At 38.5% G+C, this 72089-nt stretch overlaps 2 protein-coding genes across 4 annotated transcripts; one reads left to right on the forward strand and one right to left on the reverse strand.

Moving 5' to 3' along the window:
• The first annotated feature begins 5444 nt into the window (after positions 1-5444).
• Positions 5445-36098, forward strand: LOC139133980 (zinc finger protein 160-like). Of its 3 annotated transcripts, XM_070700806.1 has the most exons (4): positions 5451-5648; positions 19308-19441; positions 30317-30439; positions 33891-36098. In XM_070700806.1, exons 2-4 carry the CDS (start codon positions 19327-19329, stop codon positions 35582-35584), a joined length of 1932 nt encoding a protein of 643 aa, XP_070556907.1. In that variant the 5' UTR covers positions 5451-5648; positions 19308-19326; the 3' UTR covers positions 35585-36098. The 3 variants fall into 3 exon arrangements, with proteins under 3 accessions (XP_070556910.1, XP_070556907.1, XP_070556909.1); XM_070700809.1 differs by lacking the exons at positions 19308-19441; positions 30317-30439; positions 33891-36098 and adding exons at positions 7558-7674; positions 11320-15877 and having other exon boundaries at positions 5445-5648; XM_070700808.1 differs by lacking the exons at positions 5451-5648; positions 30317-30439 and having other exon boundaries at positions 18807-19441.
• Positions 36099-57039: 20941 nt separating this feature from the next.
• LOC139133981 (FAD-dependent oxidoreductase domain-containing protein 2-like) lies at positions 57040-62036 on the reverse strand. The gene is made up of 9 exons (XM_070700810.1): positions 61951-62036; positions 61511-61559; positions 60757-61051; positions 60003-60306; positions 59540-59882; positions 59175-59420; positions 58597-58813; positions 58092-58323; positions 57040-57419 (listed from the first exon to the last, which is right to left on the reverse strand). Exons 2-9 carry the CDS (start codon positions 61524-61526, stop codon positions 57228-57230), a joined length of 1845 nt encoding a protein of 614 aa, XP_070556911.1. The 5' UTR covers positions 61527-61559; positions 61951-62036; the 3' UTR covers positions 57040-57227.
• Between the last annotated feature and the right edge of the window lie 10053 nt (positions 62037-72089).

Genomic DNA, 72089 nt, shown 5'->3' on the forward strand with positions numbered 1-72089 from the left:
TCAGTTTTCTGTCAAGGCTTGCTTGATTTTGTCATTTCGATGTTACGGGCTATATGTTGTTATGAAGACTACTGTATTGTTGGTGGCGTTCTTTCTTTCTTTTTGTTGTTCAAGCTGTTTTTTTCTGCTTTTATGATCTGTTTCTCTGATAATGCGTTCTATTTCATTTTTAGCTCATATTTGGTATGTACATAAATAACAAAAACAGCTTTTATGGTGAGTCGGTGGCGTCTGTGTGTCTCTATGTATGTATGTGGGTATGTTAGTGCGGATGTATGTCCGTCACACGCAAAAGCTCCCTTACCGCCAAAGCTATCATCTCAGTATTTGGTGTACAGGGTAGATGCAGGGGCTGAGACGTGACGTTCTTCAAATGGACGTCAAAAATGTGCAAATGAGGTAAGAAAAAGGGAAATCCTGCAAATATGTAGGAGTGGTGGCATGCCAGTGACTGAAACAGGCTACTCCACTGACCTTGAGTCATTTCCTGTCATTGTTTTTGAACTGTTACATATTAACAGACCTGCTCAAACTAAGAGGGACTAGCTGTTTTTGCTATGCATGTTGCTAAAGTTGACCTCCAGTACCTAAAGTTTCAGACGTTATTTACTTTGTCATTCTTGTTTTTTCTGGTTTATATATTCTTGTTGTTTTTCTGGCTGTACTGTGCAGAAATCATTGTCATAACATCAACTTGGAATTTTCCTGCACTGATAGAAACAACATTTATTGTTGATCTTTGGTACCCATACTGGTATGTACCAATTCAGATCAAATGTGATGGACACCGTATAATTGCGGTATTTTTATATTGTCGGTCTTGTAATTTTTCACTAAATTGTGTGACTTTCTCTGTAAAATCGGTTTCGTTGTTGCATGTTCTGATGTATCATAATGTTTCACCTTTGATCAGACCTTTGAATGTTGCTGCCGGATGGCATGAGTTTCTTTGTAAGAACTGGAATGTATCTGTTGGTTTTAAGTGTGTCTTGGTGTTGGGAATGTTCTTTTGTGTTGTATCGACGACCTTTGTAGATAGTCAGGTCTAAATATTTGATTTCTTGAGAGGAGCTTTCAAACGAAAATTTGAAAATAGGATGCATTTTGTTGATGTTTGATATGAATTCATTGAGTTCGTGTTGTGTTCCGATCAAAATCAGGAAAACATCGTCCCTGAACCTCAGCCAGGTCGGCATTTGTTGTTTGTGTTTCTGTATTATTCTCATTTCTGTCTCGTGAAATGTAATATCTGCTATTTCCAGCGACGAGGGAGACCACATAGAGAGCATCCCATATTTGCCGGTACAATTCATCGTTTAATTCAAATGTGTTGTTTTTAAAGATTATTTTTAGCAGAGCTATCATGTATTTTGTACAGTAGTCTTCATAACAACATATAGCCCGTAACATCGAAATGACAAAAATCAAGCAAGCCTTGACAGAAAACTGAAATGAACTTGAAAAAGACGAAACACTAAATAAAAAACTGTTCCAAAATCAACCAATAATCGCATATAGAAGGAACAGAAATATAGGCAATACACTTATAAGTGCCAGACTTCACAAAAGCGACGACAGCTCGAACTCAGGTTCACACGAACCTACACAAACACAACAAGACCAACCAGTAGACATTCTAGCTTCCCTACTTGAACACCACATGTAAGTGGAACAATATACTACCAAATAAAAACAATCAACCATTCAACACGTCTCACCAATCAAGAATGAATTTCAAGCGACTGATGAAGAAAACTCTGTTTTCGAAATGCAGCGCCAACGGATCGCAGTGTCACACTTGTCTCTCCACTCCAGTGTGGAGTAACATCAAGACACGTAGATTACGGATACGTCTCACCATGGCTATAAGCAACACTTTTCTTAAAACAGCCAAACATGACATACACTTATATTATACACAATTTCATACATAAAACGCAAACACCCAAAATATGAACGATGTGTGGAGTTGCTTTCCCTTTACTACCTAACCTCGGAAATTGTGAAAATCCACATGAGCAACATGTTCTGGACGAAGAATGTGACAGTGATTATTTTTAATACATGTACAAATATGCAAATTATGGGACTTATGACCACTTGCCTATAATCTAGATATGATAGTTGGATTTCTAAACCACTAAAACATGGTGGTAGACACAGACATCACTAGTCTAGGTTTAATATTTAAGTAGTTATGGCCATTTTAAGTATATGGCGGCCATCTTGGACGCCATCTTGAAAATGATGCGTTTCCGGTGGTCAGATTTTGGTAGACTTTTACTATGTTATTAAGCACATTTGACTCTATCAAAACCGTTGAGAACCTTTTGTAGCAATTTTTTTGGTATAGTTATGGCCATTTTAAGTATATGGCGGCCATCTTGGACGCCATCTTGAAAATGACGCGTTTCCGGTGGTCAGATTTTGGTAGACTTTTAATATGTTATTAAGCACATTTGACTCTATCAAAATCCGTTGAGAAACCTTTTGTAGCAATTTTTTGGGGTAAGGTCTTTTTTTTTCATAAATGCAGCCGACTACCTGGGCAATGGTGTCACTTGTATATTTTGGCATAGATTGTGAACTAAATAAGGGTTTCAGGATGGTTGTTCACATAAGCAGATTACAATGTGTAAAATATGATTTTATTAATCATAATCGTTATATAGATATTAAATTAATAATCATAATTATCACAACAATGGGGTTTCTAGACGGTATTTACACAAAGTAGACGACATTGTTTGTAAAAAAAGGTTTAATATTCTGTAACATTCATATTAATAATTATTAATATTCATAAATATTTTTTATGACAATAATAGGAAAAATCATCACAAGTAATGCCTATTCGACCTGTGCCCCCCCTCCCCAAGCTGTAAATAACGCCGCGCCGGCTCCCTAAAGTACAGTAAATTGCTACAGGGAAGAACCTGCAATCTGTCGTTTCGATCGTTTTCGTTTGAGGTTATTAAGGATGGATTAAAACATTAAGATTTCAATTCAGATATTCCCTCTCGACTTCCAGTATTTGCACAGTTACGAGTGGTTAGATCACACGGAATAGAGTAATCTTGTTGTTGTTGTTGTTGTTATTGTTGTTGTTGATGGTGATGATGATGATGATGATGATGGTGACGATAATAAAAAATATTAAAAAACAATGTCATTCCTTGCTGTTGTTTGTCGATGTTTAAGATAATTGTAAAAGAAAACTGTAATCGAGACCAAAAACGACGTAGGTCGCCCAACGTCACTCCCGTCCTATTATAATAATATAATAGGACGGGAGTGACGTTGGGCGACCTACGTCGTTTTTTGGTCACGATTACAGTGTTTTTTACAATTATCTACAACATCAACAAACAACAGCAAGGAATGACATTGTTTTTTAATATTTTTTAATATCGTCATCATCATCATCATCATCACCATCAACAACAACAACAATAACAACAACAACAACAACAACAACAACAACAACAAGATTACTCTATTCATTGTGGTTAAATGCATACCACGCGTGGCCACTATGTATCTAACCACTCGTAACTGTGAGTATTTGTGAGTCCAGTCTTGCGGTATACGGTAAGGGAGCGTCAGTTATTATGACCGGGGGTAGGCCGGCAAAATCCAAGGGGGGGGGGGTGTCACCTCAAATTTGAAAACTGCAAAGGGGGTCATGTATTTTTCAAACAGCTCAGAGGGGGGGGGTCACTTAATTTTCATAAGTATCCGTCCCGTCAAAAAGCAGTTTCAGTGTTCAGAAATATTTGGGAGATAAAAATGATTTGTTGCATGATTTCATTCTCTGAAGTTATTCACCTGTATATCTGAACAAAAGTATAATTATCTGTCACATGAACATCTTGACTTGACAACTCTGAGGCTTGTTTTATTGTAAATCAAGCTCACTGCACTGAGGGCAATGAACAATTCCTATTACTTACATATTAGAGATATAGCAAGTTTTGTCAGGAAATTGTTAACAGTTACCTGTACTGAGACTACTAGTACCATGAAAAGTTAAATAATACTTTTAGGTGAAATTCCAATATCATAATTGTTGTCCACATCTGAACTTTTAAATACCCTATTCAAATCAAGTACATTTGTATCAATTATCACACACCTATAAAAGCACAAATTAATTTAGTTTAGCATTGTAAAAAAATTATTCTTAGTTTTCTCATAGACTCTAATGTATAGTGAATCAGCATTTCGATGAAATTCCAAAATCTAATTTCTTGCACACATATCAACCTTTAACCATACTAGGCTAACCAAGTACTTTAAAATGAATTATCAAATGTCTATAAATACACAGACTTTGATAGTTTTGTATTGGAAAAAAATATTTTCCTCATAGACTCCCATGTACAGTATATCTACATTTTGGTATAATTCCAAAATCCAATATCTTGCGAACACATCCATTTGTTACCACCCTAATCTAATCAAGTACATTGATATCAATAATCGAGAGTTCATAAATACATGGGTTTACCTATTTTTGTATTCGAAAAAAATTATTCATACTTTCCTCATAGACTCCCATGTATAGTGGATGAACATTTTCAGTGAAATTCCATAATCAGATTTCTTGTACACATAATATGCACCTTTAACCATGATCATATTCTAATCAAGTACAATTGAACGTCTGTATATGCACAAGTATACCAAGTTTTTCATTGGAAAAAAAATTATTCACAATTTTATCATTGACTCCCATGTATAGTGGATGAACATTTTTGGTGAAATTCTAAGGTCAAACTTTTTGTCCACATGCCAGTTGTAACAACCCTATTTCATTTAAGTACATTTATGTAAATTATCAAATATCTATAAATGCATAGATATAGTTTTGCATTGAGAAAGTATTACATAGATTCCTCATACATGTATGAGAAAATATATGTATACCATGTATAGTGAATCAACATTATCAACAGCTGATTTTTAATTAAATCCAAATATCAAAATATGTACACACACGCTTGCGCAAAAATATTGCGATCAACCGGTAATTTCTGTCCAACCCCTTTGAGGGGTTATTTCAAAATTATAGCAAGTCAAAATGGGAAATCTGAGCATTAACACCTTTTGAGTTTGTAAAGAAGGTCATTTGACAAAACCTAAGCTCTTTTTTGGGGGGATTCTATCGCTCCATACCCCTGAGTTGTTTGTGTGTGCAGCTAATTTACTCAAGGAATGTGGGGGGGGGGGGGGTCATGAATTTTTTTTATCTTGAAAGGGGGGTCATCAATTTTTTGGTACAATGGGTAGGGGGATGCACTTATTTTGACTGATGCGCAGGAAGAATTTGCCGGCCCACCCCCGGCCATAATAACTGAACGCTCCCTAAATCGTGATCATGTGAGGGAGTTCCGCTGTGCATAGCGCCCTCAGCGGATCTTTCAAGTTCAGTTGACAGGTCAAAAGTCCAAGGCTGAGAGGTTGCTCTCGAGGAGCCGCAGCTTCGGTGTTTTTGAGGCAAAATTCGACCTGTAAGATTGAAATGGCGGAAATAATGGACACGGGCTATCTTCTTCTGGATTTAGAGGCCAGTGAGAGAACAGGATGCAAAGGTGGCGGTGTCAGTGCATTCAGCAACAGCTGCGGTGTTCTATTTAGTCCACAAGGTATCCACAGTCTGTATTCTATTCCGCTCGCTCTGCGTCTATTCGCCCCAAAGACCTGTGTACATACGCCTGAGTTATGTATCAGGTTTGCTGCGAATCCGTAGCCTCTACCACTCGGGTAGGTTGGTCATTGGAGCACTCCCAGCAGAACACGTCAAGGAGTGGCAGGGCTCGTTTTCGCAGCAAGTATCAGGTATGAATTTTGAGAATGATAGGGAACGATCAATGCTAATTTCCGAGGATACCGCAACATTGGCACTTTAGGCGTAATCGGATAATAAGTTAGTCTGTTAACACCGGTTGTGAAGTGGCCGATGCCCGACATGCTTTATCGGATACTAGTAATATATCAGTATATCATTGATGGTGCAAATACAGCGTTCTGATTGGTCGAGACGCGAAAAGAACCGTGGTATATTGGCGATATACCACGGCTGGCATGCGCACTAGCTCTCGGCTTGAGGAAAGTCATTTTATTACGTTACGTTACAGTGCCAGAATTTCAATATACTGATATAATTGCAATAAATCACACCCTGCGACGGTATACCACTCGATTTTGACCATTTCACTTCATTATCATATATGCACTCGCCATCGCTCGTGCATATATGTCATGAACTGGTCAAAATCTTGTGGTATACCATCGCTGGGTGTGCTTTATTGCTTAAATATCGGATAAAATCGATAATAACGTCCACCTTCTATTAAAGTTAGAGTCTAACATTACAGACAGTAGAAGGGTTGGTAGGCGGCTGACGCCCCATTTGTTAGATGATATTATTGATATTATCCGATATTATCCGATAAGACAACAAGTCTGGCAAGAGCCACTGCTCCACTCATCTAATATTTTAGTATTTTTTATTTTTTTGAGGGGGGGGGTCATATTTTATGATTGATAAATTTAAGGGGGGTCAAATTTTATAAATTTAATTTGGAGGGGGGGTCGCTTTTTGCATTTCATTTGTAGCTTAAATTCAACTGACCTCCCCTCCTTGTAAAAAACGAAGGCTCCCTAAAAGGGATTTTCTTATGAGCTTTAATAACAAGACTGTGATCATATAATATGAGTGGACTCAATCTGTTACTAACAATGTTCAAACAAAATTTGTGTCCACTTACCTTCAATCTTGCCCATACATGATTCTGAAAATTATGTGATTTAATCTGTAGCTACATGTACTGTAGGCTGCATTCCCAAAATACATGTACTGGGTGGCATGGTGGTGGGGGCTTGATGAATTGAAGAGGTTTTGAAAGTTCTGAGGGTAGTAGAGAGGGAATTAGAATGATCTTCAGTGAGATCTGAACTCAATTTGTTTACATTTTCAGATCCCACAGTGTGGTATTGCAATTCATATAAAATGAATGAATGACATTATGTCATCCAGTGGCTCTATGTTAACATTCAGTAAACAAATCAGGGAATCATTTTATAAAACAAAACTACAAGTAAAAGAACTAAACAGCTATTTACAGGAACACATTCTAATGAAAAGGACTGATAAAGATTGGCAAAGTTACAGCAATAAGATGCCACTTTTAGCAAGAGCACGTCATTTTAGACTTCCAGAGTTTTATCATTTGTGAAGTGTTATATTTTCATATTGCTCAGTTATCTAATAACTTATAGAACTATATGTTAAAAAAGTTATAAAGTTTACAAGTAAGTGATGAAAGAGGTGTGCCAACAGTGTCATGAATTATGTATGTTGAGGTTACTGTAAGATTCCAGCTTTGTTTTTAAACTCAGTTGTTCAGGAGCACATTGTTATGGTGTTTATATTTTTCAGTGAATGTGACCATATCTGATTATTTTCTCTTGTTTCGGTTAGGGAAAATTATTGATTAGGTACTTTTGTTACTCTGTAGCTTCGAAACATTGAAACATTTGTATTACTTTCAGAGTGTCGTTCAATTTTCAAAGCTGTCAAACATTTTGACAAAATGCATGAGCTTGTGGAACCATTTGAGACACTGACTGAAAAAATGTGTCAACAATATCAAGACAATGCAATGAAAGGTAAGGGTTTGTTTTTATACAGGACAGTTGTTGAGTTTTGTTTGCTGTGTTTATATGTGTGCATTTGTTTGTGTGTTTTGATCTGTCGACACAAGAACGTGCCACATAGTGCACATGTCTACATCATTTTGTTTTTCAATGCACCCTTATACTATGGCTGCCATATTTAGCTCACTTGTTCACACACGTGAGCTTATGTCGCAGCGATGTCTGTCTGTGTGTCTGTGTCTGTCTTTGTGTCTATCTGTCTGTCTGTCTGTGTGCTTGATATCTCAAAAACGGCTCATCAGATCAGAATCAATGGCAATTGGTTTGCAAATGGCAAGAAATGATTAGGTTTTGGTGGGTGTGGCTCTTTTTTTAAAGGGGAAGTTCACCAAGGATGATTTTTACATATGTGGTAGCTCTGTGGTCATTTACCCAGGAAAAACTATTTTCACCATTTATAACTCGCAAGATTTTTTACAAAAACCGTTAAAATAGTACAGGAAATTGCCCATGTAATTTGAATCATGGGAAAAAAAGCTCCAAGCTTGGAGCTTGCATAATGTGATATGGAAGGGACCATATACGGACGGGTATGGCCCCCAAATTGTCCACTCACAGTAACACAGTGGTAAACAGCAACACAAAATCTGACAGTGGACAGTTTATTAAAAGTGAATCATCTTGTATGCAAGGATACTAAGTATAAACAAAAGTTATGTAAATACGCACAGACTTGTTTAAGCATGGATGAGTGGACAATGCCATACCCATGGGATAATGGTCCCTTCCATATCACATTATGCAAGCTCCAAGCTTGGCGCTTTTTTCCCATGATTCAAATTACATGGGCAACTTCCTGTACTATTTCTATCGGTTTTTGTAAAAAATCTTGCGAGTTATAAATGGCGAAAATAGCTTTTCCGGGGTAAGTGACCACAAAGCTAGCACATATGTAAAAATCATCCTTGGTGAACTTCCCCTTTAAGGGTGGGGCTTTGGTTGAGCAGTTTTGACTGTGATGTCTTTGCTAAATTGCTTCGCTTTGTGAGTTTGAATCCCATCGAGAAATGTCAATTCTCAATCCCTGGTTTTTGGATTTAGCTCTTGTTGACATTGAGTATTTACGTTGTGGTAGCCCTTTGTTTTCCATTGAAATTTTTATCAAGTTGGTTAAAAGTTCTACCCTAGAATAAAAGGATGCCAGCGTTTTACAGTCTCAGTATGCCAAAAGATCATTTGGTGGTGTCACAAAACCCACCCCATGAGTACATGCACGGATTGAAATATATAAGCCGGAGTTACACGTGTATTTTTTTAAACTTTAGGGGATCCGATTAGTCACTCTGTAAATATTCCTTATTAGCAAAGTAAACGTGATCATGTTTACACGTCAGTCAAAAAGGTATAAATTTAGTTAAGGTCAAGTGCCCTCAGCGGTATTCACTGGGGAAAAATACAATCACTAGCTTGCAATGGCAGACACAAACATTGGACAGCTGCTGTCTTCGCTCTTTTTGATCAACCGATCAAGATGCCTTTTATGGAGAGTCGTGTCACCTGACAGCAGCCTTTAATGGTTTCATCAAAGCACGGTCCCTGAGGAATCTATTTTTAGAATCACCAATCAATGCTTACAAGAGAAACAAAAATTTAAAAGACACATTAGTCAAAACAAAATTTACAGAAGTAAATAAACAAAAAAACAAACAAACTGGATCCCCAGATGGATTTACAATGCGATCCAAACATTGATATAGTTTCTTTCCTACTTGAAGAACAAGAACACTGAATTCACTTTAAAAAATTGACAAACACAAAATGAAAAATTCGAAAAAATTTACTCTGCCACTGATGAGAATCCACACTCAGGTTTCGAAACGCAAGCCACAAAGGGCCACTCTATCAACTCTTGTAACACTATAGGTCCAGCTGCGTCTTGCCATGAGCTTTCCCCACACAAACAAAACACTATTGTACACATTAAAATAAACTTCCCTACACAGATCCCAAATAAAACAAACATCAATGCAACACAAACTTTCAGATAGTAAGGTGGGGAACCTCTTTCCCAGTTTTATGCAAGCCAGAAGACAGGATTTAGTTCCAGGGCTCGAAATTAGCGGTATTCCCGCGTCCACAGACTACCAACTTTTCCCTGGGGCTACCAAAACCCATGAAATGGTAGCCCACACAGACTATCAAAGCCCGGGACATGAAATTACTTAGTGGACGACATGTTGATCGCTGTGAGATGACCGACGCTCATACAGTCAACCCAGCTAGACATAAAAAGGCCATACTATGACTTTATTATGCAATTAAGAGGCGACAGTGCAGTCAAGTTTTTTGCGACAAACTTTCAATAAAATATCATTATCTGAACTGATGTACCAGGATGACAGGCTCGGGAAATGATGGCCAAAATTCATTTTCATAGTTATTTAATCACAATGCAACAATCACAATGAAACACAAAATTATTCAAACTGCAAAGAAAAAGCTGTCGGGCCATCCACAAATTACGCTTTCCGAAGTGTACGAGATCATCCCATGATAGTGTATCGTGGAGAAATTAAAATTGCCAAAATAGCCACGAAAGTATTTGGAACATGACTGTACCGAGTTGTCATCCTGAAATTCTATTTTTAGCTATGTTATGTTTACAAGTGCTGAGTGAAAAGTCGTTGTCATGGCGAACATCAAACTTTGCATATAAGCTGAGTCTGCGTATGTGTGAATAGGTCGTCAAACTTCGAGGCGTAACCATTATCCACTACACATGCTATACCGTTCTCCTAGGGCTATGATCTGCAGGTAATGATGTCAAATGACTAGAAAATTCACTTCCGGGATAGAATCATGCAAAATAAATTTTTCATTGTCTAGATATAAATAAAAATACCCTTTACAAAAAAACCTCTTCATTCATGCAGGGGCTACCAGACCTTGTCGCTGGGCTACCAACTTCAGAAAATGGTAGCCCAATGGGACTACCAGGCAAAAAAGTTAATTTCGAGCCCTGAGTTCGGCATTTAGTTCATCGTTCTGGTCACACGTACGTGCACAGAGGCCATTGTTTAGTATGGAGAACTGAACCTGAATCAGCCCTCCAACACCGAATTTATTTTAACTTTTTGTTAGTTTGTTGTTGTCTGGTCACACGTCCAACTGACACAGGTTTAAATTTAATCCAGTGTGAGCTCTGAAGTAAATATGCACGTGTAAACCCCACTATACATGTATTTCTATGTGCATCTGCGCACTTAGTTTGGTTTGTCTCATGGCCCAATCAAATTAAAGGTTTTACCTATTAACCTAAGAAAAAGTTGATAAATAACCTGTGCCTACCATATAAGGAAATTGGCTGACTTTGCACTCCTTAAACTTTGTGTTGTTTACTCAGAACTATTTTAGGCAAAGTGTGCCCAGAAATGCATTTGTTTGCCTCCCTTGTATGAAGAATGAACGCCAAAACTTATTCTTGAATTAAAGATTCGTATCTGATAAAATCCATGACAAATGTCCAAGCTTTGTCCAATATCATGTAAAGTCATCAATAACATCAAAGTTTACATCTCTCTGTCCCAAGTGTGCTTTATGGAGCCCTGTTACTGCCATACTCTACTGAGCTGTGTTGTACTACTCTCTCTCTAACAGATGGATCAACAATTTTACAGAGCCTTGTGCAACATGGGCTGATTACATTGGAATGTGGTATGTTCAACAGAGAGAACATCAACAAAGACCTGAATCCGCAGCATGAAGGGGATCGTATTGAACACCAAGCTTCCTTGAGTTTGGTGGAGTGTCATTCTCATAATGGGGACAACAATGATGTTGAAATCAGCAATGAGTGTGATAAAATTTATATGAACTACAGCAATGAAGGAGCAGGTAGCTTGAACTATTCAGGCACGCAACTAAGTGGATGCAGAGAACATGTTGATACCTTCAGACACAACAGTTATCTCAAGGGGCCTGCATCAATCCATTCTGATCTCTCACCATTCCAACGCAGTGAGTGTGGTAAAACATTAAATGAGAATCTTGAGACACATATGTTATCGAACTCAAATATCAATTCAAGTGAAAACAAAGAGCGTGGCCAAACATTTACTCAAAACTGTAACCTGATCAATGCTGATTTCAAACAACTTGTATGCAAAGAGTGTGGTAGAAAATTTGCATATAAGAGTACTCTTAAAACACACATGTTGAAATACTTGAATATAAGACCATATGAATGCAATGAGTGTGGCAAAACATTCACTCAAAAGAAAGATCTTAGGAGACATGTAATGATCCATTCTGATGTCAGACAACATGAATGCGAAGAGTGCGGTAAAAAATTTACCCAAAAGACTCATCTTAAGACTCATTTATTGATCCATTCCACAATACCAATACCAAGACAATACCAATGCAAAGAGTGTGGTAAAAGATTCTCCCGGTTGCACTACCTTAAAGCACATATGATTATCCATTCAAAGATCAAACCATACCATTGCAATGTGTGCGGCAAAACATTTAATTATAATGTGAGTCTTAGAAGACACATGTGTAACCATTCAAATATCAGACCATATGAATGCAATGAGTGTGATAAAGCATTCATATTCAAGTCCAGTCTAAACACACATATGTTGACTCACTCAAAGACAAGACCACATAAATGCAAAGAGTGTGGTAAAACATTTAAAATGAAAGAGGGTCTTAACCACCATATGGTGGTCCATTCTGCTGTCAGACCACATGAATGTAAAGAGTGTGGTAAAACATTCAAACAGAAGTCCTGCCATAAGATGCACATGTTGACCCACTCAAATATCACGCCCTACAAATGCAACGAGTGTGGTAAAACATTTAAAAGGAATTCAGGTCTTATCAGTCATATGATGATTCATTCTGGTGTCGGACTGCACAAATGTAAAGAGTGTTCTAAAACATTCACACAGAAGGGCAATCTTAGTAAGCATATGTTGACCCACTCAGAGATCAGACATGAATGTAAAGAGTGTGGTAAAAGATTAAAAAGGAAGGACAGTCTTATCAGTCATATGTTGATCCATTCTGGTGTCAGGAAGCATGAATGTAAAGAGTGTGGGTAAAACTTTCAGCCAGAATAGCAATCTTAAAGTGCACATGTTGATCCATTTGAAGAACAGACCACATAAATGCGAAGAGTGTGGTAAAACATTCACACAAAAGGGCAATCTTCAAAAGCACATGTTGACCCACTCAAACATCAGACCACATGAATGTAAAAAGTGTGGTAAAACATTCAAACAGAAAAGCACTCTTAAAAGACATATGATGATCCATTCTGGTTTAAGACCACATGAATGTGACAAGTGTGGTCAAGCATTTACACAGAAGAGCAGGCTTAAAGATCACATGTTGACCCACTTTAAGATCAGACCACATAAATGCAAAGAATGTGGTCAAACATTCACACAAATGAGAAATCTTAAAAGCCACATGTTGACCCACTCAAACATCCGACCATGACCACATGCGTGTAAATGTAAAGAGTGTGGTAAATCATTCGCACATAAGAGCAGTCTTAAAAAGCACATGATGACCCACTAAAAGATCACGTGAACACAACAGCTCAAATACCAGTCTACTCTGTAAATACAAAGACCATGGTGAAACTTTACCTCGAAAATTGTTGAGACACACATTGATCAAATTTGATGTCAGTTAATACCAATGCAGTTAGCGTCATACACCATTCACACAGGAGGGCAGTGTTGAGAGACATACCGGTATAATAACCCTTCAAAGAGGAGACTTCATGAATGCAAAGAATGATGTAAGACATGATGCAAAAGCTTTTCACATGTACAATGTCATTAAAGGACAATCTTGATACACATGAACCAAGCTTTTCACATGTACAATGTCATTAAAGGACAATCTTGATACACATGAACCAAGCCACCGAATGAATGCAAAAAGTGTGGGGCTGAGGAGAGATAATGTGCCTTATGATATACATCTTTATCTTGTTAAATATCAAGTTTTGCTAATTTTAAGAGAATGGGAGAAATAGTCCCAACAAAAAAAACTTCTTGATATATTGAGGTGTACACACTTGAATATCTGACCTCATAAAAAAGTAGAGTGTTGGTGACCATTTGCCCGACGTCAGGAGTGAGGGTCTCCTGCCCTGAGGGTAAATAATCCCTTGTTTGGGCAATAATGGTGTTATTACATACATCTCTTACATAGTTTTCACTCAATATATGTTTGGTACAGATGTTGATCTTCCAGTAGTGTAATAGTAGTGCAAAGATATGTAGCAGTATAATGTCAATTAACTGCTGATTTGCATATTTAATGAATTTCTGTAATTAGGCTGATGTGTCGAGAAATGGTTCATCAAATTTCATGAACCTCGGTACAGATGTTGAGCTCATATTGCTTTAACAGTGAATAAAGATATTTATCAGTGTAATGTTAATAAATTTTTAATCTGCATATTCAATGAACTTTCCTAATTAGCGTGGTATGTCCAGCAATACTGCATCAAATTTGAGGAAACTCGGTACAGATGTTGATCTTTCAGTGCTGCCATACAATTTAATGATACTTAGCAATATTGTTTAAATCAATTGCTAATTTGCATACATAATGAATTTTGTTTGTAGGGTGAATGTCCAGGACTGCATCAAGTTTTATGAAATGTGGTACATGGGATAATCTGTCAGTGTTATAATAGAATTAAGAAAATGTTTTGCAACAACATGTCGATTAATTACTAATTGACTTATTTAATTACCTTTTGTCAAAGGTGGCAGCCCAGATGGCTTTTACATTTTCACCACCAAGGAACTCATTCTTGGCCATTTAGCCCCATCTGTATTATTTTTAATCACAGACCAAATAAATGAACCGGACTCTATCTTCACTGTCTGAAGACTTGTAATCAAAGTACCCATTAATAAGTGGGGACTGTGTCATCAACGATGACTTGTTTTGACAATAAATAACTAACTAATCCGTGCTTTTATAAGTGTTTGACAATTGATACAAATGTATTTAATCAGAATAGGGTGTTTTAAAGGACAGATGTGAACAACGAATATGACATTTGAATCTCACCAAAAATATTAATTCACTTCTCATGGTAGTCTAGGGGTGAACTATTTAACACAATTATGCAAAACTTGCTATATCTATGCATTTATAGGTAAATATTGTTAAATAGTGACTTTTAGGCTGTAAGAAGTTTCTTGAGAAACAATAAAGTGCTCTCTGTACTACGATAAGCCAAACTACCGGTATAAGTGTAGGTAATTAGAAATGGTACAGTTATTGTCCCTTTTGACTTTGAGTAGCTGATTGTACTGCATGTAGTTGATAGAATTATTTGTGAAATGTTATCTTTTTTCATCTTCTTACTTGAAATCTTGCACAAAAATGATTATTTGTAAATGTTGACATATTTCCTTAAAGTCCAAAGGTTAAATGAGAAATAATATGTCAATTAAGATATTATTGATATGGACTGTGACATGCAGGGGGAGGGTCACTGGTTTTTGCACATGGAAATTGGCGAGGGTCAGTTGGTCAGCAGTTCTATCAATCACATTACATACTTTTGAGTTTGAAGATGGAGGGTCACATTTTAGAAAGGGAAATCAGAGGGAGAGTCATATTTTAGAATGGAGCATCAGGGGAGGGTCACATTTTACATAATGGACAATCCTCTCATAATAACTTAGGCTCCCTTATTAATGCAGTAGATAGAGAAGGACGCTAGTTTCATCATAGTGTAGTCAAAATATGATATATTGGAATTATGATGAAATCTACAATTTTGTATCTTTTGGGCAGGCTAGGGGACCATTTTTACTAGAGAACAGGATGAAGGACAGCATTTGTATGGTGCACAGTACAATAAATTACCCACAATTCTGTTTGATTTGTATCCATGAAGGTTACTTTTCTAAAACCTTTTTCAGTTCTGCATGTAAGCACTAATGTTTAGCATCAGAATAATCGTTAAATAATATCTAGTAAAAGTACGTTTAGAAATTTCAGCAAAAATTTCAAAATAACCATTAAACAACCATGGAAGTCATGTTCTGTAGGTACTACAAATGCCATACTTTTTAGGCAGCAAGCTATGACGAACTGAAGGGGTCATTCTCTGAGAAAACTTAGAATGTAAATTTCTTTTGTCATTTCCATTGGAAAAAATCAATATCCTTTTGTTTCAAAAAACAGGTGCAACTGATCTCCCTACTTTCCATCATATTATTCTGTATGGCTGAAAACACAGTCAGTGGAAAATTTTACAAAAATGCTATCTCCACTCTCAATCTTGCATTATTTTCCAAATCATTTAAAATGACAATTGAGAAGAATGGTGTCCTTAAAAGTACGTTTTCAGAATTTTTACAACTAGTCTATGAATTTGTCTACTCATGGAAGACCTGGTAGACTTCTCTGGGGAATCTCTGAGGATACAAATCGCAATGAATTATGGGAAATTTACAGTACTGTGTGGTGGAATAGAGTGCACGACAGTTTTTCACTGCAAAAGTGGTGCAAAGTACTGTGTACGTAATTAAAGATCACTCAAAAACTGATTGCATTTGTTGAAAGAGTTGTTCACTTTTATGCTACGATTTGTTAGCAACATTTCTGTTAGTCAATAGCCCTACAAATATGTCATGAGTGCTTGGCACAAGGCTATCTCACAGAGGCAGCACAGCCAAGCACTCCCAATATACATGTAATACTACTGGCCAATAATACTTCTTTATTTTATCGCAACCCAAATTAATAATGAACTGACCAAACCCAAGAGTGCAAATGGTTTGAATTTGATGGAAAATTGTCAATGATGGATTCTTATTTGATCAGCAACGTTACAAATAGTCTGCACTCACAAACATCTCTGAAGGGGGTGGGGGAATCCAAAAGAAATTCTTTTTCCACCAAATGCTCCAAAAAAAACTCAAAACATGCTCATATGACATATTTCTCTTACAGGAAAACTTGGTCTTGTAAAACAGAAAAACAGCAATCACATTCAAAAAAAAAAATTGGGAAAACGGATGACTTCCCTCACTTGTCAGGAAAACAGAAATAATTAATATACCGCGGCGGTAATCGTATAGAAGATAATACCTGTACATGTACCTTTTGACGTAAGACCAGTCTTTCAGTGTGTTTTGTTCTGTGTTTCTTGTTCTCCTGACAGCATGCCAGACTAGATATATTCTCTTTGGCAAACAGTAATTATTGTTATTGATGACAAACGAATACTTGTCAAATTATGGCAAGGAATGTCAAAGAAGGATTTTTTCTGTTGCCAAGAAGTTTACTAGTCCTATTAGACTATTTTCATGGTCCCCACCAGATTATGCAATACTGCATACTTCTTTTTTTTTAAAAATTGTACAACTTCAGTAAGACACCGTTTCTTTTCATTTCCATTATTGTACATACTGTGAAGCATCTGGTAAAGCAAAGCATTCCAGTTCAACTTGTGTGTTTGCCAGCTGTGCTATATTGTGAATATAGCACGGCCATGTTCACGTCTCAACCAAGCAATTAGATCGCTGTATTTGTTCCATCTATATACTGGTATGATATAACACACAATATATTAGCTACTACCGGTAATTTATAGTTAAGACTCATACTGACTGTATAAAACACAGATTATTGACAAGCTGAATACTTGATATTTATGGAGAAAGCAAGAAACTGACCCAAAAATACAGATAAATATGATCAAAATTATTACTGTCCCTTTCATTCACCAATGAAAATAAAGGTTGTGATTTACAAGGTGTTATAAGGGTATTTAAATAAAGCATGATTTATGAGATGAATGTTTTTAAAGAACAAGTACTTCAAAGAAGCACCTTCAATCTGCGGTAATCATCCTTAGTGAAAGTTTCGACCAAGCAGGTAACTTTTGTATAGTTTTAATCATTTGTGAGTAATTTAGTTTCTATTGAATAATTTTGGTTGCAATTGAACTCCATATTGCAAATGTCTTCACTGTCTGTGTGTGGTAATGTCTACTGTAACGGTATGTATGTCTGTGTGTGTGTCATAATCGTACAAATTGGCGCAACGATTTATCCAGCAGCAATTCCTCTAGATTTGGACTATAACAACACTGGCGCCACAAAATACCAGCATGGTATCGACCACGACCAAGCCCTGATCTTAGAGTGCATTTTATGGAGAAGTGTTGTAAAGAATATATTTTGCGCAAATCCAAGCATCCAGACCCAGCTCCAATCTTACCCATTTATTTCGTGCAGACCTTTCATGTAAAAAATGTAGTAAATGTTAAGAATGTACTAAATGTAAAGAGTGTATCTCGTGCAAGCCATCTAGATCTAGCCTCGACCTTAGAATGTATTTCGTGTAGATTGTAAATGAAAAAATGTTAAATCGGCAACTAAAGACCGTAGCTCAGATATCTTGGTGAAAACCCTGTAATGATACCCATCCAAATTAAACAATACTACCGGTATATGGATGGATACTGGTTACAGAGTGAGCTTTTATATCTGTATATTTTGTTGTGACTTTGAGTTTCATGTTTTTTGTTTAACTTTTTTAACAGTCATGAGATAACCGATAACTGATGATAATCTAGGATTTGAAAGGTCTTTGTTATTGCTGTATTTTTGTAAATTGTTCAAATACATGTATTGATATTTAACTTTTCTAAGTGGTGGGGGGTGGGGGGGGGGGTTCAGTCAAAATTTCTGTGTTAGAGAGGATGGTTACTCAAATTCATCATGGTTGGCAGGGGGCTTACTCGCAATTTCGGAGTTTACGATGAAATTCCTCCGACCCCAAGACTGTAAATAATGACAGTTAATAGTTATACAGAGAAGAACCTGCAGTCTGTCGTTATCATTGTTAGAAAAGCAACAGAGAAACTCTACCATTGTGAAGACAACAGGATGTCTTGAAAAGAGGGATGAAAATTACTTTAAGAAATATGGATGTCTGAAAAACAATTCTAGATACTGATGGCAAATTGTAAATGATTAGAAAACAAGTTTTAAAAAATCTGATGAGTAGGTTTTACTAATTTACAAAATTGAACACCGTTGGATAATTATGAAAATGTCCAATAAATACGCAGCTGCAGGTTTCGCTGATAAGCTGAGCGCTAAATCTTCAACATGATAAATCTAAAAACAAGATTGGAATAGATGAAAAGAGCAAATTAAAGTACTGCAAAAAATATAAAAATTTTAATATTGTACAATATTGTTGGCTTAAAATGTTTGGCCATATGATAGCAGAGTGCTTGAGCAATATTTCTCAAGGTTATTAACGGTGGATTAAAAAAGTAAGATTTTAATCCAGCTATTCCCCCTACAGTATTTGTGAGCCATGCAGAAGTATACATACGGCAACCCTCGTAACAGTGATGTGAGGGAGTTCCTCTGTGCAAAGCGCCCCCAACGGATCTTTCAAGTTAAGTTGACGGTTCAAAGTTCATATAATGATATGACCGTGCACGAGACCGTGCACGGGAAGCTGAGGAAAAACCTAGTATAGAGGTTGCTCTCCAGAAGCCGTATACCGTGAGCTGCGGTGTGACGCAATCTCAGAAGTGTACTTAACGTCTCTCTGAAACATTTTTGCAGCAAAATTCGTACTGTAAAGATGGAATCGGCGGGAATATTGGACAATTTAGAGGCCAGTGAGAGAACACGCAATGGTGGCGGTGGCACTGGCAGTGCATTCAACTACAGCTGCGGTGTTCCATTAAGTCCACAAGGTATTCATTCATTTATTATGGTTGGACAGTCTCATATCATTACGTTTACTTTTTAGTATGTCCCACACAAGTTCTGTAGATAACATTGTCGATAAAAAGAACCGACTCATTTGAGTGAAATACTAATCATGTAACACTCTAGCCCTACGAGTATGGCGAGACGCCGAGAGTGTCCGGCTTTGGCTACGCCGCCTCCCACGTTAGCTAAAGCCGGACACTTGCTCTGAGAAGTGGTAGGGGTGTGCGGCCGCACGTAAAAAACCAGGGGCCCATTTTAGACCTAAAATCTCATTATTTTAGGACCCCAGTTTAGACCTTATGACCTTTGACCCAGGTCAAAAATCATAGTGTCAAAATTTGCAAAAACGTAATCAGGTAAAAAGCAAGCATTTCATGACCGAGCTACCAGCAAAGCCTACCCTGCGTACCGTGCTGTGTGTTTCGGGCGTTACACGTGTGGTGGGGGCCGTGTAACGCCCGAAACACACAGCACGGTACGCAGGGCTACCAGCAAAGCCTACCTCTATACTGCGTTTTACGGCTATGTTGGCCATGATTTCCTAAGGGACTGGTCAGTTTCTTCAGCCTGGGGGGGGGGGGGCGGTGGATTCATGGGGGGGGGTCACCCTGTTTTTGACTTTGGTGATAGGGGGGGTCACCATGTTTTTGAAATGCCCAATAGGGGGGGTCAGTGTGTTTTTGAATTTTGACACAGGCTCATCATTGCCTAAAATGCTAGTGTCAGCCACAAAATTCATCATTCAGTTGTATTTTTCAGGCGCGCCCTTCGGGCGCGTAACTTTAATAATCAGTCATATTTTTCAGCACGCCCAACTTTAACATATCAAGCATACATACATCAGAGATATCTGTATGTTCAATATTTTTCAGCGTGCTCTTCAAGCTCATTACTTTAATATATCATACATCTTTCAGCATGCCCTTCAGGTGCATGACTTTAATATACTAGGCATATATATCAGAGATATCAGGATGTTTCATATTTTTTGGCGCGCCCTTCGGGCGCCATACTTTCAGAGATATCTTGATGTTTGCTAAGTGAAAGTGTACCATTATGAAATCTGCATTTCATATGAAAAGGATGACAAATTCCTGATACTTTTCTGTTCTCTCTGTGAGAATTCAGTATGAGAAAGCAACATGCACAAATATTTCACAATATATATTTGATACAGTGACTTATTTTAGAGATAGAAAAATGACAAGATATCTTTCCTTCTCATTGATGCAATTATTTTCCTTTGTTTCATAGGTTTTCTGTAGAAAGATGCTTTTTTATGAACAAAATAACAGTTAAAAAAGGCAGTTTTTGTCATTATTAGCTGTGCTTTTATGGTTTCAATGTTACACAAGAAAAGGTCCTCTCAGACACTGTACACATAAGATTTGGCTAAAAAAGCTCTCTATGGCTCCTCAGTAGATTTAATTGGATGGTTGGCAAGTCTTAACACCCATCAAAGTTTTTGATTCACTGCTTTTCCCTCTTTGATATTAATGATTGACATCCATTTCTGTACAACAGTTCAGGACATCTGGTTAAGCAGAGAAAGTGTGAAATACATTCACAGATCATTCAAAATACAGCTCATTCAAAATGTACTGTATTTAAACTTTAAGATTGACACTTTGAAATTCCTATCTTACAACTGACATGTCAACAAATCACTAAAACATAGAATGACTATTTAAAATATAAATATATGTAAAATGTAAAATATAATATCTATATATCTATTATCTATATATATATATATATATATATATATATATATATATATATATATATATATAATTTATGTCCATCTTTTGTTTTCCCTTTGTCGCGCCGGGGGGGGGGGGGGGTCACCCTGTTTTAGAATTTGGAATAGGGGGGGTCACCCTGTTTTCAAATTTGGAATAGGGGGGTCAGCCACTTTTTGACGTCGGCAAAAAATAATCCACCGCCCCCCACCCCCACCCCCCCCCCCCCCCGCCGAAGAAACTGACCAGTCCCTAAAAACGTTTTTGAAAATACTAAAAAAATTGGGTGAAAGAAACTATCTTTCACCCTCATCAAAGTTTGGTCCAGTTTCTGAAATTATCCGTTATCTGCAGTCAGTGTTTGAAGCTCATGCAAAATCGCTACTGGCCAAGCGGGCCTGTAACTTATAAAATTCACTGGCCCGAAAGGAAATCAACTGGTCCTGGGCATAATACGGAATTTTTACTTGAAGGGAACTACAGGGGCCCTGAACAATAAAAAAAGATGCAATATCATAACACCAAACTATTAATTTCTTTATAATTTTATAACAACTTTTTATTGCAGCAACTGTTTTCAACTCTTTTCTTTTACAGCCAGAATGACAATTAATGTCCTAGTCCTCAAAACCCAAATCTTCACAGGCTGCTTCCAGTGTAAGCAGGACATCATCCTCCTCTTCGTCTCTGAACATGATCCATAGTCACTCCAGTCAGAGTCACTGTCAGACAGCATTTTATCTTTGTCAGCAATAGCAACTCCTGTTTCATCCTGCTCTTCAACCAAAACAGCCTGGTCACTGCTGCCAGCCTGGTTTGAACTATCACTCAGCTGATTAGATCTGTCTTCCATGAAATTGTGCCTCCTCTTTTGGGGGCCTCCAGCATGCGTTTATCGGGCTTACCGGGATCGTGTATTAGCCACGGAAAGTCTTTTTTCCAAGACTCTTGAAAGTGTCTTTCCCGTTTCTCTGCATCGTAGACTTTGCTTGCAGCACGGCAATCTTCTGTTGATCGCTTCTTTTTTGCTGTAGGTGGCTCAATATTCAAATACCTGTACATCTTTCTCGCTACTGATATTCACCCGCGAGGCGAGGTTCATCAAAACAATGCTGCCATTTTGACTAAACGAAATCTCGAACCTACCCCAACGTGACCCCAACGCGTAACAAATGGAAGATGTTGAGTAGCGCCATCAATCTCGCAAGTCGCGAGAAATGCGTAGCTGTAAAGGCTTTCGCTAAGTAATTTCACCGTTCGATCTTTTGAGATTTTACCTGCCAATTTTTTCCTAAATTTTGCGGTTTGATTACTTGAAAATTTAACAGAATAGGGTATGAGTATTAAAAATTGCTGACCCCTTCTTTATTTAGAGCAGGACACTCGGGTCTGCTTCTTTCACAACTTACTGGCCCGGCATGAAAACAGCTGGTCTGGGGCTAGCGGGTTAGCGTGAATTTCGAACGCTGTCTGCAGTTAGAGTCTGACTGGTGATTTTTAAAATTCCAAACTAGAAGAATCCTTGCCGTTCATCCATAAGGCACTGCTACTTTTCCCATAGTGGACCGGTTATGATAGTAGTAGTAGTGCCCTTTTGTTTCGATATTTTCTATTGGGCAAAATTCTTCCATATATGGAGTTCTGATCAATTAGTGACAGTGTTTTAAAACCAAGTCTATTATTAGTCCCCACGGACACCATCGGGGGGGGGGGGGGACTTGTAGGTTTGGTCATGTCCGTGCGTGCGTGCGTCCGTTCACGCAGATATCTCAGAGATGCAAGGAGCGATTTCATTAAAACTTGGTACAAAGATTACTACATATGTCATACATATGCATGTTGATTTGTTTTGTTATACAATCCAATATGGCCGCCAGGCGGCCATTTTATTATGATTTTTTCATGTACAGAGCCATAACTCAGACTTGTTTAAACCGATTTTATTCAAAGCTAGTACAAGGACATTGACCAATGTCATAGATATGCACGTCGATTTGTTTTGTGATAGGATCCAATATGGCCGACAGGCGGCCATTTTATTACAATTTTGTCATGTACAGAGCCATAACTCAGGCATATCTCAATCAATTCATTTCAAAGTTGGTACAAGAACATTCACCAATGTCATAGATATGCATGTCAATTTATTTTGTGATACGATCCAATATTGCTGCCATGCGGCCATTTTTCTACGATTTTTAGCTCCCATAGCCATATGTATATATGGCAATGGAAGCTATTCTTATAGGCTAGGGAAATGTCTGTATGTATGTATGTCTGTATGTCTGTATGTCTGTATGTCTGTATGTCTGTATGTCTGTCCGTCAACATCAAAAACTCCAAAACCGCTGTACATTTCATCTTGATATTTGGTGTGTACATGGATGATGGGCTGTAGATGAGATTTTGTTCAAATGAAGTTGTCATTGCCAAAAATATGCAAATTAAGTGAAAAAATGTAAAAACAGTCAAAATTGAAAAAACTCAATAACCACTGAGCAGACTACATGAAAAATTGGCATGTAAGTACGTTGGGCTGACATGAAATGATTGTGCACATCTTGGGTCAGTATTTTGGACTTGCTATTTTTCATGAATTTTTTTGTAATTTTCTCCCATTTTTGGTCAAAAAATCTTCTTCTCTGAAACCACAAGTCGGATTGATTTGAAACTTGGTATGGAAGTGCATAGGAATGACCTTTCCAAAATTTGGGCAAATCATGGTGAAATTTGCATATTTTTAGTTTAGACGTCCATAGACTCCCATGTATTAGGCAGATCTCCATAGACTCCCATGTATAAGGCCACAAAAAATAAAAATTTAGTTTCTCATCGTATTCATATTGCAAAAAGGATGCAGTGACACAATTTTTAGTCCCCATGGATGAAGTCCAGTGGGCTTATAGATTGGGTCATGTCCGTCTGTTCGTCCATCCGTGAGTCCATCCGTTCACGCAGACATCTCGGATATTTGACAAAATGTCATGTGACCTTGATGACCTTTGATCTCAAATAAACATATTTTTCCATAACTCAGTAACCACGAGTGCTACCACCCTTCATATATGGTATGATGGGACACCTTTATCAGTCCGGGTTATGTCCATAGAGAGGATATTACGATTGACCAATCAGCGAACCTGCCGCCGCCAACGTCATGAATAATTAACCATGCAAACCTTGGCTCGTACATTGCAACGAGTTTGAACTTTTCGGCTTGATTTCGCCCTTTATTTTTAGCACTGGGTAGTTTTTAGATGTAGACGTTACGCACAATGTTCAATGCGGCCGAGATGGTGACCGACACAAGTGGTTAGTACTTGAAAATTACTTATTTGGATGAATTTCGTGGCCGGGTACGGCTCCTAGAAATCAGCATTTGACCCTTGTAAATCTACAGTAAGTTATTTATCGCCAAATATCGCCTATTTTTGGTCAAATTTCAATTTAACCTTGGCATCTGCAGTATGGAGAATGTTTTCAAGCTTTGCAAAGATGGGTCAACTGTTTTAGTCGGTCATCGGAGCACGATGGAGCACGATTTTTTCGATCACCATGCGTTGCCAGGTACGATTGACCCTTCGCTCAGAAAAACGCGCGCCGGATCAATCGCCGAGAAGTTAACCAAAAGCTGGAAAAGAGAACGAAAAACGTCCAATAACTCTTTGTCGAATATGGTCAAGGGTTAAGAAACTCAGAAAACTATTCTTGAAGAAATCTTACAATTTTTAACACGGTAGAACGTCGCCAATCGACTGGAGCTAAGATACTTCCGGGTAGCCAACAGTCTCACTCGATCGGTGGATCTGTCAGGTCATATCGCGATCTGAACGAAGTGAACCAACGTAACCTTTGACCCTTGTTACATATACAGTACGTGATTGGTTCTTGCCTTAATTTCATTACATATACGGTACGCCATTGGCTCTTCCCTACTATCCTCTATATGGACATAACCCGGACTGTTTATGACGCTACATATTGTACCTCATTAATTATGCACATATCTAATTTTGAGCGAGCCAATAGAGCTAGAGGTCTGATTTTTGGTATATAGGGATAATAGCAAAACAATTTTTTTGACAAAATGTCATGTGACCTCGGTGACCTTTGACCTCAGATATACATATTTGTCCATAACTCAGTAACCACAAGTGCTACACCCTTCATGTATGGTATGATGGGACACCTTATGATGCCACATATTGTACTTCATTTATTATGCGCATATCTAATTTTGAGCGAGCCAAGAGAGCTAGAGGTCTGATTTTTGGTATATAGGGATAACTTAGCAATACAATTTTTTTGACAAAATGTCACGTGACCTCGGTGACCTTTGACCTCAAATATACATATTTGTCCATAACGCAGTAACCACAAGTGCTACAGCCTTCATGTATGGTATGATGGGACACCTTATGACGCCACATATTGTACCTCATTAATTATGCGCATATCTAATTTTGAGCGAGCCAATAGAGCTAGCGGTCTGATTTTTGGTATATAGGGATAACTTAGCAATACAATTTTTTTGACAAAATGTCACTTGACCTTGGTGACCTTTGACCTCAAATATACATATTTGTCCATAACTCAGTAACCACAAGTGCTACAGCCTTCATGTATGGTATGATGGGACTTATGACGCCCACATATTGTACTTGATTCAGGGCTCCCGCTACCTATTCGCCAATTCGCCAAATGCGAAAGAAAGTTAAAAATGGCTACAAAAATTCCTGTTTGGCTAATGTAGTGGCTATTGAATTCTTAGACCTCCTCAACAGAAAACTACACCTAACAATAAAATGTTGTAAGATGTTGAAACAGTTTACCCTCCTTCCTACAAAGTTGCAATGTATTGAAACAGTTTAAAAAGTTACAAATTCCCTGGTACGTAAAACAAACACTGTTGCTGTTCGATACTACAATACATTATGAACTAATGTCCATGAATACACTGAGGCCTGCTTTGCCTCTGTGAGTCCTGGGTCGTCCTTGAGTCTATCAAAAGTTTTACCTACTTTGCTGTATCAAAATTTGGCCTGCAACTACTCAGTTTGATAGTAAAAACCATAATTTCAAAGGAAACTTTCACAAACGGAGCCATAATACAAAAGAAAAGGAGAAAAACTGAGGTTTTCTGAAAGGTCAAGTCTAGGTCATCTCATCATGTGATGTTATGCATGAAGACCCCCTAATTACACAATTATGGTTCACAAGAAACCACCTGGTGGTCCAATAGGTGAAAGGTAATTTTGCTGCCTTTGGCATTCAGCTTATCCGGCCTACTTTCAAACTGCTATAACTTATACAAGAAATTATGTGATTCTGAATGATTGTAATATTTTTGTAGATTCCACCAGTTTAATAATCTAGACGTGAACATCACCAGACATTTCTTGATGATATCAAAATATCAAATGAAAATATATCTGGGCTAAAACATTATCATAATCATTAAAACAATGAATGCCCTCAAACAGTGAGTAATTTATTAAATGAACATATATCGTTGTGTCTTGTTTTACAAGAGTTGTGTTTGGCCCAGCCCTTTTTGTCTCAAGAAAAGTACTTATACTCAAGATGCTATTTCAGCCTGCTTGATCACAACTATGATATACAAGTAAAACCGGGCCCTTAAATACCACAATAATCGTATCTACACTGCCATTGTGCTATAAATGCTGTCTTCTGCATGGAAAATTGTTTTACTTGTGTGGCTCAAACATTTAGGTTATGGAAGACTGCATCAATTTGCCACATGAGAAGCCTGTAACTTATGACAAGCTATCATACTGTGAATACTAACTGAATGTGGCAGAAATATTCAATCTGTACCTCTTGTAATATACACTTAACATTGCTACCAGATTTTTAGAATTCAATTGCTACCTAATTTTATTTCTGGTGTTTAAAGTTTACCACCAAAAATGAGAAACGATTTCTATCCCTGAAATGTCATAAAAACACTGATTATAAATGCAAAAACTAAACACATATTTCGTTAATGTAAAAACCATCATGAACATCATACAAAACATCTTGATTTGTAAAATTAGGGACTCCTGAATGACGAGAAAGCTGTTGCCACACTTGAGATCATAAGCTGGCTAAAAGTTACTCAAAATGGCTAAAAGATTTTTGATTTGGCTAATGAGTTGGCTAATCATTTTGGTGACTTAGCGGGAGCCCTGTCATTTATTATGCGCATATCTAATTTTGAGCGTGCCAATAGAGCTAGAGGTCTGATTTTTGGTATATAGGGATAACTATAGGAGAGAAATTTTTGACCAAATGTCATGTGACCTCGATGACCTTTTACCTAAAATATATGTTTATGTCAATAAATAAGTAACCACAAGTGCTATGTCCTTTGTATTTAGTAGGATGGGAGACCTTATGACAACACACGCTTTACCTCATTAATTATGTACACATCTAATTCTGGGCAAGCGAATAGAGCTAGAGATCTGATTTTTGGCATATATGGATAAATTAGCAATATAATTTTTTTTTTTCAAAATGTCATGTGACCTCGATGACCTTTGACCTTGATTATACATATAATATGCATATCTCAGTAACCACAAGTTCTATACCCTCCAATTTTGATAGGATATTAGACCTTAAGATGTCACATCTTGTACGTCATTTATAATGCGCATATGTATTTCTTGGCTGGCCAATACTGCTAGAGGTCTGATCTTTTTTCCCGATTTAGAACCATAACTTAGACATGCCTCATGTGTTTCAAATTGGGAACAACAACATAGACCTATGTGCCAATAGATCTCAACATATACACTCCAGTGATACTTCTTAATGACCACATTTTCCTGCCCCATCAAGACTAATGCTCCTATTACAAGTGGGGACTATGTCATTGTAAATGACTTGTTGAGTTAATGGTTGTATCACAGTATTCGATATATCTAATTCTGTATTTTTTCCATTTTATATTCTGAATAAATACATTAAACATATTTCACTGTCTCCAGTACATTACATTTAAGTATTTTCACTTCATGCACTTTATCCCTTTCACACATGTTCAAATATCTGACCAGAGAACAAACACTAAATAGTCCAGGATGGGAGCTACAGTGTCATTGACGCTATTTTTTCATGTACAAAGCCATAACTCAGACATGTTTTAACCGATTCTTTTCAAAGTTGGTACAAGGACATTGACCAATGTCATAGATATGCACGTCAATTTGTTTTGTGATACGATCCAATATGGCCGCCTGGCAGCCATTTTGTTACGATTTTTTCATGTACAGAGCCATAACTCAGGCATATCTCAACCGATTGTATTCAAAGTTGGTACAAGGACATTGACCAATGTCATAGATATGCATGTCAATTTGTTTTGTGATATGATCCAATATGGCTGCTTTGCGGCCATTTTGTTACGATGTTTTCATATACTCAGACAAGTATCAAGCGAATTTATACAAAGTTGGTACAAGGAGATTGACTAATGTCATACATATGCATGTCAATTTGTGATGTGATACCATCCAATATGACTGCCGTGCGGCCATTTTGTTACGATTTTTTCATGTACAGAGCCATAATACTCAGGCATATCTCAACCGATTTTATTCAAAGTTGGCACAAGGACATTGACGTATAATGAACTTTTCTAATTAGAGTAATATGTCCACAAATACTGCATCAAATTTGATGAAACTTGGTACAGATGTTGATCTCATAGTGTTGTAAATACAATTCAATGACACTTAGCAGTATTGTTTAAATTAATTGCTGATTTGCATTTACATGATGAATTTTTGTTTTTATGGTGAATGTCCAGAAGCACTGCATCAAACTTTATGAATTATGGTACCGGCGATAATCTGTCAGTGTTATGATAGGATGCCAAAATGTTTGGCAACATCCGTCGATTAATTACTAATGGACTCATTTAATGACCTTTCGTAAATAGGATGGTGACCTACATTGGTTTTATGTTTTCACCACCATGGAACTCATTTTTGGCCATTAAGCCCCATCTGTAGCGCAGTATTTTTAATCGCAGAGCTAATTAATTAATGAACATGACTCTATTCCCTCTGAGGACTTGTAATTAAGTACCCATTAACAAGTGGGGACTGTGTCATCAACGATGACTTGTTTACTTTAGCTAAAGCCAGGGGGTCTCTTTAATGGATCCCCTGCCACACAAAAAGATATAGATGCTTACTGAGTGCAGCTCGAAACCCTGCTAGGAAGACGGGAACTGACAGTTGGAATTTGTTCTTGTGTGGCGCTCAAAATCGGCCCATTTTAGACCTTGGTTTATTGTGAATTGATACCCCCATTTTAGACCAAGTTGCTGAAATACCCACCCCATTGGGCGGCACGTATACATATTGGCAAGTAATGGAAGTGACACCCAGGGCCTCCGCCACAGGCGTTAAAGTCAAAATCAGCCCGTAGATTGGCGTAAAAGGCAGGAATCCCGTCTGAAAACACCACAGCTATGGACCCACAGCTAGGCTGTGTGTTACCAGTTCTAGTCCTCTAAACCATGTGACGCCACAGCCGTGCCACGCAGAGCTACATTAATATAGACATGAGGTACGAGTAAAGAAAAGTGGACACAGCAATGGTTGCCAACTTGAATTTTTTAGGAGCTCTAAATAATGAGTAATCGGATGACTGGACTCCCCAGGTTACTAATAATATTCAGACAAAATTGCTTTTTTGTGTACTAATCTTTAGTCTTGCCCATACAGATATGGAGAAGCAAGATGTCACCTTAATCAAGAGCAGGACAGTGGGACTTCCATTATCAGATGTGTAGTGCAGTATTTTCATATTGTCAGTTATCTAATAACTTATAGAAGTTGTTATGTGAAAAAAAAGTTTTAAGGTTTGCAAGGGAGTGGTGAAAGAGGTGTGCCCAAAGTGTGGTGAAATTCTTAATGTTTAGGTTGCTGAAGATTCTAACTTAGTTTTTTAACAACTCATTTGTAGAGCATATTGTTATGGTACTTATATGTTCAGTGAATATGATTATATCTAATAATTTTTCTTTTTTCTGTCAGGTAATATCATTGATTGGCTGTTATTGTTACTACATGGAACATTTTTTATTTCTTTCAGAGTGTCGTGCAATATGTAAAGCTCTAAAACATTTTGACAAAATGCATGAGCTAGTGAAACCATTAGAGACACAGACTGAAAAGATGTCTCAACGATATCAAGACAAAGCATTATCACTGCAAGGTAAGGTTTTGTGTAGACAGGGTACTGGGTAGATACATGTTGAGTTTTGTTTGGTTTGGTATGTATATGTTTGTATGTGTTCGTGTGTGTGAATCTGACACAAGAAGATACCACATAGTGCATGTCTGCATTATTTTGTTTTTCAATGCAATCTTTTAATAATATTGGTGTCTTTTGTCAAACTTTATGTAATTCATCAATGTTTAGAATCAGCTTTTGGTTGTCAGTTAGCTACTGTACATATACAATGTCAAACTAATTGTCAGATGTATTCGTATCATCTGCAGATGTGATCTCTGATGGTTTTAATAGCCATGCTTACATGTATTTTCCATTGGGGCTGTAGAGTTGTATCTTGGTCTCATGACTGTGATTGTGTATATATGTACCTGCACTATATTCATCGTCTGTGCTCTACTGTGCTGTGCTGCATTTGTTGTATTCAATGACTTTGCATGTGACCTTTGACCCATAGTGTTATAGTTCAGGGTATGATCATAGGGAACAGATGAAAGGACTCTGGGGTGGGGGAGGAGATTTTTTTTGTGCAACGGTTTACCTTATTTTATTTTATTAATTTTGACTGTGATATTTCAAATAAAGAGTTCAACTCCACACCGTCTGACTGCTTTATATATTACCGACAAGTCTTATCTCCTCTCCAACTTGTGTATACACCACTGTAATTGTTCCGAAAACATTGCCAACTTGCTAATCCGCTGTCCGTATCAGCGGATTAAGTGATTGAGTCAACACCACAGCCGTCACACACACATTAAAATAAGGAAAGGGTTGAAAATCACAGACACAGTGTCACAAAAAAATGCAAATCTGAGCAGATATAGAAGTCAATCGAAATTTAACGACTATCAAAAGCATCGCTATACCGATGAACTGTTACATGCCAAAGTACGCCGTCTAAAATGGTCATCTTGAGCCAGAAAAACCAACCTACATTTTTGAGTCGGTCATGGTCCGATGTCGTCCGTAAGAGCGGAAGTCGGAAGTAGAACCTTTTGACCTCAAACCTGTTTATTTCCAATCCAGAAGTAAACATATTTCCCATGATGCGTTTGATGTTATATAATGTCAAAGTTAGTACATCATGCTCAAAATGAGCAAAGTTTATAAGATCACGCTACACGACTGGTTTTAATCAATCCTACAAAATCAAAACAAGGATTCAATTGTATCCTTTTTGTCACAAAATGTTGCTAACGATGAGTTCGAGAATATAACCAAACTTCTGTAGGTAAATCCTGCACGGAAAGAGCTAAAGGGCGAGGTATCACGTTTCCTGCCTCTGCATCTACACAAACCTCCTTGGTCAATCGAGATGGTAGCTTCAACAGCCACAGACAAGGAGAATTTTTCTCCTTGTAGCGAGGCTCAGACAGCATCAACCGAACCGTACACCGCTGCAGGCAGCTCAATATAGATTGATGTCATCGTGTATGCCAGTATTATACACTATCCATATTCAGATATTATTCGATGCCATCATCGTCACCGTACATCTATAGCGTCTATCGTAAACGTAGCACACCGTCATCGACTGTGACTGACTCGTTTGCCCGGTCTCCCGCTAATACATCAGCGACAATCCGTACCAATGAAGTTATCACCTACAGGTACTCCAAAAGAACCTCCACAATGTGCACATGTAGGCCTATCAACAAAACATCTTGAATATCAAGGAACACGATTACATCCTAATATTAACCCCAGTTGTTACCAGGACTACAAATTTGCTGACATTTTCTTGCCCGTTCTCGTTTTAAAATGTTAGTGTGTTTTTCACTTCCGCGTCCATGTGTAGCGTAAGTTATAGTATTTTCCCCAAAGACGGACAGCCCTCGCTTCAGTTTCCGAGAACTAGATGGATAAAATCATTAACTTTTTATTCAGTTTTGCCGGTACTGCGAGCACGCCTTTTCAACAAAAACGATTTCATGGTATTCGCCACATTGTCTGTGTATTCTGTCTGTAAAAACGTTAGCTGCTGCGTTTAGGTTGTTGCGCGGCACAACAGAGGGTCCACGCTGACTTTTATATATTTTCGCTGTATTGTTATGCACTTTCCACCATTATCATTCCTCAAACACGCAACTCAACGACGACAGCACATAATCTGAATGAACTGAAAGGATGGACTTAGCTTTTTAAAGTTCTAGGGTATAGGAAAATGTAGTCAGGAACTTAACCTATGTCATCAAAATTTTGTAACGTTGCTGTTCTCCTTCAGGCCGGCGCCGTCCAGATCATGTATTTTAATTTTTTCTGAGCTGTCTCTCCACATGGCTGTTGTTAGTGACTTTTTAACTTTTCTACATTTTCTCTCCTGACCGGTCGGACGGTAGCCTAGTTGATTTCATCACAGACAAAGGGCTTCAATTTCTCTCAACGAGAATAGTTTAAGCGTCCACGCGTAGTAGATTTCAGGTTTCCGATTTTTTCCCAATATTTTCTCTCCACAACCGATCGCACCAGATCGTGGCTGTAAAGTGTTGAATTTTCACAACATTTTTCTCAACGACCGGTCATGAGGTTGTGGCTTTCAAGCTTTGACTTTTTTCCCCCGGTAATTTTTTTCAACGACCGGTCGTGGCTATAAAGAGTTTAATTTAGCCCGAAATTTTCTCAATGATCGGTCATGAGGTTATGGCTTTCAGGGTTTTTTTTCCCGGTAATTTTTCTCAATGACCGATCGTGAGGTCGTGGCTGTAAGTGTAAAGTGTGGAATTTTTGCCAACATTTGTCTATACGACCGGTCGCGAGGTTGTTGCTTTCAGTAATTTCTCTCAATGGCCGGTCACTTGGGAGCTCCTTTATCGTTTATTTATGAATAATAAGTTGTGTACCTTCCTATTTATTTACGAATTCATGAATATTTTAAGCGTCCACTAGTTTTACGGACGACATCGTGACACTGTGTCTGTGATTTTCAACCCTTTCCTTATTTTAATGCGTGTGGGACGGCTGTGGTGTTGACTCAATCACTTAATCCGCTGATACCGACAGCGGATTAGCAAGTTGGCAATGTTTTCGGAGCAATTACAGTGGTGTATATACACAAGTTGGAGAGGAGATAAGGACTTGTCGGTAATATATAAAGCTGTCAGACGGTGTGGAGTTGAAATCTTTATTTGAAATATTACAGTCAAAATTAATAAAATTACTTGTAGCAATAAAGAAAACAGTCAGACGGTGTGGAGTTGAACTCTTTATTTGAAATATCACAGTCAAAATTAATAAAATCAAATAAGGTAAACCATTGCACAAAAACCCTCCCTCCCCACCCCAGGGGACTGATTTCTTTCCCCTATGGTATGATTGCTATTGCTGCAAGTTTGGTGCATTGTTATGTTAAGTGAGTAGTAACATCAAATGTTTACTTCTTGCTGTCCCAACTCCTTGTTACTGTGGACTCTGCTAATCTCTCTACTAACAGATGCATCAATAATTGTACAGAGCCTTGTGCAACATGGACTGATTACCAGTACGTTGGAATATGGCATGTCAAACCTAGAGAACAGTTACAAAGACCTGACTCCACAGCATGAGGACAATCATATAGAACACCTTGCTACATTACACAAGGATTCCTTCAGTTTGGTGGAGTGTCATTCTCTTAATGGGAATAATGATGATGGTAAAATCAGCCGTGAGTGTGGAAAGATTTATGTGAAAAACAGCACAGATGGAGAACATAGCTTGAACTATTTAGGCGCACAATCAAGTGAGTGCAGAGAACGTGTTGATACCTTCACACACAACAGGTATCTCAAGGGGCCTGCATCGATCCATTCTGATCTCTCAGCATTCCAACGCAGTGAGTGTGGTAAAACATTAATGCAGAATCATGAGACTCATATGTTGACAAGCTCAAATATCAAACCAGATGAAAGCAAAGAATGTGGCCAAACACTTACTCAAAAAAGTGACCTGGTCCATGCTGATTTCAAACAACTTGTATGCAAAGAGTGTGGTAGAAAATATGCAAATAAGAGCACTCTCAAAAAGCACATGTCAAACCACTTCAATATCAGACAATATGAATGCAATGAGTGTGGTAAAATGTTACCTCGAAATTGTGATCTTAAGAGACATGTAATTATCCATTCTCATGTCAGACCATATAAATGCAAAGAGTGCGGTAAAATGTTAGCTCGAAAGGGCGATTTAAAAAGACATTTGTCAATCCATTCTGGTATCAGACAACATGAATGCAGAGAGTGTGGTAAAAAATTTGTTCAAAAGTATTATCTGACGAAACACATGGTAATCCATTCTGATATCAGACCACATAATTGCAAAGAGTGTGGTAAAACATTTAAAATAAAGGAGAGTCTTGCAAAGCATATGTTGATTCATTCTGGTGTCAGACCACATAAATGTAAAGAGTGTGGTAAAACATTCACATATAAGGGCGATCTTAAAATGCACATGTTGACCCACTCAGAGATCAGACCACATGAATGCAAAGAGTGTGGTAAAACATTCACATACAAGAAGAGTCTTAAAATGCACATGTTGACCCACTCAGAGATCAGACCACATAAATGTAAAGAGTGTGGTAAAACATTTAAAAGAAATCAGTGTCTTGTCCTACACATGTTGACACATTCTGGTGTCAGACAGCATGAGTGTAACGAGTGTGGTAAAACATTCACACACAAGAGCCATCTTAAAATGCACATGTTGATCCATTCAAATATCAGACCACATAGGTGCAAAGAGTGTGGTAAAACATTTCAAAGAAAACATGATCTTGTTGTACACATATTGATCCATTCTGGTGTCAGACAGCATGAATGTAAAGAGTGTGGTAAGACATTCACACACAAAAGCAGTCTTAAAAACCACATTTTGACACACTTAAAAATCAGGCCATATACATGCAAAGAGTGTGGTAAAACATTCACACAGAAGGGAAATCTTGAAAGGCACATGTTGACCCATTCTGGTCTCAGACAGCATGAATGTAAAGAGTGTGGTAAAACATTCAAACAGATTGACACTCTTAAAAGCCACATGTTGACCCACTCAAATATCAGACCCCATGGATGTAAGGAGTGTGGTAAAACATTCACACAGAGGAGCAATCTTAAAAGGCACATGTTAACCCACTCAAAGATCACATGAAGACAACAGCTCAAATATCAGACTGTATGAATACAAAAACCAAGGTGCAACTTTACCTCAAATAAGTGATTGTATGAGACTTATATTGATCAAATCTGATGTTGGATCATAACAATGTAATAAGTGACAGTGCCATACACCATGAACACAGGAGGGAAGTCTTGAGAGACATATGTTGAGCCTTCAAATAATACAAAAAATGATGTATTAGACACAGATGCAAAATCTTTCACATGTAAAACATCAATGTAAACAGGTTAAAGTTTTTCATCAGAGGACAGTCTTGGCACACATGAGTCAAGCGGATAATGTACTTGTATGAGACCTTTTATGACTTAAAAGAGTCTGGGATTGAGGATAGATAGTGTGCCGTGAGATATGCATACTTCCCTTTTAAATATCAGGCCTTGCTAATATTAAGTGTATGGGGAAATATAGCTGTGATATCGCAGCGGTACTTGTGGCGTGTATCGAACACGCTCGGGTCATTGAGGTCATCGCCACAGTCCCGCTGCGAGCCAAACCATGGGCTTCGTTGGCAGTGTACGACGAGACCGACCGGTGTTGTAGATTTAGCTCGCAAACTAATGAACTAGATTAGCCTTTTAATAAATAAACTTGTATCATCTTTATCATTGACTATCTGAGACTCATTCTGTACACCTGCTAACTTCCTTGAAGATAAGAACACGTATTTTTGACCATTTTCCCGTGAGCCGTCGACGGTTTCTACGATGTTTGCTTGATCGCCCGTACAACGCACTGAATATGTTGGAGGTGAAAGTTCAAATTCAAGCAGGAACCATCGACGACTCACCGAAAAACAGTCGAAAATACATGTTGTCACGGTCCGGTTCGTTAGCAGGCGTAGAAGATGAGTCGTAGATAGTCAGTGATACACAGTAGGTATAATTTTATTTATTGCAAGCTTTATCTATTTTATTATTTTGCGAGCTAAATCTACGACACCGGTCTCTCTCGTCGTAAACTGCCAATGAAGCCCATGGTTTGGCTCGCAGCGGGACTGTGGCAATGACCTCAATGACCCGAGCGTGTTCAATACACGCCACAAGTACCACTGAGATATCACAGCTAGGGGAAATAATGCAGACAAAAAACCATCTTGACACACCTAGGTGTAAGCACTTGAATATCTGACCCCAGAAATTGAAATAGAACACATAAAATTAGACATGTAACATCTAGATATTTCATGCTATGTTCCTAATATTTTCCTAGAATATTTTTTCTTTATGAAGGACATTTATCTTGGTGTTATTCTCATAAAAATAATGTAAGACTATATTTTGATGAACAAATACTATCATCAGTTTCATCCTAGAATATGCTCATAATTGTTAAAGTGGCATGTAAATTCAAACTTTGTAAAATTTTAGATTTCCTGCCATTTTCAAAAACTAATCATGTGAAAGAGACAATAAAGATTAACAAAATGTTAACATGCATTAAAGTAAATGGCTTCTTGCTTGTTTCTTTTATGATTATGATATGTATGTGCAGGAAAATACTGCATTTTTAGCTCTCATTTGGTGAATCATTTTATCGTTGTATTTACATGTATGTATGTACGTAAGTACGTACATATGTACGTATGTAAGATCAAAAACTAAACTATACCAGCTACCAAGGGTGGAGATGTGAATTTGTTGAAATGAACACATCAGTGTTAAAAATGTGCAACTGAAGTAAAAAAAGGAAAAATTCTGCAAAGTGCCAAAACGTTACCGTAGCTCAGATTTGGTTGAAACTTGGTATAAAGCTTCCTTTAGGTAGTACTCTAAATTAGGTGTGTACAAATTTGGGTGAAATTTGCATGTTTATAATTTTGTGGTATTTTTTCAGTTGTTAATCAAAAAATCTTCTCCAAAACCACTTGCCTGATTGCTTTGAAAGTTGGTATCCACGTTCCTCGGGATAACCTCAATCAAGTTTGTACAAATTGCAGTAAAATTTTTGTATTTGTAATTTTGGGGCAATTTTCCCAATTTTTAGTCAAAATTTTTTTTCCCAGAAACTACTCTTCTGATAGCTTTGATATTTGGTTTACAGGTTCATAAGATTCAAAATTTGATGTATTCAAATTCTTCTTAAATTTGCAATTTTGTATTTTTAGCTCACATTTGGTGTACCAAACAATGTGATGTTATTGTATAAGCTGAAGTCAGAGGTGTTTGTATGTATGTGTTTGTGTATGTATGTATGTATGTATGTGCGTATACAGTATGTCCGTCAACTTCAAAAATTGCAAACCGCTGCACTTTTTAGCTTGGTATTTGCTGTGTGGATGCATCCAGGGCTGTATTTGGATTTTGTTCAAATGAAGTTTGCATTGCCCAAATTATGCAAATGAGCTTTAAAATTGTAAAAATGATAAAAAATTACTAATTCAAGAACCGCTGTTTTGATTGTAGGCCTTATAGTTTTATATATATCATGAAGATATCTTGAATTGTATTTTTGCTGAATTTTTTGGTTATTTTCATCATTTGATTTAAAAATTATTCTTCTCTTAAACCACCGGCCCAATTGCGTTCAAATTTTGGTCAGAGTTTTGAAAGGGTGTTACCCTTCTAATTTGTTAAAATTGGCAAAATTACCGTGTAGGGGTAATGTTTGTCATTTTTTGCTCACATTTGGTATGTATATAAATACCAAAGAGAGCTTATATTGCGAGTCAATGGTGTCTGTATGTCTGTCTGTCTCTCTGTATGTATGTATGTAATTTATGTATGTATGTTAGTCTGTCGCTCTCTATGTGTGTCTATGTATGTATGTCTGTCTGTCCACATCAAAAACTCCAAAACCGCCGCACCTACCATCTCAGTATTTGGTGTACTGGTGGACCCAGGGATTGAGATGTGAATTCGGTCAAATAAACATGTCAGTTTCAAAAATATGAAAATGAGGTGAGAAAAAAGGAAAATCTTGCAAATGTATGGGAGTTATGGCAGTAACAGCCTACACCACTGATGAGTCGTTTCCTGTCATCGTTCCTGAATTGATACATATTGGCAGACCTGCTAAAACCAAGAGGGACTGTGTTAAACGACCAGACGTCTTCGAGCCAGTAATAAGTTTTCTGAAATGTACTGAATATAATTGTTTGATGAATAACCAAATACTTGCTACATTAATTTTATGCAATACAATATTAAAAGAGAAAACCTTTACTTTGGTCTGCCAGATTGTATCACTAATTTTGACGTACCAGGCTGCATGGTGTTAAGAGATGCAATAGTGAATGTTTTCAGTTGTAGTAATTCAGTGTTGTTGATGCTTGGTGGGTACTGTATGGCACTCGTTAAAAATGCAAGCAAATACTTCCTATTTGATTTCCACAGTCCGAACTCACATGGCTTGCATTGTTCTGATGGAACGAGTATTTTATTGTGCTTTGATATGCTGAATGATTTGTCGATATGCTGGATGATTTGTATTCATTATGTCATGGCCCAAACTTGGATAGTGTGACACCGTATGAACTTCAAGAATTTTCAATCCAAGTAGAAACTACTAGCTCTCACACACAGTATCAGCAGATGTACAGGCAAAAGGAACTCATGGACAATTACTTTGAGTCTCAAAGACAGCTACAAGTAAACAAAGAGAGTATGCAGAATACGAAAACACAGATTTCAGCTGATGAATTACAATCAGAATATAAATTCACAGATTCACAGACATCAGAGAACAGGTATTTTAGATAACAGTGTTGAAAATCAGTATATGTACATGTGTGTCACTAACAACGGTCAAACTTAAACTGGGAAAGATACAGAAAATAGTGTTGTGCAAGGTAGCATCCACCAACTTAGGCAGTAACATCTTTAGCATACAATCACAAGGTAGACAGTGCACAGGTAATGCCCTTGCTTACCTTTGTGTGTCTCAAAATAGAGATATTACATCGACATCTGAAGACTTAGATTGTATTTAGCTCACATTTGGGATATGTATACCAAAGAAAGCTTTTTGGTAGGTCGGGGGCGTCTGTGTGAATGTATGTATGTTAGTATGTGCGGATGTATGTCCGTCCACATCAAAAACTCCAAAATCGCAGCACCTACCATCTAAGTATTTGGTGTACAGGTGTACCCAGGGGTTAGATGTGAATTTGTACAAATGAACATGTCATCGTAAAAAATATGCAAATGGGGTAAAAGCGGAACAATCCAAGACATTGTTACTCTGTAACACATGCCTGATATGGTTGAAACTTTGTATGCAGGTTCTTCATGGTGACTTAAGTTTGATTTGTTCAAATTAAGTGAAATTTTGATAGTTGTATTTTGGGGCAATTTTTCCCGTTTTTGGTCGAAATATCCTCTTCTCTGAAAGCTCTCGTCCAATTGCTAATTTGCATATTAAATGAACTTTCTAATTAGTTAGCTATGTCCAGAAATACTCCACCAAAGTTAATGAAACATGGTACAGATGTTAATCTCTCAGTACTCTAATAATGTGCAAAGACATTAATTAATAACATGTCAATAAATTGCTAATTTGCATATTTAATGAACTTTCCTAAGTAGTGTGCTATGTCCAGATATATTGCAAAAAAATTGGATGAAACTTGGTACAGATGTTAATCTCAAAGTGTTGTAGTAGCAAGCAAAGACATTTAGTTGTATCATGGCAACTAATTGCTTATTTGCATATTTAATGAATTTTCGTAATTAGGCTGATACGTGAAGAAATACTTCATCAGGTTTGTTGAAACTTGGTATAGATGTTGAGCTCATCTTGCTTAAAATTTGTACTAAAGACGTTTATCAGTATCATGTTAATTAATTTCTTATTTGCATATTTAATTTACTTTCCTAATTAATACTGCATCAAATTTATGAAACATGGTAAGGTGTTGATCTTTCAACAGTGTAAAAGTGCCTAGCGACATCCTGTTCATAAATTATTAATCATCAAACGATTACATAATCAAAAAAACCACCAACGATGGCTATACTAGAAATAATCTTAAAAAAACAACATGTTTGAATTCGGGATCTCCAGCTTCACCAGAAATCGCCGACATTACATTTCACGAGACAGGAATGAGAACAATACAGAAACACAAAGAACAAATATCCATCTGGCTGAGGTTCAGAGACGATGTATTTCTGATTTTCATTGGAAAACAATATGAACTCAATGAATTCATATCAAACATCAACAAAATGCATCCTACTTTCAAATTTTCGTTCGAAGCTCTTCTCAAGATATTACATATTTAGAGCTAATTATCTACTAAGGTCATCGGTACAACAAAGAGAACATTCTCAACATCATAAAGCCAACCAGATACATTCCAGTTCTTACACTCCAGAGAAACTCATACCACCCCGCAGCAACATTCAAGGGCCTGGTCAAAGGCGAAACATTATTACTCATTGGAACAGCTAGTATCAACCCACGTTTAAGGATATTTTCATGAAAAAGTGACCATTCGGCAATGCATATTTCATGAATTTGAACCCCCAAAGTCGGACCAAACCGTGTCTAAGGGATGAAATACGTCAAATTCCGAGTAGGAGAAACCTGTGGCTGACAAATCGACAGAGGATGGAGAGGGCCGAGCTCATCACAAGCTGACAAACATCATGATGTCGATGTTATATTACGGGTACTGGCATGCGACATAGATGACCCAAATGAACTGGTTGACGATCGTAATGATATCAGGGAAGCGCTTCCTAGCAAGGGAAAATCAACATCAACAGTGACTGCCCCCTAAATGTCAAGTCTGCCCCCTGACTTTGATGAATTGGGCAGAAAGTGCCCCTGTCAATGAACATGCAGAGAAAACACTAGCCTTGTGAAAACTACTCGTCAAATTCTTTTTATATTTATCAAGTTCATTTTTAAACATCTCCAGGTACACTACGTTCGTTGGCGATGGACACAGTGCCTATCATGTCGTCAAAAACATCTATAAGGATGTCAAAATCCAGAAGGAAAAATGTGTAGGACATATACAAAAACGGATGGGCACCGGATTACGGAGATTGGTTGATAAATACAAAGGTATAAACTAGTGTTTTTGGAGGGTATATGATCTTCTTAGGTGCACCGTTTACACATTTCCTTGTCCTCTAAAATGAAGATAGAAAAATCTCGTAAGCTTTCAAAATAGCACAACTGATGTGTAACAAACCCTTGTAGATGAGAAAATATCATTGATTCTAATAATTTCCTCTCCCAATTTAGGTCTAAAGCTGTCGGACGGAAAAGGTTTGACTGGGCGTGGTTGCTTGACGAGGTCACTGATAAACTCCATCCAAATAGTTTATGGTATGGCATTAAGAAAAAACAAAAGATGGTTTCCTCTGGAATTAAAAAAGTTCACTTACAGAAATCATACAAGCAATGAGTTGTCGTTTTCCTCAGCTTGCGAGAGACCAAAAAGTTATTTTAGTATTGTACATATTGATAGCAGGAACTGAAGATGTTGTAGCCTGGCTTCTGTGACAATGAGCCTAAAATCCAGAAAATGTTTTCGCATCTTTTTTATCATTTTCTGTGCGTTGTAGCCAACAAAATGGAAAAGGTTCCAGACCTGACCTAGTGTTCGGAGAAATGAGGGTGACTGAGTCTCGCATGGGTCACTTTTCATTTCATTTACTACAAAGTATGGTGATTTGCTGAAACAAGCGGAAAAGCCACCAATAACAATGAATTCTAACATAAAATGTAATATTGTGTATCACTTTTCCAGTCTAATAGCGAATTTAAAATATAGTATTATAATTCAGCTTGAAGATTTGATACTGAATGACGAATTACAATGTAAGTTTCCTGGTCAATGATAAAGAATTTCTGTCACTGTTCCTTTTTACACAAGTTGCCTACCCCCTACCTGCATGCCGATACTTACGTTTGAAAATACATTTTGTCATTCATTTCGACAGGGAACGCAACAGCTATAAGTGAAAGCACGAAGGCCATAGTGGTGCAATACAACAGTACCTATGACAACCCTAAGCACGATTTCTGTCCAAAAGTTGGAGATTCTTGTTGTACATATACCAATCTGATCTTGCTACTGGGAAGTGTACGTATCGTCCACCATAAGCGACAAATGCCCGACGCCGTTGTAGAGTTTCTTCAGTCAGAGATTGATGCCCTAGCAGACGAAACTCCTTGAAAAATGCAGAGATGTGCCTGACTCAGAATCAAAATGAGTCCCTTCACCATGTTATTTGGGGTTTAGTTCCCAAAGAACAAGTCATCGTTGATGACACAGTCCCCACGTGTTAATGGGTACTTTGATTACAGGTCCTCAGAGAGGATCGAGTCCTCTTCATAAGGTCAGTGATAAAAATATTTCTGAATAAATTCGCTTGATACATGTCTGAGCTGTAGTTCAGGACATGAAAAAATCATAATAAAATGGCCACCTGGAGGCCATATTGGATCGTATCACAAAACAAATCAATGTGCATATGTATGACATAGGTCAATGTCCTTGTACCACCAACTTTGAATAAAATCGGTTGAGATATGTCTGAGTTATGGATCTGTACATGAAAAAATCATAACAAAATGGCCGTAAGGCAGCCATATTGGATTGTATCACAAAACAAATTGATGTGCATAGCTATGACATTGGTCAATGTCCTTGTACCAACTTTGAATAAAATCTGTTGAAACATGTCTGAGTTATGGCTCTGTACATGAAAAAATCGTAATAAAATGGCCGCCTACTGGCCATATTGGATCGTATCACAAAACAAATTGACGTGCATATGTATGACAAAGGTCAATGTCCTTGTAAGAAGTTTGAATAAAATCAGTTGAGATATGCCTGAGTTATGGCTCTGTACATGAAAAAAATCAAAACAAAATGGCCGTAAGGCAGCCATATTGGATTGTATCACAAAACAAATTGGTATGCATATCTTTGTCGTTGGTCAATGTCCTTGTACTCACTTTGAATAAAATCGGTTGAAACGTGCCTGAGTAATGGCTATATACATGAAAAAATCGTAATAAAATGGCCACACGGCAGCCATATTGGATCGTATCACAAAACAAATCGACATTCATCTGTATGACATATGAAGTAATCCTTGTACAAGTTTGAGTGAACGGATGGACGCACGCATGCACGCACGCATGAACCCATGTACGGACATGACCAAACCTATAAGTCCCCCCAGATGGTGTCCGTGGGGACTAAAACCATCTGCACAAAGTTTCATCAGATTTGGTACAGTTGTACCAGAAATAGCGCTCTAATCTCGAATTATGCAAATTAGACCTAATTATGCATGCCACACCAATATAAATAGACCTGCATATGTATGCCATAGTGTAGTATCCTTGTACCAAGTTTAAAAAGAATTGGCACAGGAATATCTCAGATATCTGCATTCATGAGCCCCTATGCATGGACACAGCATTAATATTAATTTCATCCTGGAACGCCTGTGGATCATACCTGGGGACCCTGTGGATGGATATCAAATACAGGAAAGAAAACGGCCGTCACACAGCCATTTATGATCGAATCATTACAAAAATCAGCGTGCATATATATGTGATAGGGATTAATATAGGTACCAACTTTCAATGCAATCGCGCCCGGCATCGCTGAGAAATTTATGTGAACGAACGCACAGTCGTAAAATATAGGAAACAAAATGGCCGCCACGCAGCCATTTTAGACCAGATCAAAACAAAAATCAATGTGCATATGTATAACATATAGAGTAATCTATGTACCAAGTTTGAATGGAATTGCTCCTAGCATCACTGAGAAATTTGCGTGAACATACGCACCGACATCAAATACAGGAAACAAAATGGCTGCCAGACGGCCAAATTGAATTGGATTGTAAAACAAATCGACGTGCATATGTATGGCATAGGTGATAATCCTTGTACCAAGTTTGAATGAAATCGCTCCAGGCATCTCTGAGATATCTGCGTGAACGGACGGACGGACGGACGGACGGACGCACGCACGCACGGACATGACCAAACCTATAAGTCCCCCCGGACGGTGTCCGTGGGGACTAACAAAACCACGGTCGGTTGAGTTTGGAATTAAGAATTGCGATGGGAATAGCACACTTCAATAGTCGGTGGTTTTGAAAAGTTCAACTGCCTACTGTATGATGGGCAGCAACTGAAATCAGCCGAAAGATGTGGAAGGAATTAGATGGATAGCGTATTCGCGACATCGAAGTAAAGTCTTCAACCCAGCCAAGAAACGGAGGAAGATCAACAAATACAGGCATCTAGCAAAGATTGATAAATTTGAGTATCAAGAAAGGACCAAGTTACGCATCAGGGCAGTTTTCAACAATTACTGAACGTACATCGACCAGGATGCCAATGTGTTCGGTGTGTATAAAGTCACGAAAAGGCCACCCCGACTAAAATTCACAGAGGCATAGTCTGTTTTTCACAAAAAAAACTTTTCGATCCGGTAATTGGGCCATCACAAGAGCCAAAAAATGTAGTACAATTGTTTTCAATTTGTACTCGCGAAACTCTTACTTACTTTAACGATCCTGTTACCTTATCTCACACTTTGACATCGATAAACACTTGGTCATCGATATAAACATAATTCTCTGTATGCACACGGGCGTAAGAACAAAGCAAATGGACAAAGTAACATGTACCACGTCGCTAAAGTGTTTTTCTCTTTTCTGTATTCGCAAAAAACTCACTTATTCAAGGCTTATTATTTCATTCCTTTCAAAATTGTCGTGTCAAAACATTCAGCCCGATTTGGCTTGGTGGCACTGCCTGTGGTTTATACACCTACAGCCAGACAAATGTTCTATGCGACAACGTATCTTTTTATTTGAAATGTAAATAAATATATGACCATAAGAGAAATAAAGTTATTGCAATTCAAATTCGTTAAATCTCTGCCACGTTTCATCTTCAACGTCAGACCTAGGAGAGGGCTGCTTCGCACACAACTGAGCAGAATTCGTGAACAGAAACATCATATGCTTTCTGCAACAGCAAAAACGATAAAGTTGGATAGTAGTTAAAAATATAACAATTTCGCACACTATAACATTGATCGAATATCAGTTTGATCACGGTGATATAAGACTGACAAATGTACAACTGTATACTTTCCGGCCATCTTCTTTGATATCCCTTGGTAGCACTGTACGCACAAAGGACAATACAATGGGTGGTAATCACAGGGACAGATGAAAGGACCCTGGGTGGGGAGGAGGGTTTTTTTGTGCAACGGTTTACCTTATTTGATTTTATTAATTTTGACTGTGATATTTCAAATAAAGAGTTCAACTCCACACAACACCGTCTGACTGCTTTATATATTACCGACAAGTCCTTATCTCCTCTCCAACTTGTGTATACACCACTGTTATTGCTCCGAAAACATTGCCAACTTGCTAATCCGCTGTCCGTATCAGCGAATTAAGTGATGGAGTCAACACCACAGCCGTCCCACACGCAACCCAAGACGTTTCGGCATCCCTGTTTCGATTTTTTTTTTCAAAATATTAGTAATTGAATGACCGCCATATTAGTAAGCGTGACCTCTGAGTTCTGACCAGTACTTAATGTACATTTTGTGTGACTTTTGCCGTACCGTTTCGGCACCGCTTTCAAACTTTTGCAGTGTCGGCGGCTATAGCAATAGATAAACTTGTACCACAGATTTGAAAATGATATGAAGTTTTTTTCTTACAGTGTCTTACCATGTTCTCACAATGGTAATAGCATGTACGTGAATGCTGACACTATACTTTATAGTGCTTTGATTCGTAGCGTGTAACATTACGTTCTGGCACTAGTTCCCCAAGGTAGCCTGTGGTAAGTAAAGTGGTGCCGAAACGACTTGAGTCCGGAAATAGGGATGCCGAGGACGTCTTAGGCAGAAACGACTTGGTGCCGAAACGTCTATCTACATGGCATTCAGACTGAAATACAGGCCTATCGCCTAGGAACGACTGGAACATGGTTCAGTGTGGATGATAATGCACGTTATTTTGTGTCATAATATAAGCAATCAGGCAACATGCACCGCAATTTCGCACTTGCAATTTCTATCAAATAGAGGGGAATTTAAATTGTTTTGAAGGCATATTGAGGGTGGATTGAAAAAATGAGATTTCAATCAGGATTACTGACGCCCAACCTCCAATATTTCTGAATGCAGCTTACGGTAAACCGTCATATTTTTGAAAGGAAAGTAATATTTACTCACAAAATAGTGACTTTGAGTATGAAGCGTAATGTCTACATAACTGTAAATAAGCAAAGCAAACGAAAAAAGTACAAAGAATATTTTAAATAACAAAACGGCAATAACGTAATGTCAATAGTGCAGTTAACCGTGAATATGAGGTCAAGGCGAATCATTTACCAAGAACTACCAGAACCGGAACTCTAGGTGTATTAGTCTTTTGAACTTAGATAATCTGCTGGAACGTATTCGTTCACTGTATCATTCCACTTTGTGGATAATCTACATCATCTTCATCTTCTGATTACACTTGATATGATTAAGTGGTATCTTTCCGAAGTTTCTCATCCTGTCTTTGACAAATCTTCTTTTATAATGGTTTGAGTGGTGTCATTTCTGGTTTATATCGTCGATAAATCTGAGAGAAAATTTCTTCTGTTGCCTCCGTCAGCCAACATATTATCTGGGTCGAAAGTATTTAAGGTTATATGGGTCATCACTTGAGTCAGCATTCTTTGTTGACTCCTCGGCATTTTTCACATGCTTTTCTTCCAGTATTGGGACTATTTGCTAATATATCGTCTTTCCCTCTTTCCCTTAGTTTCCTTTTGTAGCCTTAACTTATCCACTGGTGTTTCCTTTTTGCAACTACAGTTTCCTGTTAGTTAAGACCGTTATTTCCATTGTTATTGCGTGATTTTGTATGTTTGGGCTGCTTCATTCGTGGTTTTGTTCGTCGTGGCACGGTCCCTACACGGACCGTGGTTGTCGGTATGTCACCGTGATTCTTTGTGGGCAGTCTTTTTGTAGACGTCCTTTTTACCACATGTATGTTAAGCATATTTTCGCTCTTGGACAGTTTTGCCCACTATGGCCTAGAATATGACAGATATAACATAATTGGTTTATTCACCTTTGCCAGTTGGTTCTGGTATTTAATATTTAAGGTTGAACCTCCCAGCTAATCGAATCTAACTTGCTTTGAAATATCTCTCCTTATCTTCATTCTTACAACTAATTTTCCACTTACAAGTCTTTCAGGTTGACTGTTTACATTTGCGTGTTCATCATAAACGTTTTCTTCTACAGTACAAACAAAAGGCGTTGATAAGCAAGACATTAACGTTGCCGACTCATTGTATGTATCTTTCTTACTGTTTGGTCGCATGTACGTAAACTTCACCAAAGATGTTGACAATTCAGTTATCGGCTAATTTTGCAATTATTGCCCATTGTTGAAGCCAGTCATTCCTATTATCATTCCAGATGTCCTTAAGCCGTAAAATTCTACTCTTTGACCATTTTTCATGAAAGAAGACACTTCCTTCATTCTTAATATTGTCATTATACCACAGAATGTCATTAAGGAGAATCTGATTCTGTTTTGATGTTGGTAAATTCACTCTTGTAAGTCTAAGTGACTTCCAGGTATTTAAAATATCCCCATACACCTTTTGGGCTCGTTTGTTGTTGACTTTGAAATTGAGATGGAGATAATGATAATCACTATTCAATTTATTGTCAAAATTCGCTATGAAATATTTTGATAAGCTGTCCCATTTAGGAGTCCCTTTATCTGGATTTTTCTCAAATAATTTCATAAGTCACTTTAATTGGAGTGCATTAATTTTTCTTCAATGTCGACGACCTTTTTGCCACAGTCATCATATCTTTGAATGAAAATGCCCCTTTTTTATAACTTCTTGTTTGCCTCTCCAAATAAAATTCCATAATTTACTATTTGCTCCATTAATAATTTCCTCAGGTACGTGATCAAATGACGCCAGGTACCATAATTTTGATGCAGCCAGCGTATTAGCTACTATTGCCCTTCCTTTAAAGGACAGATTTCTGGTATTCCAAATCTGTAGGTAGTTCGTAAATTTTTCCATCACTGTTTTCCAGTTTTCGCCAGATTTCTCTGTGCTCAGGGGATGCAGTGCCGCTGTGAAAAGCGCCCTCAACGGATGTTTCAAAGTAGTTGGTTGACAGGTCAAACGTTCATATTGTATCTCCACTGTATCTCCACCAAAAAGCTCAGCTGGACCTAGCCCTGCGTACCGTGCTGTGTGTTTCGGGCGTTACACGGCCCCCGTGGGCCGTGTAACGCCCGAAACACACAGCACGGTACGCAGGGCTAATCCACTGCATACATTATACTTACTGAATCCCAACAACGATTACGAATTTTAGCAAGCTTTGAAGCTACACACCCAAACAGAAATATTTGCAACTACAAATAAAAACGCGTCTTGAACTGTTTTGATTTAAAGGCAAAACAGAAAGCGAATGGTTGATATGACTTGTTTTAGAAAGCGACCAGCCAATATGACGTCTCTCTATCTTTACTCTCCTCCTCCTCCCCCCGGAAGAAGATTACTTGCATTCCATTCTTCTTCAAGGTGTTTGCGATGCAGATTACCTATTTTAATACTGATATCTACTGCGGATGGCCTGGCTCCGCCGCTCATGATGAGAGTGTTGAGAAATTTTCCCCTCTGTAACAAAACCCAGACAACCGAGGAAGAGTGTTTCCCATTAGGTTTATACTTAATCGGCGATCAAGAATATCCACTCATGGCTCCCTTTGGTGATACAGGTACATTGAATTGCACACAAAGATCATTCAACAAAAGGCTCAGTGTGAAAAGACAGCGAATCGAACAAAAAATTTGGATTGTTGAAAGAACAATTCAGAAAACTTCGTGTCACTATGGATGTCGATGTCATCGAAGACATTCCAACCATCGTCAGTGTCAGTTGTGTATTGCACAACATATGTTGTATGGGTGAGGAGAATTTCCTAGAGTACATGGATGGGCCACACAACGAGGAAGTCGACTTTGAGACTATTTTTCAACATGATGCTGAGGCTTTGGGAAAAAGAAACGAACTGGTCGCGTTATTGCAAAAGAAGGAATGAACGAGATGAATGAATGGATGGACGGATGGATGGATGGATGGATGGATGAATGAATGAATGAATGAATGAATGAATGAATGAATGAATGAATGAATGAATGAATGAATGAATGAATGAATGGAGGGGAAAATGTGGGGTTGCAAGGAAAAATATTGTTGAGGAACGGAAGGGATACTTGAATATCTGAATATCGAATTTGTATTTGAAACTGTCATCGAATACATAACTGACCTCCAATCATTTCACAAACAAATGTCGATCTAAAACGTTCATTATTGAAATTAATTTACAATTATTTTAAAGAAATATCTAGTATTTTAAGCAGTAAGATTTAGCTTATGAATCACGTTTTATCATCACTTTTCCTTTTTTTTAACAAATCTCATTCAGTGATTATGGTACAAAAATATTTTCATACGTGATTACCTTAAATATTAATATTTTGTGTCGATGTAATTACGAAGTATTTATCGCAATTTTAATATTAAAAACAGGGAAACAGTGTGTAAATAGATTTGCTTGCAACTTTGGTTTTGAATACAATATTTGTATTATACAACACTGCAAACGTTATTAGTAATTTTGATGTAAAGAATCTGTAAATAAATTAATTGACCGACAACTTTCTTGTAGAAAAAAGTTATCGAAATTGATTTAATGTCATGCTCTTCATACCCGGAACAAAAAACAAACAACAGCAAACAGACCCATCATATTTGAAATTCATTTAGGCCCTCAGCGAAGAAGTAATTCGGCCAATCCTACGGCAGAAAAGGGAGACTCAGTATTTCCAGCACATTTTTTAAAGTTTACTAAATTTTTTTTTGTTTTGTTTCGCCGACCTACCAACCCGAATTTTTGTAGGCCTAAACAACTTGTCGACCCTAGATATTTTTGTATTCAGTCCTTTAAATTATGCGTGAATATTTCACTGTTTATTGTGGGTCACAACCTACGTACCCTTCTCGATGTTCATATGTTACAGGTAACCAAATTTTTGGCCTTCATGAATGCCAGGTAGACCGTATTCTTTTCCCCTTCTATTTTAACATCTCCGGGAGGGTAAGACTGAAAGATCCGTCGCTCAATGACGCTCTCTACACTTACCTCCTCTTTTTTAATTCAAAAAAAGACATTTATCCCAACTAAGTGGTGAATAAAACAAATCTATGCAACTATGAATGTGTCGAGCAAGTGAACGAAATTATAAAGCAACTTGCTCCCCGTCTTCTTACTATGGGGAGCGTAGAGGGCGCCCTCGTGCGACGGATCTTTCAGTCTCCAGGAGGGTGTTATGAATTCTGTTGTTTGTCATGTGTCAAACACGGTCCCTCCACAAAAGTGGAGGGACCGTGGTCAAACAAAAATACTATCAGGTGTCTAAACAATGAAGTTAATCGCACACGTTATAAGGATCATTTTTCCTTCATCTATCAGAGTTTTAGCAATCACACTGTTCCATTTTCAAAACTTCTTCGTTTATTCAGCAACTACACCAGTGATATTGTACAAAACGACCAATTTATGCACCATTTAGAACTAAGTGTACATCGATTTTAATTGACTATGTAACGTTTACAAAAAATTGAAATTTTACGTGTTAAAAAAGATCATCATACTGACTTGTTTTCTGTCTCCTGAATATTTTTAAAGGCAGACAGTCATCGGAACTGCGCCTGTGCAAGTTTCTTGTTCACAAAAAATGTATTTCGTGCACGATATCTAGATGCACCTCATCATCATAGCTGCAACATTTAAATAATACGATGTAGATCATGACAGACATGTTTTAACTTTCATCAATCACCATCGTACCTTGGATACAGTGTTTACATTGGTCGTATTGGTCCCATAGGACCTTTGAGCGCAGTTCCGACGACTGTATCCCTTTAATTAACTTTGAGTCACATGAACTCAATTGAATATTAAAATTCCGACGATAAAACATTTAAAGGATTAAAATACGAAACTCTACTTTTCTTAGTGATCCGTTTCTCTGATATATTATTCCTGCTCGGAATTATGTTTCATGAAATCACCGTGACGTAGGCCTCTTGCTAGACTGAAAGATCCGTCGCTTGAGGACGCTCCCCTCCTCTTACGAAGAGGTGGAGCGTAGAGAGCGCCATCGAGCGACGGATCTTCATAACAATGTATTAAATCAAATAAAGAAGAATTGATTTGTGGTTAACATTTAAAATGTGTTAAAACTTTTCAGTTGAAGGGAGTTTAAATCAGTTAAATTATTCTCAGACTCTCAGTTGCCATTCTCTGGAACGGATCAAGGAATTGGATTCATTGAGCGAACACTCTCTCTGTGCCATCTTTCCATCATCTTCTCTCTCTCTCTCTCTCTCTGTCTTTCTGTCTGTCTGTCTGTCTCTGTCTGTCTGTCTCTGTCTGTCTGTCTGTCTCTGTCTATCTCTGTGTCTCTCTGTCTCTGTCTGTCTGTCTGTCTGTCTGTCTGTCTCTCCTCTCTCTCTCTCTCTCTCTCTCTCTCTCTCTCTCTCTCTCTCTCTCTCTCTCTCTGTCTGTCTGTCTGCCTCTCTCTCTCTCGCGTCTCGCTCCCTCTCCATCTCCCTCGTTTCTCTTTTCTGTATAGTCTTGAAATGCGGCAAGAAATGACTCCGACGCGGACGTCCGTCATTCTCAGCCTTAAGCTTCGCGTTGATCACTTCCAGCTCCATGTGTGCCATCCACTGACTCTGCCATAGGCGAGTTACCCTGTCTTGCATTCCTACTCTCGAATCCTTTGAGATTCGAATATAAAGTGGGAGGACGGATAGAATGACTCGTGTTGTAAATTCGAACAAACTCGTCGTACAACTGACAGCTTTTTCTGCTGTTGCCGGTGGTGTTATTGTGGTCTGTCGTATCTATGAAAGCCGCCTTGAGCTTGAGAAATTTTCTTTCACAGGTTTCGGACCAATAATTGTGATTCCGTTCTATAAGTTCGTCTGATATCTCTTTTCATACAGCCTTATCTTTGATTCGAGGATCTTCGGTTCCTTATCTTGGTAGAAGTCGAGCAGAAGCAACACAGCTTCGCGGGTTCCGCACATTTCTGGGCGGTAAACCCATGGCCGCGGACTCAGGCTTGTCATCAACTGAGCTTGTCGATGGTGTATTCACGGACCGTGGTGTATCAGATGATTTGGTTTGAACGTCTGTAGATTTCGTTGGCAGTGGGTCTGGCTGTGGTTATGCAGAACTAGAGGGTGCTAACGGTGTTCTGAGTCAGAGTGATGACTGGTTGAATAACCCCCTATTATTCTCACAACTTTACTACCGCAGCATTGGGATATTTCAGTTTTGTCACAGCAATGGCTGTTTCTCTATCTGTAAAATACATACAAATACGATATATTTTAGTTCACCATCATATCTTACCATTCATATAATTAAATTTTTGAAAATGCACGATCGTTGATTCCGAAAATGATATCCATTTATGATTTACCAAAATGACAGAACGGACGATATTTGCGTTGCCGCAAAAAACAAATAGCCGAAGCGTACACATATACCGCCGCCTCGAGCACTTTGCAAAATTACTTTATCTATTTTTAATTATGAAAAAGCACAAGTCCAATTTTACTTTAGAAAGCTTAAAATTTACCGCCGTTTCAGCGCCACCAGTGTCGTCTGCCTTGTAACCACAACAGTCCATGCACGCCCCAGAGCGTGACTGTCATGATGGTCAATCATGATTGTCATTGGGGATATTCGTGATCGGCCAATCACTATCATGATCGTACTAATCGAACGGCCCCTTATCCCCTGCCCCATATCTAGCGATGACTGGCCCACGAAAGAAATGGTCCAGGTATAGGCTATAGTAAGCATGGCTGTCATGGTCAATAGTGTGAGTGATAGTACCTTGATTGCATTGAATTTATTTCCAACTTGGAGCTACCTTCGAATTAAGATTTCGTTTGCGCATGGAGTTATTTTACCTCCATGGTTTCCCGAACCAAACATCCTAGTCTGTGAACAGTAAATGCAACACAAAAAATCACTTATTTTTGAGTCACTGCTGTACATGCGAAAGGACGGAGAGTCTGTCCATAGACCCTCGTTTTTCACGAGGGTCTATGGTCTGTCACGTCTGAGAAAAACACCATAGACGATAATCGTCATTTCACCACCAAATGCCAGCATAGAAGTACAGAGTATGAGACTTAAAAGTGAAGCCGTGCAAATTCAACGTTCGATGTTTTGTCTTCCAATTTCAAACTTGCCACTATACAGATATGCTGATCACATCCTCTTGTCAGGTGAATGTGCTCATTAATATGCAGTCAAAATTCTCACTAACTTGACAGCCCCTACCTGATCCTATTTTCGTGAGCAACGCAGCCAGCGGTAGAAATGGGGCTGGGGACCAGACTACTGCCGATGTTTTAACATACTATGAACTGGTTGTCAAAACGTCACGACTCACTGGCCCCTAGTCACCTGTTGCTTTTCTCGGCTGCAGTTACTGGCTTGCCAAGGCGTCACCCCAACGATCTAAGCAACAGCCTTCCACTTAGCGTGACAGTCTACTGAAATACAGTCCTAAACTTCAATTTATTGTTTTGATATTTATATGTCCAAAGACTTGGAGCAAGTCTACCGTCACGGGTGTCTTTCCGACATTTTAGAAAGTTAATTTAGTTTGAGAAGCTTTTTACGGGCTCATACTTAAAAGTATAAACCACTCGATGTAAAATGTGGTCTCGTTTCTGACAGAGGCAATATGTTGCTAGAAAGTCGTAGCTACACGCTCTTTGTGGCAGAAAATGCATTGGTGTAAATGCTACCATCGAAGGTGTTAATATCGTCATTCGGGTGTTTACTCCTTGTTCATTGTAACAACTAGTTGTCATTTCTGCATTGTCATTTCTTCGCTCCTCAGGTAACTTTGTTACCATAGCCAGGACTTTTGATACAACTAAGCAATGTGTTCATGGAAAGTGTTTTCTTTTTTAGATTTTCGTCCACGATTTTCCGTGTTTTCCATCGAGTTTTCGCCCTCCAAATTTGACCTCGCTATGTAGGAAGAGGCAGCTTGTGGTACAAAGATCCTTCCCCTTTCATTTGCAGAAACAAGCAAAATCGAAATGACTTTGGTGCAATCAATCAACATGTGGTTAGAAAATCGGTAGCACCCGTTTTTTGTGTCGTTTACTCTGTTATTAGTGAGTAAACTCCCGAGTTTTCGAAGATGCAGTCGTTTTCAAAATCAAGATGGCGGCTGCCAGAGATCGGCCATGCGGTTTTTAAACGACGAAAATTGCCCATTAACCAGTAAAATTTCCCTTAAAGTATGGCTTGCTAGGTGTGTATCTTCCTAAAACTTTGTTTTCTACACTTTGTTTTTGTTCTAGTATAACTCAAAATTGATTCTTTCGATGTTTCGGAATCTAAGTTTGTCACGACGCCATTTTGAAACTTTGATCGAGCAGGTTGTACGGTCACGATGTTTAACCCTCCCTTCCATGTTTGAATCAATTCCAACTCAGCATACTTCACTCATTGAATATTTACTCTAAGCTATTTTACGATCGGTGAGACTCTTGTTTTTGATGCTTTTAGATTCGGAAATAATGATTTTTGGAATAATGATTTTGTTTGTGTCTTTTGTTTACCCGGGAACCGTTTCAGGAATCAGAGCGCACTTCGGTGGAAGGCGTATGGTTGAAGTGTTAGTGCATAGACCCTCGAGTTTTTCTCGAGGGTCTATGGTTAGTGTCAAAGGCTTGCAGGCAGTTCAGTGTATCAACGAGTTCAATGTATTTTTTGAATCCAAAGGGGTACGCAAGAGATTTGAAAGTAGAGGAATTTTATGTATAATAACATGAAAGACCCTTGAGGCACCCCATCCCAATATCGAAAAGTTTTTGTTGCAATAGTGTTTCTGTCATCATTTCGAAAATGTGAGGAGTCACTAAAATATCATCCTGATCCGCATCGAGAACCTCTAAAAACAAAGTGCTATCCAACTTTCTTGTCCAGCTTGAATGGGGTTAGTCTGGTTCCCTGACCCATTTCCCGGTAGAGGGCGTGGGGAAATATAGGGTCAGGTACCGGCTAATGTAAACATGGACGCTATTGGGTTAAAATAAAACAGGCTGTGATTGGATGAAAGTAACACTTGTAACTTTTTCTCATGTTTCTTGGGTTTCGCACTTTCAGGCTCACTTGACACCAACTTCTTGTTTGTACCACAAAGCCGTGGAGGTAGAAAGAAAGACTTTTTACCTCCATGATTTAGCCACTGTGATTTAGCACACCTCTTGATACTTTTAGAACGTCGATCCGACATGATGCCTTGCATTTTTCACAAAATTCGGACACCATTCTATCCATCGAAATCAATCGTCATTCACAGTTCCAACAAAGTTTGCTTTCAATTAGCTGTGATATCGCAGCAGTACTTGTGGCGTGTATCGAACGTGCTCTGGTCATTGGGGTCACGCCACAGTCGGCGATGACCTCAATGACCCTAGCGCGTTCGATACACGCCACGTACTGCTGAGATATCACAGCCAGCCTTCAATCACCTCTATTTCCCCGTACTTCTGGATTAATCCTTTCAGTTTATGTTTCCCATCTCTTGTGCCAATGTTTTTGGTTCGGATACCAGTATTTGAATATAATTCTGATCCAGTCGAATTTTGACCGGCGTTTTCATAGTAGCAGCCATATTTTTTGTAGCATGTTCTGTCAGGTGACTAACCTCCGCCATCTTGAACAAAATTCTGTTCAAGATGGCTACCCGGTACCTGACCCTATATTTCCCCACGCCCTCTACCGGGGAAATGGGTCAGGGAACCAGACTAGAATGGGGTCAACATGATGTACACATTGCGTACACAACGAAGAAATTCGCCATGCATACGTATACCGATGTACGCGTGCATTATATAGTTCGATTGTTTTCGTGTCGACGATAAGTTTAGTCTGCTTAGAAGCAGCATATTGATGTTGATCATCTTTAGGGATTATGGGATTATGAGTAATTAATGTTTGTTCTCGCAACGTGATGCGAAACAGAAACAGAATCAGTTACCAGATCGGTAAGAGGTACTGTGGCACAAGTATAGTAATGATAGTGCTTCAATTGGAAACAATTTTTCGTAAGTAAATTGATCATTTTCGGTCTGGCTCAACAGTTTCAATATTTAGAAATGTAACATAAGTATTTGCATGATCGGTATGGATATGGGAACTTAATTAAACGTGACATTATAAAAAGAACAATTGAAACAGTGACATTGTAGGGGTATTACTTGACGTAGTTTGATACTATTACTGAAATGAATGCTATACACGCAGGTAATAGGCATTTATAAACTTTTTTATTTAAAAACCAAATCTATGTTGTTAACGGTCATGTTTTACAGTGAGTTTTTCGTCAGCGCACAAAAACAAGTGAAACAAAAATGCAGCATGTCGAAATATGGCCGATTTTCATCTTTATAGAAAAATGGATTGTAAAATACGATTCTGGCACAAGTCCGTTATTAATATCACATGTCGCTGACGTCAACTTGAGGTCTGAGGATAGATATACTGCACTCGAATTGCTGAGCTTTCTTCAATTTGTCCACCTCTTTCTTTGTCTGCTCGGCGATTTCTTCCTGCGTCCATGGACGGTAGACCTTTGGCCACATGTCCGGCGAGAACAGCTGTTCGTAGAATCCATCCTTTCCGATCCCAGTCTACAAGAAATGGACAGATATCGAAATCAATTTACATTCTTGCTAGCTCCATTGTTGTACGTGTAAGGCAACATGATCAGAGCGTTACACAATTGTTTCACTTCGTGCATTAAATTTAAGGAAAAATAAGTGTTGCGCTAGTTTAGACATGGACAATATCGCTTGTTTTCAGAATAGTATAAGTTTAAGAACGCTGAATACAGTTACTTTGCAAAAAATGTTGAACAAAACAGTATAAAATAGTGCAAACACAGATTGCAATAACATGAGCTCAAGTAAGTTTCTGTCAGCTGTGAAGGTTATTAAAGTAGTCGGCCCATCGCATCGAAACCCCAAACTTTTGCCACATCAACAATAAAAATCAAGGTCACTGTGCAAAGTTTTGAACTAGCGAAACAAATAACCCAACATTTTAATTTTGAGATGATTGAAACTCAAAATGATCGCCCTGTGTTAACTCTAAATGGAAAGTAAAATTTTGGATATCGAAAAAAAAATGGTGAAACGTACTTTCTTCAAGAGCTTAACCACCACAAGTGGTAGATCAGAAAAAAAATTGTCGAAATTTAAGTCCGACGAACTTCTGTCCAATTTAGGAGTATTCTACCTGAAGTTTTTTAGTAAGTGTTCGGAAAACAAGTATTTCATATTTGTGCACATATTTATACTTACATGGCGGAAGAATAGATTCTTGACTTTGTTGACGTATCTCTCAGGGTTGGTGTCACCGTCGAAGTTTCTGGTATCTGCACGCACAACCAGTGAACCACCAATGTACAACTCCTCCGCCATCTTGCCGTTCTTGTAGACACGGAACACCCCCTGTGGGAAAGGTGAGCATTTGCAGTTGGACGCGTTGGCATCACCGGGAGTGAAAAACTCTGTCGCGCTCAAGGTTGGATATCTGTAAAAAATGTTAAGAAAATATTAATGATAATATTTCATGCCAATTAGATTACGTATGAACATAGTGAGGCAAAGTTGTAATATACAGTTTCTCTTCTACATAGACGTTAAAACGAGTCAGACCATCTTGTAAATGATATCTACAAAAGTAAAGACATTTTTGTTTCGCCGGGTGTAACAAAAATTAGGGCCACTATACTACGTGTATATTTCCTCCTAAATAGATCTCCTGGTAAATATAGCAGATTGAACACATAACGAATTAACTAACTTGCTGATGGTATCTTCGATTGTGATGATAATGGCCATCTTGGCATCCATGAACCAGTCTTGCTTTTTGACCCAGGCCTGCGGAAGCTCACGCAAGTATTCCACCCTGCCGGCGGTGGGCGCGTCTGTCTTGGCGTCGCCATCTTTCTTTATGAGCATTACGTCACAGAGGAAGCCCTGACCCATTTGGTAGAGACCCGAGACGACGCTGATGTGTTCTGGAATGATAAAAGATGATAATAAGGTAAAAAGTTGTAAATATGACAATACGATTTGTTTGTGCGGTTTGTTTGTTTTAATTTAATTGAGAAAGATCCAACTGATGCTGGCAATACTTGTTTTTTTTGTGGTTAGATACATGCAAAACATGGGTCATTTGCCAATTAGTCTACTTGTATTTTATTTACACTTTTACTGTCTAGTAATCGTTATTCGTTGGTTTTGCTAATTGCCTTTTCCATTTCAGGAAACATCTTTGCATAACAACTAGCTAAAGTTTTAAACTTCATTGTCAATAATTTCGACACACGGTGTAAAACTTAAGGGAAATATACACGGGAAGCAATTGTTACTACTTACTGACAACAAAGTTGCAAATCTCTTCTTGGTCGATAGGACTGAAGATTTGTTTTTTCAGTTCTTTGCTATTGTACGTGTTCTGTAGCATGTTGGTGAGAGTGCGCACGTTGTACCGGAAGCCATGGATGAAACCGGAGGCAGCTCGTCTGTCACGTGCCTGCATGGCTGTACCAATCACGTACATGTCAGGAACTGTCGACTGCCAGTGTTCATCGAGAACTGGATATTTGTCTTCTGTGTGCATCTCTGGAAGAACAATTAAATAATGGACATAGAGAACCTTGAGTGTGGAATAGATTGTTCTGTTGGTTTTTTCAATAAATTAATTACATCTCAAAATTGAGTGAAAAAGACAAAATACACACCTGGTTTACACGAATCATCAAACATAGCAATATTGAGGAACTTCCAGCCGGTACAGGAGATGATTTTGTCGTATCCGCTGGTGACGAAGCGGCCAGTGCCTGGTGGATCCCAGTTGGGAAGGTGCATGTCGTATTCGATGCTAAATTTGCCGTCTTCGGTCTTCCAGATTCTCGTGGCTTCACATTGACGCAGGGCGTGGAGTGACTTGAGATGGTACATGTCGAGGACGTTGTTGTTGACGGCTCGGAGATGACCGACGAAGTGAGTGTCCCAGGCGAACTTGACGGGATGTCTGTTAAACATATGGATCAAACCAGCAGAACCAGCCAGATGGTCAGCAACCTGCAAGCAATGAAAAGAAAAACTCTCATGTCATATCTGTGTATACATTCAGTTTAGATAGAAAAACAGCAAAAAGTGAATAACTTCATTAGGAAAATGCTATTGCGTTCAAATACGCACCTCAAATGCACTGTTTCCGCCTCCCAGAATGCACACTTTCTTGTTTTTGTATTCTTCCAGGTCCAGCGAATGTTCTTGGTAGGAGTCGATGAGTTCAACGCCAGGAATCTTGGGTTCGTGAGGCACAATAGGACCGGTACCGATCATAAGAACACGACACGTGAATGTTGTACCCTTCTCATCCGTCAATGTGAACCTGGATCTGGACTTGTGACCATTGCTTTTCTCGTCTCTGTGAACGTTGGTGATGTTGGTGTTGTAACGGATGTTGGTTTTATACTTCTTGCAGAAGTCTTCAATGTATCTGGAAGAAAATTTTCATCTTATGTTATAGTCACACATTAAATGAGAGGAGCTACGTCACAGCAAATACTTCTTCGATTGCTGTATAAATAAAGATCAAGATTATTTGTTATGTTTATATTATCCAATGTTCTAGGAATCTGACTATTGTAAAACACTTTGAATTGGCTGCATGCTTTGTTTTTTTTTGCATTGGTGGATTTCAATCAAGCTTACAAGACACTTTAAATTATCATAGGAAAGGTTTTAAGTTGTAAGCGTCTTAAACGAGTAAACCCTTTGACTGTAGCTCAATTAGCTATAAAGCATATTATCTGAATAATGTTTTCCAGTACATTTGTCTACGTAAAGGGATTTGTGACTCGTCAGAACATTCGGAAAAAACTGATTGAGTGACATATTATTAGACCCTTTTTCTTCACTAATGCCCACTTTTTAAAGACATACTTACTTCACAAGCAGCCCGGCATTTGGAAAGAGATCTTCAGAATAATCGGTGAAGAGGAGCGGGTCCTCTTCGTCACACAGCAAGGAGTTCCAGTCGTGACGCATGTTGAACTCAGGCTCAGGGAAGACGTTGTACTTCTTGTTGATTGAGATAAGATTACGATGGCGGGGATATTTGCGATAGAAGGAACCAGGTCCGTCTGCTCTCTCAACGACCAAATAATCCATCTTGCTCTTCTCCATGTAGTAGGCCATCTGCACGCCGGCAGGGCCAGCGCCGACCACGATATACTCATAATCTGTGGTGGATGAAAGAAAGATTTTATTGATTTATTTGCCATCCAAGAGTAGTGATTAAATCCACAGTCCCTCGTGGGCTATTCAGCTCTGGGACTATTCGCCCCATAGACGAGTGTACATAATCGAGAAACAACCCGCTTTAATATGTACACTCGTCTATGGGGCGAATAGTCCCAGAGCTGAATAGCCCACGAGGGACTGTGGTAAGTCGGGTGGCAGTGGAGGCTTTCTGCAAGTAGTGATTTTACATTTAAGCAGGAAAATAACAAACTTCTGCGATATTAAGTTATATTTACCCAGAAAGTTATTGGTCGTTTTTTCCCCACAGCCACAACAGAAATACAGGTGGATATAGATATTGACCATTAACAGAGATACATAAGCAGTTTAGAATTAAAATGCGTGGTCACACAGAAAAGAGCATTTTTCATGCATTCCGTATGACCTTGATGACTCACCGGTTCTTTCAGCCATTTTTTCTAGAAATTGCTCTGGTTATCAGTTTTCCTGGAGAAAAGAACGATATGACATGCGTTAAGATATTTTTTCGTCGAGAACTAACGAGCTTGATTTAAGAGTGACCTCTGTCCTCATTTCAAAAAACGGAAATTGGAATTCGTTCACACATCGGGCATTAATTGCAACCAACAAGGGTGAAGGCCCGCGGACATGCTGGCCTTGTTCGTATTAGGATTGACGTGGAAGTAACAGCAAACTCACTGTTTCATCCATCGGACTGGCTACGTCGCACGTTGTCACAGTTCGCTAACGGCAGGATATATTGGCTAAAGTGAAGTTTTGAACGCACAAATCAATGCATATCTGGGCTCTTCACATTCAATGATTGGAAAGTAAAGATAGCTACGCAGACATACAGATCGACGTGTAAACTACATACCTGATGAATACAGACGATGGAACACGTCCTGAAATGCTTCTGGAAACTGTTGCCAATATCTCAGCAGCAGGTTATGACCATTGGTTGTCAAACCCGTGCTTTAAATAGCATACAGAGATTGTTTGATTTCAGAAGGGCGGAGTCAATGTTAATGTTGTGTCGCTAATCCGACAATGGGCGGAGCTGCAGATGAATGTTTATTTCAGGTTTGAGAACCAATGAACTCAAAGCGTCCAGGAAATTCCGTCAACACTTCCATTGCCGTGCAGGGAACCCTCCCCCTTTGTCTCCGATATAAAGATAAGATAAGGCAACGCGTCGCGTCTGATGAGGTAGAGGGATCTTCTAATATCTATTGTTTGGGTTTGTGCTCAGTGTGTCACCTTTGACATTCACAGATCCATGAATTTCATCTGAATTTTTATCTGGTAAATGAAAATTTGAATCCCCTTGGTTGAAGATTAAAAAAAACGATTTTGACATCCACTGTGAAATAATTAAAATCCTTGTTTTATGCTACTCTGCACAGCATTTCTGAACTACTTCTCTTTGCCTTATTCAAAACCATCGCTGGCTCAGCCAGTATAGGCTAAATAACATCATTGATATTTTCTATTTTTGTACATCCATGATAATATAAACAGAAAATTCTCTTCTATATAAGTGTCGGTAGCTTTTGCCGACCGGTTTACATTTCCACCCGGGTGTACGTTTCGTTTTTGATAGTGATTCGACGGGAAAAGTAAGTTTCATGCGACGTTGCATCAGTCTCGCTCTAGTCCACTCAAAAATATCGTTGTCAAAAATATCGTTGACCATGGGAAAAGTCTTTTAACTTATGAGTGTCTGATGCGTTCTTGCTACCATTAATAAGGAGTCCTTTTAGCTCCATGTTGCCACAAAACAATCCTAGAGTTTCCTTCGACACTCATATGTTTTGTGTTCTGTCAGAGGAGCGAATTCCGCTCCACTGTCTATATGGTTCGTTGAGATCAAGATTTTCCGTCCGATTTCAACGCAAGACATCCCACAGTTCCTTCATCGGATATCAGTTGTAAAGCTTATCAGTCGATGCCGAGCTATTTCACAGATTATGCCGTTGACCTTCAGCCACCCAGGGACTATATTGGAAAATCAGTTCCCCGCGCGCCGTTGGCAGACTCGAAACATTGCAACGTCCTAGATATAGGGAACAGGCCAAGGGAAAGCAAATGCAAGGAGTGTTGTTTTTTTTTTTTGGGGGGGGGTACATGATTCAGTGTGCCTTCCTACCTTCATTTCTGAACCCTTATAGTCTGTACAGAAATTTCTAGAAATTACTTTGAGCATGGAGGTAGCTACCTCCATGCTTTGAGATACGTACCAGTTCATAATGATATGTAAATGCTTCGTCAGCCGACGGGAAATTTCTAAAATGTTTGGCATATTAACTACGCCCCGTGATCATGGATGTATAAAAAGTCTGCAGACAGAGCGTGCCACTTTACTTTTCTGAGTTCTCTCAACTTATGGAGGAACCATGGACATACATAATTTGAAGAGTTATCTTCAATGAGGAAATGTGAAGCTTGGAAACTTTATTTTACCGATAATGTACTACCATGGATGAACAAAATAGAGTTTTGTACATCCATGATGCTTCACACGGCCCCTCTTTATGGACTATCGAGAGACCATTTTGCCGAAAACACTAATAAATAGAACAAGTCCAAACAGATAACGCTCGAGTATCTTGATTTTATTTGAAGAGCTTCTGGTCACGTTGGTAACGATGTAATCGTTATCAACAGTATTTTCTAAGTTGGTTTTGTGAAATTAAACTGTGAGCAGGACAAGGACCGTGACCTTCATCAAAATATTTTGATGTCATTTGCAAGACCTGCTTGTATTTGTTAATTGGGGAGCATGTTGAAACGTGAAAGTACCGGTAGCCGAGCGTACAATTCTGGTCAGAATAGCCCTGTATATTCTATGGACTAAGTGTAATTTAGAACAACTTTGTACAGAGAATACAGAATTTCAAAATAATGGGAATATTGAGATAAATGACATTGATTTTTCCCTAGCATTTCACAGAAAAATCGTGCTTACACAATTAACCCTGTTTTATCCGACCTCAGCCTAAAAATCGGAGTTACACAACGTCCATAAATCTGATAGATTACTCTGTTCAATCACCCTAGTAGATGTAAACATATTAATTCCGAGCAAACATTAATAATCCCCCATCAACAACTCACACAATAGATCACACAGTCAAGGCCAATGTCTCGATTACTTGCACGTGAGGACATCGTGAAGGATCACGATTCCAGGGCACCCCGAGACGGAACCCCATCAATGTGACATTTAAAATGCAAATTTGTTCTCAGCTTTTTCACAGCTGGTATTAGCACCCGCATGTCCAAATGTAATACCAATATTGGTATGGACATGGTATGGAGTTATTACGCATAATTTTTCCACGGTACTTGTGTATTTGTATATTTCTTCAAAAAATTCTTGGTGATCGAGGAAAGGACGCCCATGCATGGAGGTCTTTTGGTACCGCCATGGTCCGTGTAATTACATCCATGGTGTAATAAAAGTGGTGACGCTTTCAACGATACGACAACAGTACACTGAACGTGAATCTGACTAGTATTCATTTAGTGCTTTGTTCTGAAATCCAGAGTTCATACTACTGTGTAGATTTTCCCAACGTAAAATTAAAGGAATAAACTGTTGAGTTGATGGTGTGATCGCAAAAGTCCCCGGTCTTGTGTTACTTCCAGAGGTTTTTTCCAGGATTGGGGGCGGGATACTCGGCTGGGGCTGGTCGCTTGGCAAGAAAGTTGCAACCGCGTACGCCCTAACAAGATACAGACGTGAAACTACAGGCAAAGTTATCGACAAATGTTTAGCAAAACAGTACTCAAGAAAATTCAGCCCTAGTTATTGGACACCAAGCCATGTATCAAATTAGCTGTTTTGACAAACCATGGAGGTAGACCTGTGGCTCAACCATGGGACAGTGCTTCAACTAATAATATCGACCTGTCTCCCTATAGTGTAGGCTTGTAAGAGACATACTCTTTCGCAAGTCAGACCATGGGGGTTATAGAAGGATATTACTTCCACAGAGTTAACTGAATGTCAAGTAGTATATGTTAGAGTGCAAAATTGATTGTGAAATTGATGTTTTTCACAACACTTACATGGATAACACCGATAAAGACAGCTACTAAGGGAGCCGCCATTTATGCCGATATGGGGGGTTTCGAAGAAGTCAAGGAGAGCCATTTATTATAATCAAAATCTATAAGCTTAGAGGATTGTGGGGGGGGGGGGGGGGGGCGACTGCCCATTCTTGGTCATACGCAAATGACTAGCAAAACAATATGTTTGGATCGAACCTTTGGGTGACATGACCTATGTTACTGAAATCCACAAGATGCATGGTAGCGATATATGTCCCGAATTTTCCGTCCAACTGTTCTAATTCCGTATAGCCACGCGTAGGGTTTAGTAGCGTATCGACAGCGTCGCGAGGTATTTGCGTATCTGTTTCTACTTCTACAAAGAATAAAAGTTCAGGTCCGTTTGCTCCACACTAAATACTATGGCTCAGTACTTTATGCCTTGGCTACAGGTCTGCACCCACGGCCTCTTGAATTCTAATCGTAGTAATTGTAGTAATTGTGTGTGCTGACGATAACAGAAAGCCTACATTTGAAATGAGGAAATCGCCAAATCGCATGTATGAGCAAACAAATAAACTGTTCTAACTTTGAAAAGTTTTTAATTCGGTACAATAGTGACGATCTCGATAAAATAAACGTAAATTAGATCATGGTTATGATAAAAATAATTTCTTATATGAAAAATGTTCATAGTTGAAGAATTAATAGTTTTGCTGTTCTGAATTTCCCATTTGCCTTGATCCTTTATGAAATAAATCGTACAGGGTTGGAAGGCTTTCACGTCATGTGAAATGATGAAAATATAAAACGTTCCCTTGTACATTTCTTATTGTCAGTTAAATTTCATTATGCTATTAGAAGGAGGGAATGTGGTTCTGTGAAAGACATAATATGAGATTCCTTCCAGGTGTCAAAGTCAAGTTATGTTTCTTATGGGAACGTCATAGGTTTTGAGTGGCAGTTCCGACAACTTACGAATTGTCAGAACAAAAAACACCACCCCCTGAATAAAAAGAACAGCTTTGCACACACTTTCACATTTCGCACAAGCAATTTATAAGAAATTTGACATAGGGGTGACGTCATAAATCCAATCATTTCTATGGTCAATTCAATACAGATAAAAAAACAAACAAAACAAACAAAAAGAAAAACCTTCACTCCCTCCGTTTCCCTCATATTTTCCATGCAAACCTAATTCATGACTTTCAGAAAAAAAGAAAAAAAACATTTCAGGAAAGAAAAACGCGACATAAAACAAAAAAGCTGGACAAAATATTGAAAAACCTTAATTTATGAAACCACTGCAAAGATCTTTCTATGACGAATGGAGCAAATAACGGCTGATCCATAGTTGAATCGAATTCGAAAAAAGGATATTAATTTCTCGGCACGTAAAGGACGCAAATCAATGATGTTTAAGTTAAATAACACTGAACAAATTCAAATTTTCTCAGTCCAAAGTGTCATTTATTTATGATATAAGTCTAGAAGCTCGTTTTATAGGTTTTTTAATCGTTTGCAGTAAACTTTAGTAGACTGTCGCGTTAGTGGTGGGCTGTAGATCGTGGGGTGAAAGCGACGAGCCAGTAACGCTGACGAGAAAAGCCATGGGTGACTGAGGCCAGTCTACGAAGTACCTGTCAGGGTGAAACATATTCAGATCCAGGGGCGCCCAACCATTCTCTTGGTGTTCATAATGCATCTCTCGATGTTTTCCACCGTTGGTGAGGGGAGTGCGGGCCAAATGAGAGACTTGGACATTTATTTACCAAGCCATGCCATTCCCAACACACAGGCAACAAATATGTCAAACACATAATGGTGGGGAAAATAAAGGCCCCATGTAGATAATTCAGGACTTGATATCAATCAAAATTCTAGACGCGTTGAAAATTAGCCAATCTTCCTCTGCGACATTACCATCAACACATATAGCATGACGATAGTCAAGGCAGCCAAAACACACGATCCATGATTCAGTTTTATTGTCCCTGTAACAAGTTTTGCACACTAAATGCTCGCCTGCCCCACTTTGCGGTATTATCAAAGTCACAGTCCCTCTATCCACGGATAGAGGGACTGTGTCAAAGTCTCATTTTGCTCAGCGGGCAACTTGGAAAAAGAGGGAGGATTTGGATGTTCGGGTAGGGTTATCGAAAATAGTGTGTTGTAGAGAGGGCATTGAGAATTCTCTGAACCCTTCAAAGTTGCATTTTAGAGGTAAAAGTTTATATGACATTACGGTATGACGGCGGCATATCGACAAGGAACATTAAGATATATGTTCAAGTGCATCCTAGAGATGTCTTACCGCCAAAACCAAAATCACATGAAATCAGTTGTCGATAAGAAACTTGTTAATCAGCATCGTCTTCAAATGATGCACCAAATGTACTCATAAATTGAATGCTTTTCAGCAAAAGAGTGACATTTCACCTGAAACCGGAGTGGTTTAATCACAGTAAAGCTGATATCAGTCCCTCCAGCCACAGACCCTGGTCTCGCTCCAGGGTATATGCTCCACCAAAGGGGCGACTGTGAGCTGGTTCATTTTGTTGAGTGGCTCTCCATCATCTTGAAGTGGTTTCGAGGGTTGCTAAGTTTCAGGAGTGTAAGCTATGTATCTTAATCTAAATGTACTACAATTTTTTTCTCAGACAATTTTTTTTAGAAGTTCACATAATGAAAAAAAGCTATGCACAGTTTTGGCCACATGTCAGGTGAAATTGTACTGAATGTTAGTGCTCCACAACGTTGCGCTTAAATTATTTTCTATTTAGATCGCATGCAGTGCAATAGTGCAACATCTTGTTTTTGTTGAAATTTGCTGATGACATTGCTCTTGTTTGATGACTTCAAAAGGAAGATTCTCTTTCTGAATATTTCCATAATGCTGAAATTTTAAAGAACTGGTGCATAGATAGCTTTTTTGCTATTAATGTTGAAAAAAGAGCTTGTAATTCGTCGTAAAATTTGCCCGGATTTTACTCCTGTCACAATTAACAATGAATCTGTTGAAGTTGTTTCATGTTTCAAATACGTAGGTTCATTTCTTGAAAAAAAACTCACATTAAAATACTGACCATATATGGCCAAAAAGTACCAACAAAGATTATACCTTCTCAGGAAATTCAAATCGTTCATTGTGAGTCAAAATGTTTTACCAATGGTGTAAAGTTCCTCATTGAGAGTGTTTTAATCTAGAATATCATTTTGTATTGTGGCAATTTGGCTGTCAAAAACAGACTCTGAGGTGAGCTTATCGTATTGTGGGAATGGCAGAAAACATCATTGACCGTCCTCAAAATTCTCTTGTAAACCTTCACCATTTGGCAGTAAAAGGAAAGCGAACAAGATTGTCAATGATTCTAACACTGACCCTCAAGAGAAATGAGGGTCTATGATTCTAGTCACCCTCTCATGGTTACTTCCAGAAGCTCCGTCTGGGAAACGTTATCGGGTTCCTCGTACAAAGAAAAACATCTTCAAAAAGTCATTTTTTCCATCAGCAGTTTCAATTTTAAACTCAAACTCGATGTAGATGTTTCAAACTTCTAGTCGGTTTTAGTTGCTTCTGTTTGCAAGTATTTCAATGTTTGTAACTTGCTATCTTGTGTGTGTTTTAACCTTTCACAGTGACTGTAAAATGACTTTCCATTCTATAGAATTCTCTTGCCATTTGTGCTATTTTAATAACATGCACCGTGGGGCATTGGTTAGGATAGCGGATCACTATTGGAGGACGGTGAGTTCGAGCTCTGGCACGGTGTTGTCCCCCTGAGCAAGGCACTTTACTCCTCATTGCTCCATTGGGGGTTAGTGGGTTATGGTGCCTCATCCTGTAATTGAGTTCGCCTGTTGGATGAGTTATAAAATAAAAAAAAATTGTATTTGATGAGCCTTAGGGCAAATTTCTACTTGTCTTTGTGGACAATAAGGTTTTTCAATTGAATGGATTATAATTGATTTCTGGAATAAGGCTCGAATTCGTTACAGAACATCTCTTTGTACAAAGCTATAACAGCAGCGGCAAAACAATCTACGAGTATTCGTATGGGTATTCGCCTAGGCCATTCTGAGCGATCTTATATCCCCAAAGACAAGGAGAACCCCTTATCTGTGTATCTACACAGACACGAATGTTGAATACAGACTTATGCCCACACTGAATCATGAAGGGACGGCACGACATAGCACATTTAAATGATGTCGGATGTATATCATCTGGTATCGAACTAAGGTTTGAATCTTCTGGTATCGTCTAGGCTAAAAACTACAAAACATTTTCCATCATCCTTGGCTGGATCCAGACAATTCGTGCCTTAAAAATATCTTCTCAGCTGACAGTATGAGATAAGTATCGTCTAGAATCGTCTGACGATATTTTTTACACCTTGACTGGATCCCGACAATATCACACCTCAAGTATCGGATCATTGTATCGGATAGAATCGATAGTATTGTCTAGTATCATCTTGGTTTTAAAACTAGACGATACTTTTTAAACTTCTTTGGCTTTTTCCAGACTAATGTTGTACCTAAAAAATACCCGATAGAATAGGATACTGTCGATAGTATCGTCTAGCATCCATAGACGATATTTTTTACGTCTTTGGTATGATCCCGACGATGTAGCTCCGAAAAAATATCCGACAGTATCGGATACTATCGATAAGTATCGTCTAGACTCTAGAAATAGACAACATTCTTTGCATTGTCGCACCTCAAAAATACCTGACAATACTGGATACTATTGATAGTATAGTCTAGTATCGTCTAGGAACCAAACGATATTGTTTTCATCCTTGGCTCGATTCCGACAATGTTGCATCTCAAAAATGTCTGCTACTATCGGATACTATTGATAGTATCGTCTAGTATCGTATAGACCGTAATACCAAACGATATTGTTTTCATCCCTGGCTGATTACGACGATGTTGCCCCTCAAACATTTCTGCTAGTATCGGATAATATTGATAGTATTGTCTAGTATCGTCTAGGCTATAAATTCGACGATATTTTGTGCATCTTTGGCTGGATCCGACTATGTAGCATCTCAAAAATATCCGACTGTATCGGATACTATCGATAGTATCGCCTAGCCTTGAAAACTAGACAATATTTTTTACATCTTCTTCAGAAAATTTACCTTATAAGTAGGCTGCATTTCTCGAGCCAAAATTAATTTGATATTAAGCAAATAATACGGTGTGACCTCGGCATTCACTCAAACATTTTCTTCACAAGCTCACGCATATTTTTTAACCACAGACCCTCATGGGCTAACTCAAATTTTCTGGATCTGTTTGAGATAGGATTCCAGCAACCCCCAGGTTATGAATAATGACGGTTCCTTGATCTGTTTGGTAGAACCACAGTCCCTCCACCCACTGGTGGGTGGAGGGACTGTGGTAGATTGTGAATTCCCCTCTGTATCGCGTTCATCTCATACAGGCAACTCTTTGCTGCGGTCTGTGTCCACCCAGAACACAAGTTCAAGTGATGGCGTCACTACAATGTGATGTGACGATGAAAAGAACAAAAACACCGACAGTTTCACCTATGAAGCACAAAGAAAAAACTCGAACGAAATAATCGATTTGAGAAGAGTTTACACGTCGGGCTATGGTCGGTTGGTATGGGGTGGCAATAACAGTCGTTATTCGTCCTATTTTATTAGACACAAGGAAACATATTATTTCCAGTTATGTTCGTTTTCACCCGAAAAATTAGGAAGGCAGATGCAAATGACAGTGCTGTGCGTCGAAGATTGTTTACTGGGCGCGTGCATATATGCAACACGGAACGTGACCGCGACACTAAGCGTCTCGTTCACACCTTTTACGGATTTCTGATTTGTATGGGAGCTGCAACAGGTGTGATCTTGGAGGCCCGGGTCCAGGGACGGAGAGATGAAACACTTTGAAAGAAAACAATTGTTATACCAAATAAGCTTATCAGTAAATTGGATGTTAATCGTTGTGCTTGTCAAAGTTTGTCAAAGTTTATTCCAATCGACAAATCTTCGCGTTTCTCTTTTACAGATGTACAAATAATCTTCAGATAATCTTCTGTTGATTTTTTTCCGAGAAAGGTTTGCGCACGGTCCCTCCACACACCGGTAGGTGGAGGGAATACTATGGTTTACGTCCGAGTTCGACCAGATCGGCGGCTGTCCCCAGCTTCCTGCTTTCTGGGCTGAACGTTTCGCGATGATGCAAACGGTCTCTCCTTGCTCCGATATTTTGTCGTCGGCAAAGAAGGTTGCAGCATGGTTACCTGCGTGATTGTATCATTGAGTTAGGAAGAAAGAATCGAGAATTGCCCCGTCGTTCACATCCCGAAGTCAAGCCGTAGCCCCAGCATTTTAAGGAACGAAATCGTACCATTGTGTAGAGGACTGTGAATTGTACGCAAATAAAAAAAATGAACCTGATAGATATGCCAGTCCTCGCCCCACCATCCCTCGTAAAAATTTGCACGTGTGCCCGTCACAGATAAAGAAAATATCTCGATCAATGTTAAGGGAAGATGCAAAACAAATTAATGTATAACTCAACTGTCAAACGACAGAAGTTGACCTCAACAGCCAAACTCGCATTGCATCCATGGTAGAACCAAAGACGATTTTTTTTTGAATATGCTACTTTTCAGGGTAACATAGATATAGAAGCGAGACACATATGAGATTATAACTATGGAGGTACGCCACGGGAGAACAGACACTGCCTTGTCTCAAGTTCAAAAGTACAGAAAATAGAAAGAGCGTAGTGTGTGAGAGGAGTGAAATTGGTGGCAGCATTATGTCAACGACAAAACCTTATCAATGGTTGGCAGCAATTACACTGCGGAAATAATAGGCGAGCGGCAGACACACCCATTTTTCACACTTAATGTACCCACCTTACATACGGCCACATCATACATCATTGAAAGCTTATTATCTTACTTTA

The sequence above is a fragment of the Ptychodera flava genome, chromosome 5 (assembly GCF_041260155.1).
Source record: "Ptychodera flava strain L36383 chromosome 5, AS_Pfla_20210202, whole genome shotgun sequence".
Taxonomy (NCBI): Eukaryota; Metazoa; Hemichordata; class Enteropneusta; family Ptychoderidae; genus Ptychodera; species Ptychodera flava.

Excerpts from the sequence above, each read along its gene's own strand:
- LOC139133980 (XM_070700806.1), top strand. The coding sequence starts at position 19,327 with ATGGAATCGGCGGGAATATTGGACAATTTAGAGGCCAGTGAGAGAACA. Across the intron at positions 19,442-30,316 it reads TGTTCCATTAAGTCCACAAG|AGTGTCGTGCAATATGTAAA; the intron begins GTATTCATTCAT and ends TATTTCTTTCAG. Across the intron at positions 30,440-33,890 it reads CAAAGCATTATCACTGCAAG|ATGCATCAATAATTGTACAG; the intron begins GTAAGGTTTTGT and ends CTCTACTAACAG.
- LOC139133981 (XM_070700810.1), bottom strand. Across the intron at positions 60,307-60,756 it reads AATGCCGGGCTGCTTGTGAA|ATACATTGAAGACTTCTGCA; the intron begins GTAAGTATGTCT and ends ATTTTCTTCCAG. Across the intron at positions 57,420-58,091 it reads AGAATCTATTCTTCCGCCAT|ACTGGGATCGGAAAGGATGG; the intron begins GTAAGTATAAAT and ends CATTTCTTGTAG.